At 34.1% G+C, this 72,089-nt stretch overlaps 2 protein-coding genes and 1 pseudogene across 2 annotated transcripts; 1 reads left to right on the forward strand and 2 right to left on the reverse strand.

The window, feature by feature from the left end:
• Window positions 1-10,714: 10,714 nt before the first annotated feature.
• Window positions 10,715-12,453, reverse strand: NAP1L3 (nucleosome assembly protein 1 like 3). The gene is given in 3 exon segments (XM_036227089.1): window positions 10,715-11,674; window positions 11,676-11,807; window positions 11,809-12,453. Coding segments are annotated over 3 exon segments (1,350 nt in total). The 5' UTR covers window positions 12,151-12,453; the 3' UTR covers window positions 10,715-10,798.
• Window positions 12,454-12,643: 190 nt separating this feature from the next.
• FAM133A (family with sequence similarity 133 member A) lies at window positions 12,644-55,655 on the forward strand. Its single transcript, XM_036227091.1, has 3 exons — window positions 12,644-13,560; window positions 38,437-38,522; window positions 52,690-55,655. Exon 3 carries the CDS (start codon window positions 52,793-52,795, stop codon window positions 53,516-53,518), a length of 726 nt encoding a protein of 241 aa, XP_036082984.1. The 5' UTR covers window positions 12,644-13,560; window positions 38,437-38,522; window positions 52,690-52,792; the 3' UTR covers window positions 53,519-55,655.
• On the reverse strand, window positions 19,495-19,613 carry LOC118608027 (annotated as a pseudogene).
• Window positions 55,656-72,089: the final 16,434 nt, after the last annotated feature.

Below are 72,089 nucleotides of genomic sequence, written 5' to 3' on the forward strand. Positions count from 1 at the left end.
TCATATTCATCTAGATACCAGGAGATTCTGCTTGTTTGCTTCGCGTTTCTGTCACAACTTTGATTTCTTGCAGGAAGGATGAACAAAGCCTCTATTATCTACACCATTTTTTCCCCTCTCGCACAGGGTTTCTTTATGTGATGAAAATATTGATTGTGGTGATAGTTGTACAACTTTTTAAATACTCAAAACCATTGAATTTATACATTAAAAGTAAATTGTAATGTCTTTGAATTGTATCTCAATAAAGCTATTTTCAAAAGAATAGAGGGGCAAAACAATAACTTTAAAAGAATAGAAAATCATATACTTGTCTCAGATTTAGCAACTATAGAAAAAATATCTTGCCAATTACTAACAAGAGAACTTGAAGTCTTAAAGTGAAGAATGTTGAAAAGATATGAACTGTGTTTAACAACAAAATTTATTCTAGTTTGATTTCTAAACTGGCAATGTTTGAATTTTTTCAGTACTTGTCTGCCACTGAGGGTATAGTCCTTAACGTATTTTGTATCTTTAAGAAGAGAGTAATCTTCAATGGATAGTCATTTCCTCAGTTAGGATTTTTAGAACCAGATTAATTGGTAAATTTATCTTACTCAGTTTAGAAGTAAAAACAATCCTGAGACTTCCAATTCATCTTTACAAATTATAGTATACTTAAATATGGGGGAGGGTAAGTATATAAGTGGAGTAGCCAGGCCAATAATGATGTGGAATCATCTGTCTAGTAAGCCAAAGCAAGATAATATGTATGAAAAGCAAGAGGAATGAAGGAAGACAAAGCTAGCGAGAAAGAACCCTGGGAAAAGTGAGAGATACAAGCTACAATGGAGAAGAAGCTGAAAAGATGGTTTAGGCCCTGTGATTCAAAATCCTTTTGTTGGTTCATGAAAGACAATTCACATACTCCATGCATTATATGAATAATCCAGAATGAGAAATATGTTATTCTAATTGTTTTACTTGGAACATGGTAGCCAGACCAGTTGTGGCAAAGGTAGAGTTTCTACTAAAGAAAATGAGTTTTTCAATTTTCTCAGTGGGAAAACAACTTGCCTTTAACTGGGGGAGAGAAAAATACTCCTTTTTTCTCTAATCCCCAAAACATTGGAAACCCTAGTCACCTGTAAGAAGGAGGGATTCGAAGGGACTCAGAGTGTGAGAAACAAGTTGGCACTTGCAACATATATGGCATCAGGGAGGGCTATCATTAAGGATTCCTATACAGAGGCATAAAAAATGGATCTCTGATGTTCAGTTCAAAATTTTCTTTTTCTGTTTGATAGCTTCTTTCTGCTAGTCCCAAACCATTGATAAAGTTTTAAGCATAAGAGTTAGGCATCAAGTGTATTATAGGGTTTTCTTTTTTAGTGTGATGTGTTAATTCTTAGTGTAATGTGAGTCACATGGAAAAGTGGTTGTGACACAGCACAACATGACAAGCAGAACAGTATGAAGTACTTATTCTAAGAACTGATAAATGACAAGAAGGCACAATTTTGGAACATATAACCAAGAGAAATATTTTTCATAAATATTTGGGAATACTTAGGAAACGAGGCAGAAACAAGGTTACTTGGTTTGGATAGTTAGGTTATTTGAGGAATAAAGGCTGAGGCTAGATTATTGGGGTACTAAAGGGAAAGGTAGCCATTAAAGTTCATAGATATTGGAAAAACTTGTATTAGAGTTAATTATTTAAAAATGGAAAGAGATCTAAGCCATATTTAATATCAAATAAGTGTTTCTGCATCAGGTAAAACAACTAAATTTTCTCTTTTCATATATAAATATGGTAATTGAAGTATGCCAATACCGTTTATGATCTCTTCCTCATGAAAAATATCTTGAAATGAAAATCAAACTGCTGGGTTAATACTTCTTCAAACATGTAGTTTAATACATAAGATTTGTTTTGTTAGGTCTTGTAAATTTATTTTTATCACAAATAATTATACTTGTTGGAACATTTAATAACACAAGCTAAACAAATCTAAACACAACATTTGAAAAGAGCTAACAGTTTTGGAACTGATGTTCAGAAAATCAACCAGGGATTTCTATAAGCCATAGAAATTTTCTGATATTTTCCCATGTACTGCTTAGAGATTTTTCCTTTAGTATAAATTCAATTGGAGAAAGTCAGGACTCATTTCCCTAAAGCCTCATCATCTATATAGCTTTTTAAAATAGCTATGTTCTTTCTCTAGCCCTTCAGCTTGCTTAAATAAAGCTGTAGTTTCTGCACCAAACAATAAATGGGCAACCTGCTGACATGGTAATTATGGTATTAAAATTCAATTCTTCCAGTATTTAAAAGTATTATTACATTTGTTGAAATGCTTTCTTTGCACCCTGAACCAAGCCAAAAATAATTTAAAAATTAACTGATTTATTTGTCCTGGTGCTTTTTAAAAATGTTTTTAAATCCAATGGCTGCAGAACACTACTGAAACTTGAATTACAACTAAACACTCATAAGTAATGCATCTGATACCCATAATCCATATTATTTATTATATTTAAAGGGACTTTTCCCTTAAAGCAATACAGGATGGTGTGAATTAATAACAATTTCAACAGACATGACATTGTGATATTTTACCTAAAATTGTAAATGGTAGTGGTAGTTTAAGAAAAACTATTAATAGAAAGATCATTACTTTCCTCAAATTTCATTTCTCATTGGGTACAGTACAAATGTTTTAAGTATATGCTATCTGGTATGTTGTTCATTGCCTTTTGCCTCTTATGTTGTCTTAAACTTCTGCAAACAATTCTTAAAAATCAATTTCTTGACCAAGAGAATTTTAAGAAACTATGACAAAATCAATCAATCAATCAATCAATCACTGACCTGTCTTTTGTATCTCCTGTTAATACCCTGGACAAAACTAAAAGTGTTTGTGAGGAAAGCATTCCACACTGAAAGTGGTTTGTAAATCCATATCTTACATGGAAATGGATGTCTGGGATCAGGAATGATCTATTTGCATTCAATATTGCTAAAGAGTTTATGTCATAGACTTTTGGTCAAGCAACAGATTAGGTAGAGCACCAGCTCTTTGGAGGAACGAATAAAGATTCTTAGTGAAAGAATGAAGATATAGGGATGATGCAGGAAAGTAGGGATTTTCCAGGAATCAGTTCAGAGATATTAATTTAGAGAGGAAAAAAATCAAAGAAAGAACAGGAACAGTTACATGAAATCTATGAAAGAGGATTTTTTCTTTCCTCGAAGACAGACTGACCTGGATGAGTTAATACCAATTTTAATTTTTAATATCATGATATTAAAGACTTGAAATTCAAAGTAAAATTCACTTATCTTAATTATAGTGATAACAATATTATTACTTGAATTGTTACTGTATGCCAAACACTATGCTAAGTACTTGATAAACGATAACTAATTTAAGTCTTACATTAATTCTATGAAGTATCCAGGTAACAGGCCCATTTTATAGATAAGAAAAATGATTAGAAGGGTTAAGCAATGTGCGTAAGGTCACACAGCCAGTAAATGACAAAAGTTAAAGTCAATACCAACTTTATTAGACTTCAAATCCAGCCTTTCATCCTCTACAATGCCCAAACCCTGTAAATGTCCCTTTGGGTTTTGCTCAAGAATCCTGAGGACTAAATTGCTTTTTCAGCTTCTTTTCCCTTCTTATATCTATTAATTTAAATGCTCTTTATTGCTGCTAACTACAGGAAAAAAAGAGGGAACAGGGAATGACACAAAATATAAGAAATTGGAAAGGTAAAATAAATACTTGATAGTATTAGATCACTCTGCATTTAATTGAAATATAAATTTACTAAGCCAGTTCTCATCATACTTCTGTGTTTGATGGATATGATCTGAGGGCTAACCCATACCCAGTGATCTCACTAAGCTATGAACCTTGACAAAGTTACTCAGATTTGTAAGTGGACTCAGGGGGCAGCACTGCTAGATAAGATAGAATTCTTAGTTTTCCTCTATAGATGGGTATCTCCTTTGCCTCCAGGTTGCACTTATTCATTCTCTGCTGCTTCCTTTGGGCCCTGTCTAGTCCTGAGTATGGACAAGGGAGGTACTTCTCTAGGTGCTGTGGCATGGTAGAGAAGTGGTATAATAAAGCAGTTAAGAACATGGATTTGAGTCAGACTTTGTCACTTACCAGTTGTGTGAGGTTGGACAAGGTGCTTAACCTCTCTGTACCTTAACTTCCCCATTTGTTAAATAGAGTTAATAACTGTACCTATTTAATTACTCTAGTAATGATTACATAAATAATTTGAATATTCCTGCAACATAGTGAGCGTTGCATAATAATTTTCTATTGACACCATTAAACTTCCAGATTTTAGGCAGAAGGACCTTGTAATTCCTTCTTTTGTCCTTATGGGAGTTTCTGTCCTCTGGGAGTCCTGTTTCCTTTGCTCCTGGTTTTATTGTCCTATAGAATAGTCACAGATCAGTTACTAACACACTGGAATATTCTACTCAGAAATAAAAAAGAGCAACATATTGATAAAGGTACAACTTGGATGGATTTTAAGGTTATTTTGCTGAATGAATACAGGACAATCTCAAAAGGTTGTATACTGTATAATTTCATTTATATAACCATCTGTATATGTTTTCATTTCAAGATTGAGAACAAATTAATGGCTGCCAAAAGTTAGGGACAGGAGAGAGGTTAGTATGAGGGAGTTTCTTTGTGGTAATAGAACAGTTCTGAATCTTGATTATAATGGCAATTACATGAATGTACAATGTGTTAAAACTTCATTGAACAATACACACACAAATGTATGTAAAATATGGCAAAATCTGAATGAGGTCTGTAGAGGGTATTAAAGTTAATTTCCTGATTTGGTATTGGACTGCACTATATGTCGCGTAAGGAGTTACCATTAGGAGCATCTGGGTGAAGAGTACACAGGATCTTTCGGTACTATTTTTGCAACTTTCTGTGAGTTTTTGTCTCAAAAATTTTTTTAAAAGCTTTTTTTTAAAAAAAAAAATGTTGATTAGCTAAGCTAATTACCCTATTGGGCCAAAACCAAATTCACCAAACTGCTATTTCAAAAACATTGTTCAGTTAGGATCATTGTTAACAGCTGTGCAGCAGATAAAGATTTCCGAGGTTGATACATTTAGAGAACACTACTTACACCCCTTTTGGAGATTTCTTTCTACATTGCTCTGTGGTTTTCAATCCTGACTGTGCATTAGAATCATCAGAATAAAAAAAATAATAAAGGCAGAAATGATCTTCAAATTAAAGAATTAGTCACAATTCCAAGCCACACATAGGATGAATCTCTTCCAGTTACAACAAAATCTGAACCAAAAACTGCAGGAATCTGAGTGATTGCTTGTTTTCACAGGTCTCAGGCAGTACACAGTTTCCCTTAATTGTTTAAGCCCTGAACATTTGATTTAGGCCCTGTGGCAGACATTGAAAGCAGCAAGGAATGACCCCTTAGGGAAACAGCTCCACAACAGAAAGGGGGAGCTAACATAAAGGAGAGATCATACCAGCATATCATCTTTATTTTCCGAGAGCCTTTAGAGACTGTTTCAATGTGAGGAGGCAGACAAGCAACAAGTAACTCTATAGATACGGGCCAGTTAGATGAGCACAAATTAGCTATAAGATTGCCACAGAACACTTCTCACTCAAGGCATTTCACTGAGTCATGTGGACCTATAGCTCAATCCAAAGCTAGCTATGCTGAAGTGAGGGCTGAGTAAGGACAGAATACCATAAATTGAAGAGGAATGGCATCCAGTAGAAAAGGCAACAATTTGGAGAGAGAATGACACGAGACAAACCTAAATTGAGATGCTCGAGTCAGTTCTTTCCACCTCTTAGCATATTACATTTCAGCAAACAGTTGCCCCCATTCAAAGCTGAATAAAAGGGACAATGCCTGAGCACAGACAATTTACAAATAAGAAGCAAAATAGCATAAGACAAAGGCAGACAAAGAAAGAAGAAACTGAGTAACAGGCTCTGAATATTTTTAAAGCCTATTTTAACAGGTAAACTTTAAAATTCTAGGATATAAAAGAGACTTGATTAAATGGAAAAACACATCTTGTCCTTGGACAAGACTGAGTAATAAGAGATTCCTCATTCTCTGTAAATGAATCTGTAACTTCAAACAAAACTCAATCAAAATATCCACGGGCTTTGTGGAGGGGGCCTGGAAAAAACTGATCTTGTACTGCATCTGGGAAAATAAATAGGTGAAAATAACCAAAACCTGGTAAAAACAAGTTTTATAATAAACTATTTTACCAGATAATAAAATATGGGATATTTGGTTTAAAAGATTTATACTGACACAAGAATAACACTTCCGAACTAAACAGTCCAGAAACTAGGCCCGAACACACAAGGGAATGTATTATATAGTAAAGATAGCAACTAATTACATTGGATATTAAATATAACATAAATGATGTTGAAACAACTGGTTTTGTTGAGAGAAAAAAGTGGTATAGCTACCTCAATTTCTTCATCGCAATTATCTAAGAAACATGAAAGCTTTAAATGAACCCATGAGAGTATTGTAAGAAAACGAGCAATTGAAAAATGATCTTGCTGTGGAAAGGTCTAAGCCAAATATCCAAAATTCATAATACAAGAAATAAAAGATAAATGTGACTATTATATATTAAAACTCTTCTGGAGGGAAAAAGACTTAAAAATTCAAAAGGGAAAATATTTCAACAGATGCAACATTTTCCTTAATTCAAAGATAGAGCTTACAATTACTAATCAATTAGAAAAAGATGCTCTTAATCTAATTGCCAATCATAAATTGATTAAATGAATTATGGTATATCCATTTAATATGTTTAAAAGAATTACATTTACATGCACTAATACAGAAAGGGTTCCAAACATTAAATGAGAAGCACAAGAGATAGAATAGTAGTTACCAGGTTAATAAAGAAATATTTCTTTTTCATATAAAGTGTGGTTACCTTTGAATACAATTAATTTTTATACTTTTCATTATATTTTCCAAATTTTCTATAATGAACATATTTTATAATCATATGTAATAAAATAATAAAATGATAACTTTCAGTGAAGCATAGTGCAAAGAAAATATTAATTACCTTAATTCATGTCATAAAAAATGAGAAAAACACTTTTATTAGCACTGCAGTGGAAAATAAAACTTCATTTATGTTTTTTTTTCTTTTTAAATTTGTGTCACTCAAAATTCAAAAACAGTCTAGGAGACTTGATATTAATGTGTACTTGAAATTCTTAACTATGCTCCTTTATTCAAGTGACCAAATTTTATAATGTACCACACTTGGTACAAGCTTACTTAAACCCTTCCTACTTCTGAGCTGGGTTGGCTCTTCAAATGTTTTTTTCCCTCACATAAATATTAGATTCAGTGAAGAGTTCTGACAATTTTCCCAGTTACTCTCTAAAGCTATATGACAAAATGACATCATAAGGACTAAACTACATATCAATGAACAAAGATGCTTTAGAGAATTTGCTGTTTTGCATCTCTTGAAGTATACTTCTGAATGCCATGTTTTGATACTTAAATATTTCATTTTTAAAATTAACATATCTTATAAAAAACACAAAACAAAATTTGAAGTGATGCATAAGTGTGAAGTTATTATACTGCAGATTGTTCGAATACATTTCATAAAGTGAGGGTTTATATTTTTTCCAAAAGCCTGCAATTCCTTTTCAAAATAGGCCTCTATCTTATTACATGTGCTCTGAAGCATTCTGAGAGCAAGGGCACTGGTATCACTAGACCCCCACAGAACTGGTCACTTGCATCATTTGATTATCTGTATTGTCACTTTCTTCACTTAGCTCTACATTATCTACCATTACCTCTTCAGCAGCTCCTGTTGCTTCTTAGGAATGAAAGCCTATTGCCATCAAAGTTGGCCATGTTGAAGGAAAAGAGCAAACGTTTAGAGTGACTACCACAGACACTCATTGCCCAATCCAGAACCCGGGGAAAACACACAAACAAGGAGGTGGCGAGGACATCAGCAGAGGAGGATGCAAACTTCTCCGTTTGGTTGAGGGCAGAGAAGGGGGCAACCAGCCTCTGCCTGCCTGAATCACAGCAAAAGGATACAGCACACCAAAAAGGTGAGGGAAAAGACCCCATGAAAGCTCCTTACACCCCATAGCCCCCTGCACTTTAGCTTTGTTTCCAGTGGGCTCCTCCTTCTCACATCATTTACTGGCTGAGCAAGTGTGACGGACAAATAGTAGCCCATTGAATGTGCAAAGCCCCAAAGTTTTCCCAGCTCTATCCACTTCCACTAGCCAAGGTGGTTGAAGCCCGTAACACAGACCGCTTGCATTTCGGAAATCTTTACTGATGAAAAAATCCTTGACACCTGCTTCCCCTCCCCCAGGCTTAATCTGGAAAGGTAAAAATACCAATAAGCTGTCTTTCCAATTAGCTTCTTATACCCACCCTATTTGAATTCACCTTTCGATTTGAGCCTTGAATTTGTAATAAAACCTAATCAAGAGATGGACTGGGAGATAATACACCAATGTACCTACAGGGCTTATCTTACTGTAGTGTGCTTCCGAATGATTTTTATTTTCTGCATTTCTGCTTCTATTTTGCAAATATTCTTTAATAGCATATGTTCCTTTAATATTGGAAAATGCAGAGTGGGAACGGTCTAAAATAAATACTTCTGTAAGTGTTTTAAGATGCAATAAAGTTGTTGCATTCCATACAGGAGTTTTATGGGCTCTGCTGTGAGGTCTGGTAAGCACAGTATACATCTGATTTAGGAACCTCTCTAGCAGTGAGCCAGGTACACCATATTTATTATAGTCTTCGTTTTGACCCTGGCATATAAGTAAATCTTCTGCCATACCCACTTTTGATGGATGTAAAAATCACAGAAATAAAAGAAAAAGCACTCTAAAAATTGCAGTGGTATCACTAAAAGCAATCATTTGTTTCCTGATTTTGTAGAAATCATAATCTAAATATCCAAACATATGTGACTGGTTAAATATAGTATGTCATGGGTTGTAATATTTTTATATTTATAGACAAAGAGGTACTATTGTTAAGCAGTGACAAAAGCAAGATGCTAAACTACTATGGTGGGAAAATTATTACTTAATTTTACTGCCTAGAGACCCAGAAATTTCCAAATCCTGTCTTCCTCCTACCACATCTCTTTACTGTAAGGTCTTGAAGGAAAATATATGTGGACAGGGGAATGGCAAATGTGAAATAAGAGACCACTTAATTATTTGTTGCGCTTGTGCTTTCGTGCCCAGTGCAAAAGCTCCCTGGTAAACTGAGTTTAAAGGCTCTCTTGTTTATGCTGATTTCAAACCAAAATCTTAGCATCTAATTACCTTGTAACCAGCTATATGGTGCAGAAGTGGTAAGAGGACAGTATAACCTGTAAGGAAAAAAATAGATGCACTTGAAAGTGTGACCTCCTCCGAGTCCAGGTGGAGCATGGGCCAGGGTCATTTACCATCCGGCTCTTGGAAGTGAACATGAGAGGTTATATAAGAGGTTCTTTCTGGGTGAGGCACTCCTGCTCTCCCCCTCCCCTTCTTCTGATCCCCACCCTCTCCCATCCTTTCCACTGTACACCCTCCTCTCCTTTCCCTTCCTCCTCTCCAGCCGTCTCCTTCCACCCTCCTCCCATTTCCTCCTTCTTACCCTACTCACCTCCCTCTCCACTTTTCTTCCATCTTCCTCCATTTTCCTTCCTCCTCCCATCTCCCCTTCCCAGTCCCATATTTCTCTAATCACCTGAATATGTGTCCTCCAAAGAAGAGCTAAGATCTGGAAAATATAGCAGAATGTTATAAAAGTAATATTTTTTAAAATTCCCTTTCCTCATTGTTTTCTACTTTTTCTATAATGAGCACCATTTTTTTTATAATTAGGAGAAAATTCTAGATTTTTATAGTATGATACACTTTATTTGACATTTTTTTTAGGTTGCAATTGAAATACATGAAAAAATATTAAATGATGAAAGCCTAAGTAGAACATAGTACAAAAATGTGGTAACTTTAGTTTATAATCACACAGTATAAGATGAGAAAACTTTTTTAAAAATACTGTCATGGTAATATCTCAGTGCTAAACAATAACTTCATTATGATTACATTTATAGACCACTGTCACATAAAAGAGCTCAGCAGTATCATATATGGTATTGATGGACACTTTTAAATGTATGTTAATCTCCTTTCAAGCAGTCAAATTTCACAATGCACTGTCCTAGTTAACACGATTACTGTATTTCCATAGCAAAGTAACAAAATGCACAAGTAGTACAAGCAGATTTAAACCCCTAGTCTTCTGGGCTGGAAAAAAAAAATACTTACATTGGTACTTTGGGAACTTTGTTTTGTTCAAGCAAATATTTGTCTTTGTTAACAATTCTAACAGTTTTAAAAGCTACATTTTAATTGGAATATGACAAAAGGACTTCACAAAAATCAAAACTCTATAGCACCAAATTAACGCGCTTTAGATTACTGACAGCAGTTTACAGGTTTTGAAGAATATTAATTACACTATAACAGACTATATAGAATAAACTGATACTTCGATTCTTTAAGACCATTTTTTAGACTACCATGAAAATACAAAAACACAAGACTGTATGGAATAGTATTGAGGTTATAGGGCAGTTTTTTTTTTCCCCCAAGGCTATATAAACCTGTTTCACTTCTGCTTGAAGTTTTGAGATCTTGAAAATTCTTTAAGGCAGCGTTTTTTTTTTTTTTCAATATTTCCTTTTTCCATAGTCTTTACCAACATCACAGACACCATTGACTTCTCCTGTATAGTAATAGACTGATTTCAGGATGACATTATCATGTAAAATTTGACCAATTTCAAAGTCCTCATCAAGAATAGCATCTTCTCGTGGTTCCAGCTTTCCAATCTTTGGAATTTCAGGAGGGCTAAAAAAGTTGAAGAATGACATATTAGGAACCACTCTAGGATGGATTTCAATTTTTCCAGTAGCAGCTGTACGATCCTGGGTGGTTGTCACTGTAACATCCTTTCCTCTTCTCCAATCTATTTTACAGCCTTTGGAATTTTGGATTTCCCATCCCCAAAAGAAAAAGGGATCATCATGATCTGGTTTTGACTTTATTATGTATGTCTTGGTCAGTACCTCATTTCTGAAGTATGGATTGGGCAGAAAATAAAATTCAAATGTGTAACTTATAGGCTGGCTAGGTTTTGAGAACTTCAGGCTAACATTTGACAAGAACTTCAGGATGGGCTCATCATATTTCTGAATCATAGGCCCCAGTTTGTCAACATTCTTTATAACAGTCAGCCAGTATTTAGAGATGCCTTTAGGATCTCTGTTTTTAGGCTTTCCTTTTCGAACTCTTTTCAGATTCACTGTTTCTTTAGGTCTGACCTCAGAAACTCTTCTAGGAGCCTCTTTTACTGCAGCTCTTGCCTTAACCTCTGTTGCTTTAGGTTGTTCTTTTTCTTCTGCCTTTGCCTGGGACACTTCTTTAGGTTCTCTTACTTCAGGCTTTGCCTCCATAAGATATTTAGACTCTGCTCTTCCTTCAGCATTTACCTCAGGTTTTTCTTTAGGGTGTTCTTCTTTCTCACCCTCTAAGGTAGGCATTTCATTCACTAAGGCTGTCTTCCTCTACCTCCTCATCACGGCTGAACACCTCATCCTCTGAATTCCATTCACATTATTCTTCTGTAGATTCATATTCTGCATTAATGATTTGAAACCGCCGATCATACAGAGGCTTAATTGAGTTCGGCATATTTTCTTTCGAGATCGTGAATTGCCTTTAAGAATAGGGCGTCTACCTTGTCACATTCATCTTGAATATTTCTGAGCGCCTGCACACGATTTCGAACTGCCTTAGGCAGCAGATCTACGATATTTTTACCAGACGGAGCCCGCCGCGCCCTTCTGGAAGGCCCAGGTACCCTCGTCTTTCTATATGAGCGGCTGCGGCTACCGCTGCTGCTGCAACTAGTGCTGCTGTCAGATTCTTCCCCAGAATCACTAGACGAGCTAGCCATCATCTCATCAGCAACCCCCTGGGCGGCAGGTTCCGAGATCATGTTAAGATTCGTTTGTGCCATTTTGCAAGCCTGTAAACCTCTTAAGCTGGCGACTACCGCTGGGACCGCGCGACCAGAGATGGGCAGAAAATGACTCACGGATGCTAGGGTGGCGGAGGCTCGGGATGAGGCGGTGGCAGCGGCAAAGGCAGTGGCAGCGCAGGTCTGGGCGGGGCTGGGCTGCAGCGATCGCGCGGAGGTGGCAGTGGCAGTGGAGGCCTGGGTGAAAGCGGTGGCGACGGCCTGTCCCGGCTGCAGCTATGGCGGGCAGAGGCCTGCCACAGCCGAAAAGTGCAGTGTGAGACCCCGAGATCTCTTCACGGTTTGTACCGCAAGCCCCCTCCCTTTCCAGTTCCACCGCCCCTTAATTTAGTTCCCAGTGTGCCTTTAGCTCACACCTCACTTGCTAGACAAGCTTGATTGGCAATTCCTAAGCCCAATGAATGATCAAATGCTACGCCCCCTTCAGGCTCCGCCCACCTTCCCAGACGCTCCTTGGTAGCTGAGGCACACACCCCTGGAAGACGTTTTATCCCCACAAAATTCTGTCTTTATAGTTTTATAATTTTTAGCAAAAGCTTAGATATGAGGTAAAAATACTAGCCATAGTTCCTGACAAGGGAAGAGGAGTATCCTCCCGTCCGCTCATCCTGAATTCCCGTTTGGTTTGTCAGGGGCCTCTTCACAAAAATCTGTTTTGAAAAAATTGGATGAAAATACTTCAAATGGCATCATTGGGTAGTGTGATTAGGGATGATTATTTTTTAAATCTCTTTATCTAAATATTCTATTAGCATGTATTTTTACACTAAAAAAAAGGGGGAGTCGTTTACTGGCAAGGGGGGAGGGGCTAGAAAGCAGGCATATTGCATTCCACGTAGCAGTTTTAATAAGTGCTGTCTGTGATGTTTGACAAGCCTGCTTTATATCCATCTACAAGGTTTTCGAACCCATGTTGCCGTGAGTCAGTTACACCATTTTTACTATATTTCTTTTTTTAAGCCGGCATATAATATACCCCAGCCTTGCTGCTGACTTGCCACGTAGCCTTTCTCAGTGCTTACAAGTAGATAAAATAAAACGGCATTCAAATGGTAGATAGTATTATTTAAAAGCAGGAGGTTTGCTCTATACTTTTGTGCAGCCGTTTTCAATTCCAGGAACAGCCGGATGGGAGGGGGAATTCGTGCTAGTGAAAGTGCATCCTCTGTCAGGATATGCTTTACGATATCGTCTGCCACCAATTTGCTTCAAGCATTGTGAAATTCTAGCCATACTAACGTATGATTTACAAGTCCATTAATATATAAATAAGCTTACAATATGAAGTTTAAAAACAAGTATCTTATTTTTATTTACAGGATTCTTTTCTGCTACAGAACAACTCCTTTGGTACAACCAAAAAGACCAGTGTTTACTTTTCATTGAAAGGTAAGGAACATATTTAGCCCATTTTTATGAATGACAGGAATTACCTATCTGTATATGAATAAAAATTCACAGGATATAGTCTTTTAAAGACTTAATTTGAAGACATCTGATATTTCTATGGAAGCAGAAAAATCCACAGAGGTGATTTGACGTAGTAATGTAGAAATAACCTGATAATCACATTCACTCTTTCTAAAGCTACTCATACAATACGAGTAGTAAGTCAAAATATAATATGAATTATTCATTTTAAATGGGTAAAAATATGAAAGCTAGATTATTCTTTATTTACTTTTTATTATGGATTTGTGCTTTGTCATATTTTTTTAAAAATAGGAAACACCTTTATTTTATATTTTGTAAATATACTTTTATTGTTTATTTCTGATTGTCAAAGTATGTAAGCATTGTAAAGAAAAAACATAACATAGAAAATTCAAATGATAGTAAAATACATACTCTTTACAACCAAATAACTATTGTTAGCATTTTCATGCATTTCCTTCCAGAAATTTCTTTGTACATATACACATCTGCCTATTTATATATACTGTTTTATATATGTGATAAAATATGATGATATTATGTTTTGTAATCAATTAATGGTGGCTATATTTTTATGGTAAATAATCAACATTCTATTTTTAAATAGATGCATATTCAATGGAAATATTTGCCTTAATTTATTTAACCAAATTCCTTTTGTAAGGCAGCTACTTCCCACACCATCTCTCCACTTTTTTTCCTGTTATAAAAAAAAAATTAGCTCTGGGTACATACTATATGAACTTGTGAAAATTACTCATAGAATGAATTCCTAGAAATGGGAGTGCTGGAATAAATTGTACACTCATTTTATTCTTTAATGCTTATTGCTGAAATTCCCTCCAGAAAAGTTATCTCAATTTAAAGTCCTACCAAGAATACATAGGAGCTCATTTATTTAGCCATTCAGCTAATATACTTTTATGCCTGCCATGTGCCAGGCATATGTAGTATAGGATGACAATAAAATGGGGAATAAAATTTACTGAGCATGTAAACTTTCGTTTCATATGTTTAGTCAAAACATATAATATGGAAACAGTGATTTAAATCAGTGGGGTTATGCTATGAATATTGTTCTGCAACTTATTATTTTTATTTAAAACAGTGGATTTTTCTTTAAATGAATGCTCTTATTTTCATAGTACTTTTATGGTTTAAAATTCATGTTAAATTTTGCATTATCAGGAATTAGTATTTTGGAGTAAGCAGTGAGTTACATGTATTTATTATTAGCTAGCTAATTTCCTTAGTACCATTTATCTGACAATCTTTCTGTCTGACATTTATTTGAAATACCACTTTATCATGATAACTAAATTGTTTGGTTTTCTTTTTGAATTCTCTTTTCTAATTTGTTGGCCATAATTTTTAGGAAACAAGTAGTGAGGCAGTTTTTTATATAACTTTATATTCTGTGAAAATGACATACATTGAAAAAAGGTGAGGTAGTACACTGAAATCCAAATAAATTAAAAGTAAATCAAAATACACTGAGAAGTGAACACTATTCACATTTTTGATGAACATCTCCAAATTCATTTCTTACTATTATTTGTAGATTTTAGATTAATGATAAGATTGCATGTCTTTTCATATGTTTATTGTCCATTTGCAAATTTCCCATTCATATCTTTTGCTTGTTTTTTTTTCCACTGAATTAAGAAAGAAAGAAATTAATTGGTGGCGAAATTCTAAAGGTAAAATACTTTTGCCTTGATTTGAGGCAACTGCGACTCTTTTAGAAAATACTTCTTTTCTGACTTATGATATTAGACAAATATGACTCAGTTATAGCTTTCATTCTTAACTTACCTACTTATAGGAATATTTAGATGCTTTTCAAGGTACTTAACCACTTAAACTGATACAGAAAAGTTTGAAGTGGAACAGGGAGACTAAAAAGAGAAAAAAGCGTGTAAAAACCTCATACAAAGATGATATAAATAAAGTATTCAGATTTTCAATTTGGAAGTGTTTTTTCCCAAGCTATAGACTATAGGTAAGTAACCTCTTCTAACCACAATGGTCTACTTTTTATGTGTATGCACTACCTTAAGAATGTAGTAACACACTTTCATTTTTGTACCTTTTTTTCCTTTGTTAATTTTATAATGGCAAGTCCCTGAAAGAAAATATGTATATTCATCATGTAATTAATTTAATTTACACATACTACTGTATATTTTCTACCATGAATATATTAAATTAATTCTAGCATAGATTATACTTATTTTTATTCATAAGGCTATCTATAAGTTACTTGCATAATCATATATTCTCTGTTCTATTATTTTCTGATATTTTGGGGGGATAAATGTTCATATTTCTACATGAGATGATGCTTAACACAAAAGCATTGGTATACTCAGGCTAAACATGGCTTATTGATATCTATTTATATTTTACCTGTTACGAACATATACACAGTACCACCCACCACCCCTACCACAAAAACACACCAATGTAAATACACAGTGACAAGTGCTACAGTATTATATTTTGTTGTAGATATTTAAGAAGCCAAACATTTCAAGTTCATTCATATTTGGATTTAATTTTATGTTATTCTTTTTTGTTTGTTTACCTAGACAGGTTTTATTTGAATATACAAATTAATTCTTCTTAAAAACAGTTTTATTGAAGCATCGTAGGTACAACTGTCATCACCAGTCAAGATAATGAAAATTTTCATCATCCCCGGAAGTTTCTTCATGCCCCTTTGTAATCCCTCCATTTATCCCAAGGCAACAACTGATCTGATCTCTGTTTCTATAGATTAGGCTGCATTTTCTAGAATGTTATATAAATGGAATCATGCAATATATCCCGCTTTTTGCTTGTCTTCTTTCACTTAGCGTAGTTCTTTTGAGATGCATCCATGTTGTTGTGTGCTTCAAGAGTCATTTTTCTGTTTTGTGACTGAGTAGTTATCAATTACTTGGATGTACCACAATTTGTTGATGAGCATTGGATATCAAGTTTTGGGCTACTACAAATAAAACTGCTATGTTCATTTGTAAGTCTTCGTATGGACATATGTTTTCATTTCCTTTAGCAAAATACCTAGAGTGGAATGACTAGATTACATTGTATGTGTATATTTAACTTTTTAAGCGGTTCCAAAGTGGTTGTACAATTTTGCATTTCCACCAGGAGTGCCAGCACTTGGTATGGTGAGTCTTTTTAAATGTAACCATTCTAACAGGTATGCGGTAGTATCTCATTGTGGTTTTACTTTGCATTTCCCCAATGACTAATGATGGTAAACATCTTCTTGTGTATTGATTTACCATCCATAATCTTCTCTGCTGAAGTGTCTATTCATGTTTTGTTTATTTTTCTCTTGGGTTGTTGTCTTACAATTGAGTTTTGAGAATTTTTTTATATACTCTGGATATAAGTCCTTTATCAAGTATAAGCTCTGAAAATATTTTCTGCCAGTCTGAGGATTTTCTTTTCATCTTCTTTACAGTGCCTTTCACAGTTTTTCAAAGAGCAGAAGTTTGCATTTTAACGAAGTCTGATTTATATTTTTTTTCTTTTATGGATCATGCTTTTGGTATCAGATCTAAGAAAACTTTGCCTAGTCCAAGGTCACAAAGATATTCTTCTTTGTTTTTTTTTTAGAAGTTTTATACTTTTAGTTTTTACATTTAAATCTGATCTAGTTTTGTATATGGTACAAGATATGGATTGAAATTATTTTTTTACATGTTGGATAGCTAATTGTTCCAGCATCATTTGTTGAAAAGACTATCTCTACTGAATTACCTTTGCACCTTCATCAAAAATTAATTGTCCATGCATGCGTGGATGTGTGTTGGACTCTCTATTCTGTCCCATTGTGTACTGATTTTAATAACCGAATTGGTAAATATTTGTTAGATATCTTTGATAGGGAATAATAACCAAATTATTGGATAACAGAATTTCATCACAGTAGAGACAGTTACAGCAGCTGGATCCTAGGCCTTTCATTTCTGCTCTCAAATATCAGAGAAAGGGGCAAATACTGGCAGTAATAACATAGAAAACAAATCAAAAAAGGAAACACAAATGATCTATTTTTTGGAGTTGCCAGTGTGTGGCTATCTATAGCCCAGCTACAGGAATGGTATCTAACACTTTTCAGGAGTACAGCTAATACCTTTGTTTTTCTCATCTATGATAAAAGAGAACTGTTTGTAAATAGAAAGTAATTTTTATGTTAATTAATTATGGTTAAAAAAAGGAATAGTAATAAAAAATGGTTATTATTTCACACTGGTTTTCAAAGCAAAATCATCTTATTCCATACTCATTCACAAAATAAGGATATATACAAATGACTAGAATATGGTATATAGCTATAGCATTTGCTTTTTAAAGGAAATATTTGTGAGTGAATATTTCTGGCAATATAGCCTTAACTGCATGGAGTTTAAAAGGGGAGTTATAGTTAATGCAATGGTGGAGAAGGAAAATCAAATTGTATATTTGTTTCAATGCTAGTTTTCAACTTAAAAATAGCATGTATTTTTCAAAAATGTAAATCGACATCACAGAACAACACTTTTACAGGGGTGTTCACAAATCTTTTGCTCATAGTACTCATTTGCAGAATTCTCACATTAAAATTAAAATAAAGGAAACCTTTTTATTGTAAGTTTAGAAGCACTTTATTTAATTCTACTACAAGATGAGGAAAAAAATCAAAGGATTTGAGTGGTAAGCAATGCCTATGCATGTATATATGGTAACTATTTCTAAATTTTGTATTATTTTTGGGTAATGTAGAACAAGTCCGAATTGACAGTTTCTATACTTTTTGTCGAGAATACTCATATATATCTAATTCATTTGATTAAGTATGTCCTCTGAGGAAAAATGAGTCTTACAGTACTGCAAATATTCCTGCTAGTGGGAACAAATACATGTTCCACAACCCTTCAGAGATGATGGTTGTTTTTGTATTAAATAACATATACACAATTCACAAAACCCTTTCTTAGAGGTTAAAAGAGGAGAATTCCAATAATAATCAAATCTCAGCATTTGATTTCCTTCTTGAGACCTTATGACCCACGTGATTTTAATACAGGTACTGGAGTCAGAATTGCTGTGCTTGAATCCTGTTTTTTTCTCACACTAGTTGTATTAGATATTGGACAGCTTACTTCACTTATATTACCTCTTTCTTACTCTCTAAAATGGAGATAATAATGGCACATACAACTCAAATTCAATATTTTTTTTGCTATTTTTTATAATATTGTTTTGTATCAAGATGGCGTATAAAGAAATCTTTCTTGTTATATAGTCTCAAGCCATTCATAGCATTTCTTTCTGACTATGCAGTGACTTCTGTTTTGGAAGCAACATGGGAATCTACAGAGATTTTCCAGTTCTAATGTGCATAGGGTGGAAACTTCATGGATGTTGGCAATTACTTGATATTAATAATAATCGTATGTCCTGATAATTTTAAGGTCAAATAGCCACTCATCTGCTTGGCATTATCTGCCTACAGAATAGCTCATGTTATTTCAAAGGGGGAAAAAAGCAACACAATTTTAAATAAAATTCCAAAATAAGTATTGTTTTAATATTTTATACCACACACAAATCCCATTCTTTTTTGAGAACTTTCAAACTTCCTGACATTCCTAAATCATACAATCTTTATTTTTTCTTTCTTTCTTTCTTTCTTTCTTTCTTTCTTTCTTTCTTTCTTTCTTTCTTTCTTTCTTTCTTTCTTTCTCTCTCTCTCTCTCTCTCTCTCTTTCTTCTCTCTCTCTCTCTGTTTTTTAGATGAGGCAACCCTTGGTTGACCTCACAGATTGCAAGGACCTTGTCAGCTTACAATCTCTTTTTTTATATATTTTTTTGCACCTACAGCACCTGGTCTTCCTACAGCATCTGGTCTTCCTAGGTGGTCTCCCATCCAAATACTAATGAAGCCTAATCCTGCTTAGCTTCAGAGATCAGATGGGATCGGACTTGTTCAGGGTAGCATGGCTGTAGACACTTTCTTTATTTTTTAATTCATTGTATCTCATGTTTATTTTTGATACCATTAAGGGGTGACTTATGAAGGTTAAAAGTATAAAATTAGCATATAATGAACTACATATATCTTATATAATTAACTCCCAATGTGTTAAGTAGTGACTTCAGTTCTTGATGTTAATTCATAACACATTTTAAAATTTTTTATGTCTTAGATAAGTTTAGAATACTATACATTGTGACTTTATTTTCTTTTTAAATTTTCAATTACAGTTGACATCCACCATTATTTTATATTAGTTTCAGGTGTATAGCACAGTGGTCAGACATGAACATAATTTACAAAGTGAACCCTCAATCACTCCAATACCCACCTGGTACTATACATAGTTGTTACAATGTCATTGACTGTATTCCCTAGGCTGAACTTTACATCCCCATAGCTATAACTATCAATTGATACTTTTTAATCCCTTCACCTTTTCACATAGCCCCCAACCCCTTCCATCTGGCAATATCAGTTTGTTCTCTGTATCTATGAGTGTTTCTGTTTTGTTCATTTATTTTGTTCTATAGATTCCACATTAAAGTGAGGTCATATGGTATTTGTCTGTGTTTTTTATTTTTTGTCTGACTTATTTCCATGAGCATAGTACTCTCTAAATCCATCCATGTTGTCGGCACATGGTAAGATTTTATTCTTTTTTATGGCCAAGTAATATTCCATTGTGTATAAATGCCACTTCATTATCAATCATCTATTGATGGACACTTAGGTTGCTTCCATATCTTAACTATTGTAAATAATGGTGCAGTGGACATAGGGGTGCACATATCTTTTCAAATTACTGTTCTGGATTTCTTCACTTAAATACCTAGAAGTGGATTTGCTGGGTCATAATGTAGCTCTATTTTTATTTTTTTAGGAACCTCCACAGTGTTTTCCATAGTGGCTGCACCAATTTTAAATCACACCAGGAGTTACAAGGGTTCCTTTTTGTCCACATTCTTGTCAAAAATTGTTGCTCATTGTTTTATTGAAGATAGCCATTGGAATAGGTGGGAGGTGATATTGTGGTTTGAATTTGCATTTCTCTGACTACTGAGAATGAGTATCTTTGCATATGTCTATTGGCCACCTACATGTCTTTGGAAAAATGTCTATGCAGGTCCTCTGCCCATTTTTTAATTGGATTTTTTTTGGCATTGTATGAATTCTTTAAAATTTTGGATATTAACCCCTTATTGGATGTATCATTGGTGAATATTTTCTCCCATTCATTAGGTTGTTTTTTTGTTTTGTTAATGGTTTTCTTTTTCGTTTAATGTAGTCTCATTTGTTTATTTTTTCTTTTGTTTCCCTTGCCCAAGGAGATATATCAGAACAAATATTACTAAGAGAAGTGTCAAAGTGTATACTGCCTATATTTCCTTCTAGGATTTTTATGGTTTTCTGTCTTACATTTAAGTCTTTAATTCATTTTTTAAATTAGTAATATATTTTTTTTATTTTTCAGTTATAGTTGGCATACAATATTATATTAGTTTCAGGTATACAACATAGTGATTAGACATCTATATAACTCACAAAGTGATCATCTCAATAAATCTAGTGCTCCTCTGACACCATACATAGTTATTACAATATTATTGGCCATATTTTTATGCTATGCTTTTTATCTCCATGACTATTTCATTACTATCAGTCTGTACTTCTAGATCCCCTTCCCTTTTTCCACTGACCGTCCCCCTCGCCCCAATCCTCTCTCTCATCTGGTAACCCTCAAAGTGTTCTCTGTATCTATGAGTTTGTTTCTGCTTTTTTGTTTTGTTTGTTTGTTTGTTTGTTTGTTTTGTTCTTTAGATTCCACATATACCTGAAATCATATGGCATTTGTCTTCCTCTATCTGACTTACTCCACTCAGAACACTACCCTCTAGTTCCGTAATGAAATACTTTTTTCCCATTCCTTTACTTTTCGTTTGTGTGTGTCTTTTAATCTGATGTGAGTCTCTTGTAGGCAGCATATGTAAAGGTCTTGTTTTCTTATCCATTCACCCCCCCCCCCGTCTTTTGATTGGAGTATTTAATTCTATTTCATTTGAAGTACTTGCCGATAGATATGTAGTTATTGTCATTCTTTATTTAGACTTTCGATACATATTTTTTCTTCTTAAAGAAGTCTCTCCAACATTTCCTGTAATACTGGCTTGGTGGTGATAAACTCCTTTAGCTTTTTTTCTTCTCTGGGAAGCTCTTTATTTGCCCTTTAATTGTAAATGATAACTTTGCTGGGTAAAGTATTCGTGGTTACAGGCTTTGGGTTTTCATCACATTGAATATTTTGTGCCAAGCCCTTTTGTCCTGTAAAGTTGCTGTTGAGAAATTGGCTAACAGTCTTTTGGGCATTCCCTTGTGTGTAACTAATTGCTTTTTCTTGCTGCTTTTAAGATTCTTTCTTTGAATTTAACCCTTAGCATTTTAATTATGATGTGTCTTTGTGTGTGCCTTTTTGGTTTCATCTTGTTTAGGACTCTCTGAACTTCCTGGAGTTGTATGTCTATTTCCTTCACCCAGTTAGGGAAGTTTTGCATCATTATTTCTTAAAATAGGTTTTCAATTCCTTATTCTCTCCCTTCTCCTGGTACCCTTATGACATGAATGTTGTTAGGCTTGGCATCGTTCCAGACGCTTCTTAAACTATCTTCATTTTTTTTAAATTCTTTTTTCTTATTGCTATTCTGATTGAGTATCTTCCACTACCCAATGTCACTGATTTTCTATGTCACTGATTCAATCCTTTATTTCATCCAATCTGTTGATTCCCTCTAATATACTCTTCATCTCGGACATTGTATTATTCATTTCTGACTGACTTCCTATTATGTTTTCATCTCCATTTTTATGTTTTTTATCTCTTTTGTTAACGTTCTCCCTGAGTTCATATACTCTTCCCCTAAGTTCTTTGAGCATCCTTATAACCATTGTTTTGAACTCTGCATCTGGTAGATTGCTTGTCTCCATTTTGGTGAATTCTTTTTCTGGAGCTTTGATCTGTTCTATCATGTGGGATATGCTTCTTTGTCTCTCTATTTTGGGTGCCTCCCTTTGTCTGTTTCTACATATTAGGTAGGGCTTCTATGTCCCCCAGTCTTAGTACAGGGGCTTTATGTAGTAGGTGTCTTACATGGCACCTCGGCACAGACCTGGGAGGGGTCAAGCTGTGAGCCAAGCTCAGCTGCAGCTTATGCACCTCTGGGGCCACTTGGTAAGAGTAATCAAGCAATCCACATATGGCCGGTACCCGTACTTGGCTTATAGGTACCTCGAGAGGCCAAGTCAGAAATTGAGGATGCCTGCCACTGGTGTGGATCTTGGGGCTGCTCAGCAAGTGGTGCAGGGCATGCTGGGGCCAGATGCTGTTTCTTTGGGTTTTATGAGCCTTTGAGGGATTTTATGAAAGTTTGCATCAAAAGCCAAGACAGCCATTTGTATGGAATAAAGCACTAGAAGTGGCTTGGGTGGGTCCATGAGTTGGGAGAGGAGGAGTCTCATGGAATCCCCTGGGCGGAGGGACCTGTGTTATCTAGGTTGATGGTGGCTGAGTCTGCAGGCTGGGAGGTGGGAGGACTCAACAAAGAACAATGGCTTCTGCCTGCACCTCTATCTGAGAGCCAGCTTCCCCTCTAGCACTCTCCCTGAAGCCCGACAGCCCAGCGCCTCTTTGTATGCCCCTGGTGCCCCTTGAGCAGCTGACCTGTCCTTCAGTGAGTAAGGCCCAATGTGGACCCATTAAGCACAATGATCTCTATTTTCCAAAGCCCTTTGTCTCACTCAGCAGCAGCCTCCACCGGTTTTCACAGCCAGTGGTTGTGGGGCCTTCTCTTCTCGACACTGGAACCCTGAACTGGGGAGCCCAGTGTGCAGCTGGGATGCCTCATTTCTCAGGTGGGAGAGGTGGCTCTGCAGCCAAGATAGCCCTCCCAATTCTCAATCGCTACATGCTGTTGTGGGACCTGGCTGTTTCATGTCTCCACAACCCCCCTTTTTTGAGGTGACCTGTTATTTGAGGTCACCTAGTTGTAGGGCTGTGCTTCAGCCAAACTTCGGGTGACTCTGCATCTTTGTTACTCTGTAGTTTTGTTATAACTTTGGTGTGGTCACTAGAGGAAGTGTGTATAGCCACTACCTCTACTCCATCTCGAATCCTTCCCCTCCCCCTCATGTGGGGAAATCTGAGTCCACATGGAATCAGTATTCAGTTCTGTAGATGTTCAAAGTAAAATGGCTGAGATGTGGCACTTCATTGAGAACAGATTGTACCTGTGTAGGAAAAAAGTGAAGAAACTGAAGGGGAGCAGAATTTGCCACCCCAAAATATTATTCTTTAAGTTTTTAGTTTGAGTTTGTTCTTGTATATGATATATAAAAGTAGTCCAGTTTCATGTTTTTGCATGTATCTGTTTAGTTTTCTCAACACCGTTTATTGAATAGACCGTCTTTACTCCATTGCATATTCTTGCCTCCTTTGTCATAGGTTAAATGACCATATAGGCATGAATTTATTTCTGGGCTTTCTGCTCTGTTCCATTGATCTATATGTCTGTCTTCATGCCAGTACTTTGCTGTTTTGATTATTATAACCTTGTATTGTTTGATATTGGGTAGCATGAAACCCCCAACTTTGTTCTTTCTCACGATTGTTGTGGCTATTCAAGGTCTTCTGTTTTTTCACATAAATTTTAGGGTTATTTGTTCTAGTTCTATTAACAATACCATTAGTGAATTGGTAGGGATTGCATTGAATCTATAGATTGCTTTGGGCAGTATGGACATTTTAATGGTGTTGATTCTTTCTGTCTTTGAGCAGAGTATATGCTTCCATTAATTTGTATATTCTTCAGTTTCTTTCTTCAATTTTATATATATATATGTCTTTTATCTCTTTGGTTAAATTTATTCCTAGATATCTTTATTTTATTTTTCGGTGCAATTGTAAATGGGACTGTTTTTTTTTTATTTCTCTTTCTGATAGTTTGTTGTTTGTTACTGACATATAAAAATGCAACTGATTTCTAAATATTAATTTTGTATCCTGATACTTTACTGAATTCATTTATTAGTTCTAATAGTTTTTTAGGTGGTATCTTCAGGATTCTCTTTATATAGTATCATGTCATCTTCAAATAATGACAGTTTTACTTATTCCTTTCTAATTTGGATGCTTTTTATTTCTCTTTCTTGTCTGATTGCTGTGGCTAGAACTTCCAGTACTATGATGAATAAAAGTGGTGTGACTTAATTTTAAATACCCACCTAATAACTTAGATTTTCATGTTCTATTGCTTAGAGTAATGGTCTCAAGCCTAACTAACACTTATGTGAAAATATCATCCTTATTGGAGGTGGAAAGGATTTGAAAGATCATCTAGTCTAGTCTAGTCTAAATGTACAGACTAGGGAAACTGAGGCCTTCCCTATTTATGGTCTTTCTAGATATTTCCAGGTATTTGTCACTACAAACAATTCTGCAGGTAACACACTTTTACATATATTACTACTTATTCAAAAAGTCATTTTTACAAACATTAATGATTTTAGCTTAGGGGCAAATGAAGGAGTTAATAAAGATCGTTCAGGTCCTCTAATAATAATTATCCTAAGCATTATGTACTAAGTGTTCATACAGGTTATATGTAAATACTATGCCATTTTATATAAGGGACTTGAGCATCTGATTTTGGTATCCTGGGGGAGAGGGAACTGGAACCAATTTTCTGCAGATACCAAGGAATGACTGACTATATTGTCTTTCATAAGACAAGATTTCTAGAAAATAATTATCTGAAAATTTCTGTTCAAGTAATAGGCTTTCGAAGGAAAATATATGTCAAAATATCAGGGTATCTCCATTCAGCAAATTGTACTCTAGTACCATAGACATGGCTACTCATAAAATTTTAGTTAAGGAAGATGACTAAGTTCTAGAGATCTGTTGGGCAGTATTGTACCTACACTCAACAATAATGTACACTTAAAATTTCTCAAGAGGATATATCTCATGTTAAGAGTTCTTACCTCAAAAAAATAAAATAAGATAATTTTTAAAAGGCTAGTAGGAAAATCAGATTAATTTTGTTGTTGTTGTTATCAGAACCTTGATGTTTGAATTAAGCATCATTTATATGTTGTATTGAACTTTCCTTTCTCTTAGGGTATTACAAAACAAATATCCCAATTTATTATTTAATAGATACTTTTTCTCAAAAAGTCAAAGTTTTTCTTTTTTTTTACACAAAACTTAGTTATATCATTTAAGTGTTTGGGAAAATGCCAGAAACCAGAACTTGAATACACATCTGCCTTGGTAACTGAGAACGAAAGATCAGTTCTCACTTCATACAAAAGCTGTCCACAGTAGAATGCCAGATGAGAAAGGCAAGTTGCAAAACAGTATCTTCAGTATGATCTCACCTATATAAAAAGTATAGTTGCATGTTTGGAGTGTGTATGCATGTGTATTTACATGTTCATAGAAAAATGTCTGAAAATACACACACCAAACCAATGTAATTAGATGGAAGGAAAAGCTTTAACTTCTTTATTTTCTATTTTGAAGCATTTTATGAAATTGTTTTTATTTTTAATTTAATTTTGTTAGTTTCAATTATATAGTACATTGGTTAGACACTTTTATAGACTATAGAATGATCCCCTGATTGCTTTTTCTCTCCTCTGGCTCTCCACCTAGCCATTACATTAATGCTAACTGCATTCCCTGTGTAGTGCTCCCCATGCTCATGACCATCTATTAACTGCTAATTTGGACTTCTTTAACCCTTCACCGCTTTTTCCCAGCCCCCTCCCACCTCCTCCCCGCTGGCCATCACCAGATTGTCCTCTATATTTTTTACAGTGACCATGCATTATTTATATAATTAAAAAAGGAAAAAAAAGTAAGGAAACAATGAATGACATTGTCTGAATAAAATTTGGGTTGTTATTTAGTTAAGCAAGGTTTATACAGAGGGCTTGAGTACTGTCCTAATTACCACTTTTGCAAAATAGGAACTATCTTTTGCTTGAGCAGCACTCACACAGCCTCATTTGATTTGTCATCATACATTGGTACCTTACAAAACATACCATTTTTCAGCCAGTTCATGCTTTATTTTTATTGCTATTCAAAGCCTTTATACAGTTGTTCTTTCCAAAATATAGTAATTTGTTGAGATGCTAAAACATTGTCAGAGGTAGTACTGCCCTCTTCTCCATTATGACCATAATCTAAGTATTTAAAAATTTATTTCATTTGAATTATTTTCTTTACTCTTATTTTGAAACTCGTATCATTGTCCCTCTTAACTTGTACAGCTACTTTTTCCTTTTTTTTAGGTTTTTCAATTACTTTATATAATGTTACATAATGTTATATTACTGTACAATGTGGTGATGAGACATTACCTAGCTTACAAAGTGATCACCCCCATAAGTCTAGTACCCACCTGACACCATACATAGTTATTACAGTATTATTGACTATATTCCCTATGTCGTATAGCTATTTTTAATGGAAAAAAAATGACTCTTGCTTCTGGAAGCTTACATTGCCTGAAAAATGACAATCATGAATGGATCGACCATTTTTCTGAAAAGTTTATTTTTACCTTTGTGGAAAGAACTTAAGTCAATTCCTATAAATATCTATTTAGATTATGTGATATCCTTTTTTCCTGTGGTTTTGTGATAATTTGAAAAAATTACAAGCCATAAAAAATTGCTTGATTATAAAATCACTAGGCAAATTGAATTTTTCTGCAAATGATGTACTTTGGTTATACATTTGCTTATAAATTTATAATATGCTTACTAAGAGATTCTGTTTAATCTAGTAAAATTCATATGGTTACTAGACTAATTTGGAACCACTGGGCTAAAGTTATTATAAAATAATAAAAAAGTAATGGGATGCACATTTCAGAGGCAGCTATGACAACTGATAAAGTATTCTAATAACTATTTCCTTCTATATTATCTTGCATTCCTACTGTCATTTCACTATTTCAGTCCACTGTCATTTCCCATCTGGATCATTTACCTCATCCTCTTCATTTATCTCCTATCTCAAGTTCTCTTGCTCCCTTTTCAGCCTACTGTTCTGCTGTGAAATCGATCTTTCTAAAATGTTATTTTCATCATGTCATAACCTTCTTGAGAATCTGCAATAAATACTCATTGAAAGGCAGAATGGTGTAAAAGAAAAAGAACACCAGTATTGAAGTTAGATAGACTATAGTTTGAATCTTGGTCATGCTATGCAACCTTTGGTAAGTAATTTTATAGAACTTAGATTCTATAAGAGTCAAACATGCCCACGTTTGCCACTTGCTAGCTGTATGCCCTTGGAAAGCTATTCGATGTCACTAAACTATGGTCTCCTTAATAATGACATGTAGAAAATAATATATAACTATATCAATTAGTTTTATTTTTTAGTTGTAAGCAACACAAATCAACTCTGGCTATCTTATTCAAAAATTTAATTCATTGGGAAAATAACAGGGTCTCACAGAATCTGTGGGAAGCTAGTAAGTCAGGTCTGGAAATGGAAAAGAACTGCAGTATCTCTGATTCCTTGGAAGCGGAAAACACAGCAAGGGTTTCATAACCAGAACAGTATAATCAGGATTTTAAGGGTGAGATGAACTGGAACTTCAATTATTTTCAATTTAATTTCTTGCTCCTTACTTTGGAAGGGTAAGGCTTATAGTTATAGTCCCATTGGTCTCTTCTTAAAAGAAAATCAAAATACCATGAGAATGAGGAAATGGGTGCTCAACATCCAGCAGATGCCTACTATGTTCCTGTAAACAAATGTTCACTATACAGGTAAACCATAGATTACGTAGTAGGTGCTCTGTAATTGACTATTATAACAAAATAAAGTCTGAGCAACTTAATTTGGCATTCATGACCATTCACTGTATGGCCTCAACCTACCTTTTCAAATGTAATTTTCTCCAAAATTCTCTGCATAAACCTGGAATTCTCATCTCTGTCCTTCACACTCAATACATTTTCTCTGCCTGAAATGCTTTTAGCCTCTCTCACTTTTTAATGTCCAACTTATCTCTTCTAAAGCTCATTTTAGGTCTTTTTTCCTATCCCTAAATCAATAATTTTCTGTTTCCTCATTTTCTCTTAATCATGGATTGCTTCTTGAAGTCCTTTTTGAATGGCAGTCTTCTATTAGCTAACCCTTCATGTACCTTACTTATTTCTCCCAGCTAGGTTATAAACTCCATGAGAAGAGACATCATGTATCCTATCTATTTTTATTTCCTTGATGGCACTTAACCCAGTGTTATGCACATAGTAGGTGCTCATAAACTTATGATAAATTAATGCAAGAAATGTGAATTATTAATTTAAATCAACATTCGTGTAATGATTACCTACTCTATACTCTGCACTGCGGTAATTCTTTTGAAGGTACAGGAAAAAAAAACGTGAAAGTTGCTTTTGATATAGCTTACAGTCTAATTGAGGAGAGAAAAACTAAAAGCATAAAGCACTCCAGGAACAATTATATTAATACATAAAAAATATGTGAAAACGTATATATTGTTGCTATGAGTATACAAAGAAGTAAAAAGCAGGAAATCACTACATATATGTGAGATACAAACAGATTAATTGCCTAGTCTTGATGAAGGGTTCACGTTGGGAAATAATAAGAGATGGAATTGGAGAATATAGGGGTGGGGAAGACTTTGGAAGAGAATCTTATAAATTTAGATTTTCTATAACAGGAAACAATAATTTAAATAAGTAAAGGAAAGTCCATCTACACAAAGGTACACTAGATGATCCTTTATTACTTAGATCAAAATATAGTATTTAGTCATGAATGCAAGCTATAAAACATTAAATATCTGGAATTATAATTAACAAGATATTAACTATGCTACATTTAGATTGTATATTACATGGTTGCTTTTTGTTTAAAATTTTTTCAGCAAATAATTTTGCTTGAAAGAACAAATGCATATGAATATGTATATCTAAAGATTCTCTAAGTTTTCAAGGGCAGTAGCAATGTGAAAAGTAATACTTGAGGTAGATTACTTTAGCATCTGTATATAGAATCTAAAATCAGCAAGACCTGCTATGATACTTGATTACATAGTGGAAATGGCAAATTTAAGAGATGCTTTGGAGAAAAATTCGTTTGACTAGGTTTCTGACTTAATGTGGGCATAAAGATAGTGAAAATGAAAGCAACACTGAAGTTGTGAGAAATAGAGAACTGATATAGGTGCCACTAACAGTTATGGGAAAGTTGATAAGAAAAGCTCATTGAAATAAGAGGTAGAGATGAGGGGTTAGTTAACTTTTGCAGGAAGCAGTATGATAGATAGGTAACTGCATATATGAGATTAGAACTGGAAAAAGACTTAGTAATCAAGGCTGGCAATATAGGCTTGCGATTCATTGGTGTGTAAGGAGTGTTAGTGTAGATGGAGAAATTATGAAAATTGTTGCATACAGTAGGCCTACAGAAAGGCAAATAGGAAACTTAAAGGAAATTCACCAAATTCTTACATTTACTATATCCCTGTGTTTTAAGAAGTTTGTTGAAATATACATACTATGAAATTCACTCTTATTAATATATAATTCAGTGATTTATTGAGTTGTGCAATCATCACTCCACAATTCAGTTTTAAAAATTTTCCATTATTCCAAAAAGTTCTTTGGAGCCCATTAGCAGTTAATCCCAGTCCTTGAGCCCAGACTTAAACAAATACTCTTCTGCTTTCTTGTCTCTATACATTTGCCTTTTCTACACATTTCATATAAATGGAGTCAAACAATATGTGGTTCATTATGTCTAGCTTCTTTCATTGATCATGATGTTTTTGAGGTAGATCCATGTTGTAGCATGTATCAATAGCTTGTTTCTTTTAATTAATAGCATTCCATTCTATAGATATATCACATTTTATTCATTCAGTGACTAGGTGATGGAAATTTGGATTTTTTTAACTTTTTTCTTTTTTTTTGCTTTTATGGGTAATACTACTATGAATATTTACACACATGTCTCTGTGTAGACATATATTTTCATTTCTCAGGGTTTGGTTCTCGGAATAAAATTGCTGTTATATAGTAAATTTGTATTTAACTTGATAAGAAATGCCCAAATATTTTTCACAGTGGTTGTCCCATGTTAGCCTCCCACCAACAATGCATAAGTTGTCTATTTTGTCAGCATCCTCCTTAACATTTAGTATCATTTGTCTTTCTGATTATAGCCATTCTAATGGATATGTAGTAGTTTCTTGTTCGGATTTTGATTTGCATTTCCCTAGTGGACAGTGACGTTGCATATCTTTTCATGTCCTTTTTTAGCTGTTTATATGTCTTTGGTGAAATGTGTATTCAAATCATTTGCTCATTTTTAATTAAGTTTTTCTTTTCCTAATAATTATTGACTTGTAATAGTTACATAAATATTCTGTATATAAGCTGTTTATCAGACCTATGATTTGCAAATACTTTCTTCTAGTCTGGTGCTTGTATTTTTATTTTCTTAATAGTGACTTTTGAAGAGTAAAAGTTAAGTAAGTCCAACATATATTTTTTTATTCTGTGGATTGTGCTTTCAATATGATATCTAATAACTCTCTGTCCTACCTGAGGTTATGAAAATTTTTACCTATATTTTCTTCTAGAAATTTTAACTCTTAAATTTGGGTCTGTGATCCATTTGTAGTTAATTTTTTGCATATAGTATGAAGTAAGAGTCTAAGAGTCTAATTTTATTTTAAATGGGTATACAGGTGTCTGTCCCAGCACCATTTGTTAAAAAGACTGTCCTTTTCCCCCATTGAACTGTCTTGGTAACTTGGTGGAAAATAAATTGACCATAAATGTAAGGTTTTATTTCTGAACTCTAAATTCTTTTCCATGTGTTTATATTCCTATCTTTGGGCCAATACTACACTATCTTCTTTAACCGTGACTTTATCTTAAGTTTTAAAATTGGAAGTGTGAGTCCTCCGATTTTGTTCCACTTTTTAATGTTTGTTTCTGCTATTCTGGGCCCTTGTATTTTTATATAAATTTTAGTATCAGCTTGTCAACATCAATTTCTGCAAAGAAGCTAGCTGGGATTTTGGTAGGGGTTATATTTAGTCTGTCCATCAATTTGGGGAGAATTGCCATCTTGATAATATTGACCTTTCCAATCCAAGAGCATGGAATATCTCTCCACTTATTTAGATGTTATTTAATTTCTCTCAGCAATGCTTTTTAGTTTTCAGTGTATAAGTCCTTGCAGAACCTCTGAGCTGAATGAATTAGGGTATGGAGTGTTGAACAGTTCCAGGGCCTAATGCCATACATTCCTACTCTTGGTCCCTCGAGGTCAGAAATTTTTCAGGAATAAACTCTTCTCAGATGGATATATTAGGTTTGATCAGTTTCCAAAGCGCTGAGATGGTTGCATTTCTTAATTTTGTCCAAGTTTATAGTGTTTTTGTGGGAGAAAATTTCCTGATCTCCTCACCCAACCTTAGCTGGAAATTCTACCATACATGTATTTTTGTGAGAATTTGTGTTCTATGCACTTCTAACTCCAAAAGCCCAGTGATAGGAACTATGCTGATTCAATCAAAAGAACATGTTGTAAAGACAAAACATATGTATTAGTGAATAATTTTTTATATTGCATTAATTATGTGTTTAGAGTTGTGATAAAACAGTGACTAAGACTGAATACATAATTTAATTTCAAATAAACAGATATATCTAGGACCTCATATGTGTTTGATACCATGGGTAATAACAGATTATTTCTACCCTAAAGAAATTCTCTATGTATTGTCAGAGTTTAAACTAACCGAAGTATAAGGTAGACACATCACTTTTGAACTCCACACTCTATACAACTTCCTATTTAGAATCTCTACTTGAATGTCTAACAGGCTTCTAAATGAGCATGTGCAAAAACGAGTTTGCTCACCACCCTTTAACACTAATCTTTAGAGTCTCATCTCAATAAATGGCACCTCTGTCTGCCAAGTTCTGGATACTTGGTAATCATCCTTGATTCCTCTTACTCCTTTACCCCATATCAAAGCAGTCACTGAGTCCTCTTGGTTCTTCCTCCAAAATAGTATCTCATTTCTGCTTAGTTGTCTTTTACTCTAGTGCCTACATCCTAGTCCAGAGCATCTTTACCTACTGCTACCATCTCATTCCAAACTATCATACCTGGACTACTACCTAACTCATCACTGTTTTTTTTTTCTTAGCATATCAATTTCATTTCTCCATACAAGGGTTAAGGTTACCTTTTTAAAATGAAAATATGATCATGTCACTTCCCTGCTTAAAATTTTCAGTGGCTCCACACTTGCCATACAGTATGATTCTCAAGTAAGTGTGCTGTTCAAGAGCCATGCCATTCTAGCCCCAACTTAATCCAAGTAGCCATCGTCTCTCACCTAGATTAACATCCCTTCATCATCCAGTTATACTTATTTCCTATTTTCTACATAGTAGAGAGATTTTTCCTTGTTTTAAGAGTGATGTTTCTAAAATGCAGATATGATCATGTCTCTTTCTTCAGTTTAAAACTTCCCGTGGCTTTTTAAACCAAGTTCAAAATTAATACTGACTACAGGGTCCTACATGATCATAATTCTGCCCATTTCTCCTGTATTATCCCATGCTACCATCACCATTGAACATTACCCTCCAGTCATGTCAGTATATAGCCTCTTCATATTGCCTTTTGCCCTTAGTAATGTGCATTTAAGTTTCCTCCATGTCTTTTCATGACTTGATAGCTCATTTCTTTTTAGTACTGAATAGTATTACAGTGTTTGAATGTACTACAATTTATCTATTCACATACTGAAAAACATCTTTGTTGCTTCCAAGTTTTGACAATTATAAATAAAGCTGCCATAAACATCTATGTGCAGGTATTCATGTAGACAAAGGATTTCAGCTCCTTCGGATTTATACCAAGGAATGTGATTGCTGGATTGTATGGTAAGAGTATGTTCAGTTTTCTAAAAACCAATGTCTTCCAAAAAGACCATCCTATTTTGTATTCCCATCGATAATATATGAGCGTTTATGTTGCTCCACATTCTTGCCAACATTTGGTGTTGTCAGTGTCATGCATTTTGGCAATTCTAGTAGATGTGTAGTGATGTTTCTATTTTAATTTGCATTTCCCTGATGACATATGATGTTGAGCATCTTTTCACGGACTTATTTGCCATTTTTATGGAATGTCTTTAAAACACAGGGAAAAAATTTAAATATTCTCCAATTATCATAATATAATGCTTATAGTGTAAAACTTATGCCATAGAACTTTTACTATTAGAATGAAGTACTGTATAGATATCATACTGAACTTTTTTTTTTGGTGACCCACGAATATTTTATTTTGATCTCAAGAACTGTGGAATTTGGTAATAAATTAATTTGGAAAGTAAAGTTTCCTCAGACTTTCTCATATGCTATTACAAAGATAGCTAATATTAATATATAAGTTGACTTTGTTTTGATTAAGACAGAGCTTTAGACAGGAAATACAACATTCTGTACAAGTTCTGCTTATGGAGGAGAGTGGTTGCTACAAGATAAATTTGGAGATAAAGCCTAGGTCAGGATGATAGAAGGGCCCTGTAGAATAAGCAATAGTTTTGCATTTGCATATTTAACATTCTTAAGAGCTCTTTAAAAATGTATTGCTTATCCTTTCAAAATTCCAAGTGCCGTGTAAAATAAGTACAATGGGCTCAGAAATTCAAGGTAAAATGAAGAAAAATTAAAAGCCACAGTGAGATAAGCCACCTGCAAAATTAACTCAAGAGACTGCTATGAGCAGAGAATTTGATTTGGAAACACCAAAAATTTTGGCTGAAAGGAGGCATGAATAGAATGCGATTATAAATTGAAAAGGTAAAATGTAATCATTTGACAATAGACTGAATTATCAGAATGAAAATTACTACATTAGGGAAAATCAGAAAACTAGCTATGAGTTTCCAGCAATGTCTATGTAAAAGAGTGCCCCAATTAGCAGATTGGAATAATTTAGTCCCCATCCCAGTGGTGGAGATGGGTAGGTAGAACAAATTAAAATTGAGGTAGTAATCATTAAGAATATCTACTTACTCCTGTTTTAATGATTCTAGGCTCACCATGTTAATTTGTTATTACAATTTGGTTTTGCATATGTATTATTAGTTAAATTAAAGATATACTGGTTATCAAACTAAACATCCCCATGTTTACAACATTTTCAATTGTAAACAGATGTGCATTCTGATTTATACTTGATATGCTGTAACTTTAATTAGAATCATCTTCCCTAATCCTGGCACTACTGATAATAGTAAATACTGTCTACATGGAAAGAAGTAAATATTAATCTGTATGGAAGGAAATGTGAGTGACATCATCCATCCATTTGCAATCATTAAAAGAAAGAGATGATGATACAGAATATGCTTATTTTTTCTATTCTTTATATTGTTTCCTATTTTAATTCCCCCTATGGCAATGGTGTTCAAACTTGAAATTTATATCATAATAATCAGAAGAAATTATTTACATTACAAATTTCTAGGTCTCATTCCCAGATATCCTGATATACTTGGTCTGAGATGGAACACAGAAATCTGCATTTTAAAAACATCTTATATACTTCTAATCTTGAGGGTTAGTGGACTAGACCTTGAGCAGCACAGTTCTACCAAGAACTTTGCTATCTTTAAATAAGTCTGTGGATCTTTAAAGATTCATTCATTCATTACTGGGCAAAATTTCATGTGTTTCTGTTAGGTTTCTATTAATTGGCTAAATTGATAATGTCATAAAAACAGTTCCAGGCCTCTGGTTGGTCAGATCTGTGTATGGAAATTACAGAGAGTATTGAGGAAGTGGACCTCAGCCTTCTAAGAATAATAGATTTGGAGTAGGGCTAAGGGAAGACAAAATGGCTGTAAGTGATCTACAGCCATGCCACCCTGAATGTGCCTGATCTTATCTGATCTGGGAAGCTAAGCAGGGTTGAGCCTATTTAGTAGTTGAATGGGAGACCACCTAGGAATACCGGGTGGTGTAGGAGTTTTAAAGGAAATAACTGCAAGCTTTATGGGGTCATGTGCTCTGTCTGAGTTGAAGAACAGAAAACAAAATCCACTGAGGAGGCCTTTCATATTCAGAAGCAGAAGCAAATAGGTAAGTGGCAATACCAAACAGATATGAGATATTACTACCTCTCAATCTCCATCATCTACTATAGCCGCCTTAACTAAAACAATCCAACCCATTTCCCATTTTCCCAGAGAATACTCATCAGCAGTACTTGCGACTACAGTGTTTACCCCGGGATAACGCACAGATTACAGTCCTAACCTTACTCCCAAATTTGCCATGAAATATCTCACTTTTACTATTATTTTATCATCACTCTAGTATATCAATAGACTTTTGAAACAAGTGGCATCATTCTATTTATAGCATTCCATTTTTAATAGTGGTATTTTCATTTACAAAATATAGTAATTCTCGATTGCTGAAAATGTCAAATCCTAGAAAACATAGCATTCCTACCTGTGATGTTAAATTAACCCTGGCAGCAAGCTGCACTTTTTTTCCTAGTTGGGAAAAGGGCTAGGTACAAACAATAGAAATGCAATTTTAAGTCCCCAATAATCTCTAAGAACAACAATGCTTCCCCTAAACTGTTCTTATATAGAAAATTTCAAACTTTCTCCAGAAATGAACAACTATTTAAGTGAGAATGCGCAGTTTGAAGAGGATTCGGGAAATGGGGGACGAGGTAAGAGCAGGGGATTTGTTGAAGGTGATATAGGCCGCTATTATAACCAGAAAGTGGTGGAACTGGGTTTGGATCAGTCAGACTCTAATGTCTAGAAACCTCTTTATTAGATTTTTCTAACATTAGTGTGCTTTAGAGTCATCTGAGGGTTTCGGTAAAAATGTAAATTCATGACTGCAGAAGTTATGATTTAGTAGGTCTTTCATAGAGTCCTGAAATCTCTATTTTTAACAAATAACACAAATGGCTCTGGTGCATATGGTCAGTGGACACACTTTGAGAAACATTTTCTCAGAGCAATGGTCCTCAAACTTTTTTCGTTTCAGGATTCTTTTCTATTATTATAGATTACTGAGGACCTCAAAGAACATTTGTTTATGAAGTAAATAATATCTGAGAAAAGTTTTCAGTATTAAAAACTGAAACTGAGAAATGTTTAAAATATTTGAAAATACCAATGATACCATTACATTTTAACTAGATAACATTTTATGAAAAGTAAGTATTTTCCAAATTGAAAATATTTAATGAGCAGAGATATATTATGTCATATTAAAAATCTCTTTAATGCTGACTTAGTAATTCTCATAGCTGCTTCTATGGTCAATCTGTTGTGATGTTTTGGTTGAAGTATATGAAAAGAATCAGACTTCACACAAATAACATAGCTGGAAAAAAGAGAAACTTGCAGACTCCCTGAAAGCATCTTGGAGACCACCATGGGTGGCTGGGACCACACTTTGAGTTACTGTTTAGAGGAATATCTGTTACTGTTATTAAGAAGATCTATATTGGTCAATCTAGGTTGGTAATTAAAGTGTCAGGGCACCAAGGAAGGTAGAAAATTAATTTCTTCCTTGGATTGTTTTAGATTGTTAAATTATTTTATACAATTTACCCCAATATAGCTCTTTTGTAAATTTACTTTGTAAATTTGAAAGCGCTATAGGAATATAAAATAGGAGTCCAGTTGTTGGGGCAGAGTTGTGTTTTTTGTTTGTTTGTTTTTTTAAGAAGTTGGGTTTCAGGAGTTTCAGATGCTCAGACTGTGGTGCAGTGACTGGCACAAGAGAGATGGAGCAGGGTGTGGCAGTGGAAGATAGTTGGGATGGTCCTGGGAACTGCAAGGCTTGGATGAAGAGGCAAGGCTTAGACAAAGCTGTGAGGTAGCCTCAGAACCATGAAGTACAGCTGCAGACTGGTTTCTGAAACATTCCTACTGATTGCATCTCTTGCTCTTTATCCTCGTTGACCTGGTATTATTTTTCTTCATGTATCTTTTAACCTGAATGGTTTGCCTAATATCTAAATTATGAATTTGACTCCTGGAGTAAATTCGGAAAGTGACTACAAACTTATTGAACAAAAAAGACAGGGTTATGCAACAGAAAAATTTCAAACTCTAATGGAACTTCCTTTTATTTTACTCATTTGGGGGACTATGTTAAATGGATAATGATCTCACCCATTCATAGCTAAGTTCTTAAAACTAGATTCTTTGTTTCATGTTTTAAAACTACAAGCATCTGATGGCTTTACAGGGGCTGAATTAAAAGTATTGATACAAAAAAAAGAAAGAAAGAAAGTGGGTTCCATAACAATGATTCCATTGAGGGTAGGAGGAGTTTCGACTGGCAATGAGAAAGGAACACATCGGGTGACTGATTATAGGTAGGAAAAGTGGTGAAAGTAGAAAGCAATCTGTAGGTATTTATAGTAGATATTTACAATGGAATAAAGAACTATAATGATGATAAAGTGATAAATAGCCTTTTAAGGAGGGTTATTACTTTGCCTTAATAAAAGAACCTTTTGTTCTTGTCAGTGATACCTCTTCAAATTTGGTTACATTTGTTTGGTTACTTTAAGTTTTAGTTCTGTAACCTAAAACTAACTGCCAACTTAATGTAAAGACTTTAACAAATATCTGATTTTTCATTTATGTCTCTGGTCAAAGTAGCAGAACTTGAAAAAGAGGCTGGAAAGAAGCAGTTCAGAAAGTGAGAGTAAAACCAAGAGTGAGTGTGATCCTGGAAGCCAATTGAGGTAAGTGTTTAAAGGAGGAGGGAGTGATGCACTCTATCAATGGATGCTTATTGATGAAGTAAAGATAAATAATGCAAATTGGCTATAAGATTTAGTAACATGGAGGTCATTAGTGACCTGGACAACAAAAAATTCCCATTTTTCAGCGAAAGCCCTGTTGGTGTGGTATCAAGTGAGAATGGAAGGAGAAAAATGGGAAACTGTATAAACAACTCTTTCCAGGAATTTGAAGTAAAAATGGCAATGGAGAAATGTAGCAGTAGACGAAAGAGAAAATGTGGTTGAAAGGTAGTTTTTGAGAGAAACAATAGCATGTTTACATATTGATGTTTTTTTGAGAGCTTTGATGGTGAGCACCATACACATAGATCCTTTCCTTATAGAACCCATAATATAGTAGAAGGAAATGGTATTCAAAGATTACACAAGTAATTAGATAAGTATCATCACAATGAGTATTAAAATAAAAAGTGCAAAGTATGTTCATAGCATTGTTCTCAAACCTTACTTTTTCAAGGACATCAAAAAAGGCTTTTCTAAATAAATGATATTCACGTTCCACTCAGGGAGGGTAATAGTACGTGCAGAGGCCCTACGAAGAGGGAATATGGCTTAACTGAAAAATTGAAAAAAGGCCATTGAGTTTGAAGTGCAGAGAGGGAAGAGGATGAGTGGGGCAGAAGGTAAAGTTGAAAAGATAAGCAGTCACCAGATTATTTAGGTCAGAGCCTATAGAATCAGTTAAGTTCTTTGGTTTTAATGCCAAGAGCATTAAGGACTTTTTGTGTCACCCATGACAAAAGTGAACCAGCCAAAATTGAAAGGTAAAATGTGAAACAGATAGGAAGCAGAATGGAAAAGTGAGTTGCATGACTCCTATTTATACTGCTACAGATGGGACATTAGGCTAAGTCTATTTGTAGCTTCATAATCAGTTATTTCCCAATAAACTTGTTTTGAAAAACCAAGAGATTTCTATCTTGCTCATCAAATCATACAGTAAACAGGTCCAATTTGTTTGTTAAAATAACCCAAAACAAAAGATCATATTACTCCTGACAGTGTTTTCCGAAGATTCTCTTTTGTCACTTAAAAATGAATATACACTCCAACTTTTTATTAGGAAATTTTCAAGCACATAGAAAATGTAAAAAAACTTTTGCAGTGAATGTTTTTTCTGTTTTGCTGTACAATTTGGAAGTAAGATATAGATTTCACAGTCCTACCTATACAAATATCTCAGCATGTATCTCAAAAATAAGAGTTGTCTTTTTTGTGATCTCAATATTATAATATTTAAGGTAATTAAAATAATTCCCTGACATTATCTAATACATATCAATATTAAATATCCCCAGATGTCACCTCAAAATCTTTTTTAATAGTTTTATTTGGGATATAATTTCATTTCAAATGCAAGATTCAGTGATTTTGTAAATTTACAAAAGCTATGCAACAATTAACATAATCTAATTTTACAGCATTTTTATCACTCCAAAAAGAAACCTCATATACCTGTTTTTTTTAATTGAACTTGGATTAAATCAGTGTTCATACTTGGCATTTAATTATGTGTCTTTAAATCTTCTAGAACAATCTTCATTTTCCCCTATGTAATTTTAGAAAAGACCAGCTGTTTATTTTATAGAATGTTCCACATTCTGAATTGAGCTGTGTTTTTTTTAATCATATCATTTAACTTGTTCCTCCAGCTCCCCCACACCGAGTATTTTCTGTCAAAGTCTGGATTAGTTCATTCTGACATATTTGAGATAGAGCCCATTTGTTAATTATCTCTCTCTTCTAAAATATAAGCCTCATGAAGTCGTGGACTTTATCTGTATTGTTTAACAGTAGTGTCTGGCTCACAGTAGGATCTCAATAAACATTTGTTCGAGCGAATAAGTCAATAACCTACATTCAGATTATATATTTTATGTCATATAGATTAAAACTTAGTTTTAGATATTTTATTTCCATTTTAAATTATATTATGGTCAAAACAAAGTTATAGAACCATGATTTATTTTCTAAGATTTTCTAAGCCAGTAATTCAGACTGATGAAAAACAAGTTTCCTTCCACTTCAGCATACTATAAACATTTTAGTTGTTTCTGTAATTTTTAGGATATCAAACTTATTTCCATGATTAGGAATTTCATTCTCAAACATTGTGGAATAGATTAAGCCAAATAGATCATAAAGTTTTGATAGGGCTGCTTATCAGGAAATTTAAGGGATTGCATAAATAATCTGTATGCATATATTCAGGGCTGTTGAGGGATTTCCTGTTAGAATTTACTTCTTCTATAGAGAAAAAGCAATATCTAAGGTTACTGAGTTTGTAGTAAATCAAACAAATGTACTGGGATCTTCAGATTCCTTATTCAGGCAATTATATGGACAGATTATTTCAGTGTCAGTCAAAGGCTGCAAAGGATTCAGGGGAGCCTAGTTGAAAACGGCTGGCTTCCTAATGTGGAATTTTCCTATATTCCTGAGTACTGCATGACAACTGGTTCTGGCAATGTTATAATAAATAAGTAAAAGTAACTGATAAGGTATTTTGTTAAGTGTCAGGTTAGCAAATTTTGTGACTCTATATGCCAAAGCAGTGGATATCATGGCAGTCTGGCCAATGTTATAGTCTTTACCCTTTAGAGAGCTGCAATCCAGTGAGAGAAAAGGAAATACAAATGACAATCTATAAATATAAAGGGCAGAAATATATACAGTCACATGAAGGAACAAAAATAAGTAGTAAGAATCTGGAATATAAAAGGAAGAAACTCTTAGGAGAGTTTAGAGATTATCCATTGCCAATTTGGATAGTTTCCATTTCCTATTTGCTGATTATAGTTAACACTGTTCCTTAAGCATTCCCACACTTGCAGGTGTGATGAAAGAAGGGAAAACTTGAATCACTATATTTTGACAGCTCCAGTAATTAGGCTGTATAAGGAAAGAAGTTGAAAATAATAACTTAAATGGTGTTTTTGAGTTTTCTGTACATTTTGACTTTCCAAAGCTATCCTCATTATCATAAAATTTAGTTATATCTAGCCAGAATACAATACAGAAAAATAAATTGACTAGTTTAACCGAGACTTCTATCTCCACTCCCACCCAAAGAAAGATTTATGCTTCACATACCTGAAAATTTTAGATTGATTGGACAAATTTGTAGAACACCTGCTTCAATTGTCCATATTTATAGGAACTTATATTGTCAACAAATTTAAATTTTAATAACATTAGACTCTGCTTTTTCAAGGGAGTATTTGTCCTGTGAACTTCTGCACTTGAAGGATAGCTGTTCAGTTACAAATAACCATTTTATTTTCATTAGAGTCCTTACCTAGAATTTTCAGCCACTTTACATGCTATAACATTCTTTAATAATACAGACTTTAAATCAGGCTCTAGCACTTACTAGCTATGAGACCTTGGACAAATTATTTAACCTTCCTGAGACTAAATTTCCTCATCTGTCAAATAGAGAAAATAATAGTACTTCACAGAGTTGTGAGAATTAAGTGAGATAATTCATGTCAAACACTTGGAACAGTACCTGTTCAAGGTGAATACTGAATAGTTGTAATCATTATTACATGATTTGAGATAATAGTCATAGAAGTATCAATCTTTACATTTATATAAACTTTTACAGTTGTCAAGTCATGACCAAAGAGTATGTAATTTGAACCTGAGGGCAGGGAGTGGGATTGTAAAAGAGAGTGATCATATATCAACTCAATTTTCATATATGAGAACTAAGACACAGAGAGGTTGTATGATTTGTCTGAGAGCATTTACCAAGTAAATGGGAGAGCTGGGCCTTCAACTCTAATGATAATGAACACTAATGATTTGCTGCATCAGTAAAGTTAATATAGCCTGCCTTGTGAATTTTCCTAAGATACTTTATTTGCCTTCACCAAGCCACGTCTTCTTCAGTGTTCTTCCTATAGTTGAGAACTGTTTTTTTCCTCCCCCCAAGGATGAATTCTGAGTCATCTCTTCTATATGGTTTCTCAAATCAGGCCAGTCATGGAAATGTGGTCCCCTTTGATTCTAGCATATTAAAGTAATAGTAACACAGATTTTTAGTTTGTAATGCTTCTGAGCATACCTTACTATTATTTCCAATAAGCATCCATAATTTAATTATTGTAACAAGTCTATATACTCCGGTCTTTGGATTTTAGGAAATACGCATTTGTAGTCATTTTAATGTGAGAAGAGATGTGCCATATAAATGTACCCAGCTTCAATAAATAACTATGTGCTTTTAGTTATTTCATAGCCAGCATATTCATAAATATGCATATTACATCAAATCAAATTATCTGTTCCTTTTTAGAAAATATTTAAAAAATTGATGTGGATGTGGCAGGTTATAGAAGGCAGTGATTGAAGCATTGATACATGTAAAACCAAGTAAGGCTATTTAAAACCACACACAAATAGATGTGTTTTAAACTATATTCTCTGCAAAAACATTAAGGAGTTTCCCTGGTATTTTGCTTCCTATATTTAGTGCTTTATCTTTTATAAGTTGTTAGAAGAGATGACAACTGTATCTTGGTACAATTAGAATCTAGGAGAAAGGTGACAGATTTTAAACTGCAAATCAATTTGGATACACAGTACATTGATTACCTCAAGAAGCATCTCATGATCCTCTAATATAAATGTCACTTTTAACACTAAAATGCAGATAAAATTATAAAGAATAAATGGAAGGTGCAGTTCTATGTCTTTGAAAGATAATATATGAAAAATGTTCCATTTATATCCTGGTCAAATGTGAATAAAATGGAGTTTTAGATGCTCTGTGCTAAAAAACACTGACTTGCCAAGCTTTGTGACTTGAGGGATCTTGTCAAGGGTTTCTACAAAATTTATATTATGAGACATTTGTTAAATAGAAACTGAGACAATGGGGAGAAGACATGTGGCAAACATTATTTTTGGGGTGTGGTTTTACAAGAGTCATGTCACACAGATAGAAAGAATCTAGAATTCAGTTTGCTTTGGTTCATGTAAAATGTCCCCTTGAATAGTAGAACTGGAATTTTCAGTGCTCCTAGGACATTTCGGTTACATCATTTATAGCTACATCTCAGCACATCAAAACACATTATAGTTCAAAATATGTTGTCAAGCAAGAAAATCACTGATAAATATCCAAAACTTATCAAATGCACAAACAAAATGAGTTCCTTCTTGACAGATGCTTATTTGAATTTGATACTTAGTATGTAATGATTTTCTGCAGAGGGTTTCTTAAAGTATTGACAGTAGCACTATAAACAATACTATAATTTTGTTCACGGCTTCTTGACTAGGACAAAATGCAAAAGAAGCAAAGCCAGTTCTTCTGAGGGCCTTTACTCTTTTCTTTAGACTATATACTTAGACTTTTTACAATTTCAGAAATGTATTCAGGAGAGATTCATTCCTATGAGTTTAGAAATAACTATAACATGGACTCTGTTGATGATAAGTCGTTCATGTCACTTAGGTGTCACATTATAGTTAATACAGTGTTCTGCATATCATCTCCAAATTTTACATTTGTGATCCAAGTACCAGGTACTTAGTTCAAACTTAATATATGATTGAATGAATTAAAATAGTTTCATATATTTCCTAACCGTGTCTATCAAGAGGGCCTACCAGCAATAATACCCCAATAGGATTCTAGGGCTAATGCAGGAGATATACAAAATGATCCTGGAACATATTTTAGAGCCAGAAAATAAGTGCTTAAGAAACAAAATGATAGTGATAGGTCAATGTGACATAGGAGCCAACTAAGATTGCTCCCAAAGTCTAAAGCTGAAACAATTTTAAAACCAAAATAAATAAAATGGTATTGAAATATTACCTAAAGTATAAAATCAATACTGATGTTCCATTCTGATGCCAATGATTGAAAAATAAATTAATGCGAATGAATGAACAAGTGTCTCATACACACGAATTTCAAATAATTTATGTAGATATTCCCCCATCAAGAGGGCTCAGCATAAGTCCCCATTCCTTACATGTTGACTGCACATAGTGACTTCCTTAAAAAGAGTACAGTATTATTGCTGGTGGGGCTGCAAATTCGTACAGCCACTATGAAAAACAGTATGGAGGTTCCTCAAAAAAAAAAATAGAATCGATCTACCATATGATTCAGCAATCCCTCTACTGGCTATTTATCCCCAAAGACTTGAAAACCCATATCTGAAAAGATATTTGCACACCGATATTCATAGCAACGTTATTCACTGTGGCCAGGACATAGCAGCAACCCAAGTGTCCTAAGATAGATGATTGGATAAAGAAACTATGGTGCATATATACAGTGGAATACTACTCAGCCATAAGGAAAGATGAAATACTGCCATATGCAACGACATGGATGAACCTGGAGATAATTATGCTAAGCAAAATAATCCAGACAGAAAAGGCTGAAAATCACATGATATCACTTATATGTGAGATATAAATCTAAAAGTAACAAATGAACAGGACAGACAAACAGAGACTCATGGGCATGGACTATAGACTAGTGGTTAGGTTACCAGGGGATAAGGGATTGGTGAGGAGGAGGTGGTAGATGGGGTAAAGGGGGTCAAATATAGAAGGTAAGGGGAGGGTGAAATGGGTAAAGAGGATCAAATATATGGTAGCTGAAAGAAACTGGACTTTGGGTGGTAAACACGATAGAATATACAGATGTAAAATTATAATGTACACCTGAAAATTATATAATTGTATTAACCAATGTTACCCCAATAAACAATTTAAAAAATAAAAATAAAATATAGCTGCATGAAGCAATAAAAATATAATTTTATCACTAAATGTATTGATTGTAGGAGAAATAGCAAATGAGTAGCTCAACAGATGCTAAGGAGGTATTTGATAAAGTCCAACATCCATTCCTAATTTTAAAGACTTTTTATGCTTTCACATAAAAATATGTAAATATATGACCAAATGCAGCATTAAATTCACTGGTAATACACAAAATGCATTCCCATTAACATCTGGAACAAGGTAAGGATTTCCTGTCGCCACAATTTAACACTGCTCTGGAGGAAGTGACCTACTCAATTAAGCAGGACTCATAAATAAGAAGGATAAGTGCTGGAAATGCAGAAGCAAGATTCCACTGCTTTTAGATTATTACCTAGAAAAGCTAAGAGAATCAATTAGAAAAAGCTATTAGAAACTTAAAGAGATTTGAAAAAAAAATAGTATTTAAAAATCAAGTGAAACTAGTCTGTATGGTACGATATTGGATACCTGTCTTTATACATTTGTCCAAACCTGTAGAATGTACAACACCAAGAGTGAACCCTAATGGACTTTGGGTGACAATAATGTGTCAGTGTAGGTTCATCAGTCATAACAAATGTCTCACTCTGGTGGGGGATGTTTATGGGAAAGGCTGTCAGGGTGAGGGCAGAGGGTATATGGAGAATCTCTGTACCTTTTACTTGATTTTGCTGTGAACCTAAAACTGCTCCAAAAAATAAAATCTAAAAAAAAAGAAAAGAAAGAAAAGTACAGTATGGAATATGGAAAGGGAGGGTAATCTTACAGTGGAGAAAGCTGAAAAACACTACGTAAGTCAGGTGATCAAGGTTAGCATCAGTAATAAGTCACCTTGGTATGTACCCTTGATATGATGTAATAACCATACTTTATCTGTTTTCTTCCTCCCAAGAACTTACAACCTAACTGTAACCATGAGAAAATATCAGACATGCCTAAAATGAAAAACATTCCAAAAAAGAAACCTGATCAGTATTTCTCAAAACAGTCAAAATTGTCAAAACTAAAGAAATTCTGAGAAACTACTAAAGGAGCCTAGGAGACATGATGTCTAAATTTAATGTGGGATACTGGATGGATTCCTCAGACAGAAAAATACGTTAACTAAAAACTAAGTAAATTTGATTAAAGAATGAACTTAATATTAATGCATCAGTATTGGCTCATTAGTTGTGGCAGATGTTCCATGTTAATGTAGGATATTAGCAATAAGGGAAACTGGGTACAGAGGATACAGCAATTCTCTGTACTATACTTGCAACAGTTCTGTAAATCTAAAACAATTCTAAAGTTAAGTTTCTTTAAAAAGCATTTTACTTCATTATCATAGAGCTAAACAATAACAATGATTTGTTTTTCTGAATATAAAATCCAAATATTAAGATAGTGAAGTACTTGTTTCTTTAAAATAAACACTTAGCTAAAATGTGCACTTAAAGCTTACACCCTCTCGTAATCACTCTTTTCTATTTTATCTTGTTCATCTGCAGTATTTTGTTGTTGCTATAAGCTTTCTGGTATCACCCTTAAGATGGTAGAAACTGATATCTTGTCGTTTGAAAATTTCGTGGAAGGAAGAAAGAGGAGGCAGCATTTCAAATTCTACACCTTTTCCCTAGAAGAACAAATGCTCCATGGCACAATTGTACTTGAGGGAATTCACATGAGAAGAATGGTTTCAATATATCACAGCTTTCCATCATGTTGATCCCAGTCAAGATAAGAGCAGTAATTTCTCCCTCAAAACAGCTAGAATAGAATGTGTTCATGCTTGAATTTTATTGAGAAGGAAAGATATCATATTACATACACTTGCTAGAGCTAGATAGTTTCAGGAAATTGTGGAATATCACTAAATTTCTCCATAAAACCTCTTTGTCTCTTATTTGGCTTGTAAATTAGATTGTGCTGCAGCTGTTCTCTATATTATCATTCAATGTGAAACTGTAAAACTTAGTGTGATAATTAAAGGTATTGTTTATACATATATATATATATACACACACACATATATATGGAGGCTATTATTATTTTATAATTTAGTAACTGTTATCTTAAATCCTTTAAGTAGCTTTATAAAAGGCATTTAATTCAGTAGCATGGTACTTAAACTAATATTAGGTAGTATGAACAAAGAACACCCAGTTTCTTTTTATAGGGGCCTCATCCAAGTATCCAGACCTTTGTAGAAGAGTTGGGTACTTCAGATTGAGTCTTGGAGTAATTGTCAGCTATTTTAAAAAGGATTTTCAACTCAAGTGCATGTATCTATGAGAATCCATCTACAGTTAGACATATCATTGAAAATTCAATGAAATGATTTGTAAGATAGAGTAGGTCTCTTAAATAACTAGCCTTGGCAATATCTACAATAGAAATTACACTGTGAAACATTAAAACATACTTTTAATTAACAAATTTATATTGACTTTTACCTGAGCACATTCCCTGAAAAATGGTATAAATAAAATGTTTCAAGGAGAAAAATTGATATGATGACTGGTTTACAACAGTGTAATAATATGAATATTTTGTATTGTTTTTTACTTTTCCTTTTCACTTCAGGACCTTAGTTAGCATCTGCTATTCCTTCTGTTTTGAGCATTCAGTCAACTTTTGACTCTTTTTATTACTCTCATTTTATTTAACTCCTTCATCTGGCTAGCTCTGATTTATCCATTATGTTTCAGGTTATATATTAGTATCTCAAAGTTGACCTTCCATTCTGAATTAGGTCCTTCATTATACCTTTCATAGCATCCTGTACTTTTTCTTCAACATTCCAATTATAATTATATACTCACTTGTTTGATATTTGTGCAATGACTATTACCTTTACTGGACCATAATCTCCATGGCATATAACATGGTATTGGGCACATAACATATGATCAAAGAGGAGCTGATTTTTTTTTAAGAATGAATGAACAAATAAGATTACCAACAGGGCTGTCACAATTTATATCTAATCTTTATACAAAATTAGAAAACTTCATACAAGTAGAGATACAGAAAATCAGGTGTATCTTCTGTAATAGAAGCAGAAGATAAGCCACAATACTTTTAAACAAAGAGTATTTGAGCAAGAGACTTTGTTGGTGTTACTTATTCTATTTTCTCAGTGTTATTTATCTTACGAGAAAAGAACACACAGATTCTGCAATTCTGAAGGCCTCCGACATCAATTGTCTCATGTCAGTACCTTCTCCCAATTCTCCTCTGAAGTTATTTGAAACCTTATATTTTACTTTTAAATTTCTGACCCTTTTTTTACATAATCATGTGACCATTATCACAATAATTCCTTTTAAATTTAAATTTTAATTTTTAAAATTTTCATCTCCACCCCTCCCCTTTGGAAACCATCAGCTCATTTTCTATATCTCCAGGTCTGTTTCTGTTTTGTTGATGGTATTTATCTTTCTTTGACTTATTTCACTTAGCATAACACAGTCTGTGTCCATTCATGTTGTTACAAATAGCAAGAGTTCATTCTTTTTTTATTGCTGAGTAATATTCCATTGTGTATATGTGTGTGTCTATGTGTATGTGTGTATAGCAATATATCACATCTTCTTTATCCATTCATCTGTTGATGCACATCTAGGTTGCTTTTACATCTTGGTTATTGCTGAATAATGCTGCAATGAACATAAGAGTATATATATCTTTTTGAATTAGTATTTTTATTTTCTTTGGATAAGTACCCAGAATTGGAATTGCTGGATCATATAGCAGTTCTAATTTTAATTTTTTGGAGAAATCTTTATTGTTTCCCATTATGGCTATGCTAATTTACAATTCCTCCAAGAGTGTACAAGGGTTCCCTTTCTCCAAATCCTTACCAGTACTTGTCATTCGTTGATTTATTGATGATAAACATTCTGACAGGTGCGAAGGGGTAGTACATTGTGGTTTTAATTTGTGTTTCCCTAGTGATTAGTGAGAGTGAACATCTTTTCATATGTCTGTTGGCCATCTGTACATCCTCTTGGGAGTAATTTCTATTCAGATCCTCTGCCCATTTTTTAACTGGCTTGTTTACCTTTTTGGTATCACATTGCATGAGTTCTTTATATATTTTGGATATGAAACCTTTATCAGATGTATCACTTGAAAATGTCTTCTCCTATTAAGTAGGATATTTTTTTGACTTGTTGTTGGTTTCCTTTCTGTACAAAAACTTTTAGTGTAATGTAATCCCATTTATTGATTTTTTCTTTTGTTTCTCTCTCTTGAGAAGATATATCCAAAAAGATATTGCTAAGAGCCAGGTCAAAGAGTTTACTACCTATATATTCTTCTAGGAGTTTTATGGTTTCAGGTCTAACATTTAAGTCTTTAATCAATTTTGAGTTAATTTTTGTATATAGTTTAAGAAAGTGGTCCAATTTCATTTTTTACATGTATCTGTGATTTTAATTATTGGTCTCAAAACTCCTATGCTACCTCACCCTGCCTTAATCTTAGTAGATAATCTTGGCACCTACATTTGAATGAAAGTAAAGGCTATACAGTGAGAAATACTTCAACTTTCTCCCTTTCATCTCTCTCCGCCCCTACTCCCACAAAAAGCTGGCAGCCATATGCTTTTTAATTTTTTTTTGCCTCTGCTCTTACAAGAAGCATTTTCCACCTGCGACTTTAATTTGGTTCTTCTCTGTTTCCTCTATGGTTTTGCTGTATCCATCTCCTTTCTTTTCTATCTTTTTAAAACTTTGTTTATATTTTATCCTTTTTATCAAACTATGAATATGTTCATTCATTCTATGATAAAAATAATGAAAAACATCCTTTTCTTTAATTCTGTATCCCTCATTATAGTTACTTTTGTATTCCTTTACTTTTCATCTCATATGAGTCTGTCTACCCTATGTCTCTACCTTCTCACCTCTCATTTAGTTTTTAGCCTACTGTCAATTGGTTAACACAAGCAAGAACACAGCAAATGAAATGCAGGAAACTATCACCAAGAGTCTGTAACATCTGTTGCATTAAGTTTAGGATAGGTACATATGTTTGGTTGACTTAGAGGGTCAAAATCAAGATTGATACTGACAAAAATATCTATGATATGGCTGATCATCTTTTTATTCTATTTAAAATACTTTATTGGCTTCCTAAAACCTATAAGACAATATCCAATATTTGATTTTATTTTTTAACATTAAAAGAGCTTTATTTCATTTTTATATTTTATACCAATTACATAGCAGTACAGCATAGGGAATATAATCAATAATATTGTATTAACTATGTATAGGCCAGGTGGGTAATATCTAAGATATTTAAATGACCTAAGAGGACCTCCATGATAGAGCTATTTCCTGTCTGTGCCTCCTCACCTGCCACCATTGCCCTCTTGCACTTTAGGCTTCATCAACACTAAATACGTGATACTTTCAGAATCGTGTGTGTGTGTGTGTGTGTGTGTGTGTGTGTGGTTTCACATATTGTTTCCTATGCCTAGAATGTCTTTCATTTCTCATTTCCTGGGTAAACTCCTGTTTATCCTTCAAAATCCTGTGCAGACATCATAAACTCCAGGTAGCTTCTCTGAATGTCCCTCTTCCCCAGAGTTACCTATCCACCTATCCATTCATTTGTTTCTTTATTATTGGGCAAATATTTATTGAATACTTAGTGTGGTCCAAATGCCATGTTAGGTACTGAGAGCACAACGGTCAATAAGACAGATCAAACATGGCCTTTTACCCTTCGTGACTTTATATTTAGCAGTGGGTACACACACACAAACACAATATACACATATCCAACTAATTATACAAATGAAATAATCATGAATTTACAAAGTGCTATGAATAAAACAAGGAACTGGGATGCAGTATAATAAAGAGGAGTGGTAGATATAGAGCCAACCTACTTTAGTATGAGGTTGCACCATATGAAATTGCTGGTATTTGACTGTTTTGTATTATATAATTGGCAGTTACATGTGGTTCAATGTAATATTTGCCTTTCTGATGAATTGACATTTAAACTTAGACATGAAGGATGATATGGAACTGGCTATGATGGCTAAGCTTGGAGCTTAGCATATTCCAGAAACCAAGAGAAGACTGGAGAAGATAGAATTGAGAAAAGGAGTAAGTGACTTTAGACGGAAGTAAGGGAGATCATACAGGACAGATCATACAGGACCTTTATAGGAGTTTAGATTTGATTCTTAATAAGGTGTAAAGTCACGGGAGTATTTTAAGGTCCTTCTCATTGCAGTGTAGGACCAGAATGGAAAAAGGAGTAGAAATAGGACAATCAATTTAGGAGTGGATATAAGGAGGCAATATAGTGTCGTGTTAGGTGCGAAGGGTTTGGAATCAGGCTGCCTTGTTTTAAAATGTGGTGACAGAAAGAAATCTAACTATGCAAGGGGAACACACAATGTGTGTGTGTGTGTGTGTAAATATATACATACATATATATACACATATATATGTATATATGTATATATGCATGTATGTGTGTGTGTGTCTTATTGTTCAATTGTACACCCAAAATTTAACAGGATTTCATTAACCAATGTCATTAATTAATTAATTAATTAATTCCGGTCTGACATTTACTAACTATTATTTTATGTAAGTTACTCAAACTCTCGAAGCCTCAATTTCTCACTCTGTGAATTTTGGAGAATAATAGAATCAGTCTCAATATAAATCCAGAGATGGAATGACATAATCCATTGCAAAACACTAAGCATTCCCTGGCAAAAAAAATAAACAGCAGTAGATACTAGAGAGTAATAGTCCATGTGAGAGATGATAGTGCCTGCACTAACTTGATGACAGTATACTTGGAGAGAAGTGAATGGATATGAGACTTATTGTGGAGGTTTAAACATCAGGACTTATTAAAGGACTGATTGCGAGTGTTGAGGGAGAAGGATTTTTTTCAGGTGTTTCTGAATTTCTAGATTTCTATCAAAGAATGGAGTAGATTGTGCTGCACTTTTATAAGTTGGAGAGGTCTGCCCAGTATAAAATTTAGCAATAAAAGTTTTCTCTCTCTTTATACCACATAAGGCAGAATGAAAGAAAAAACATACATATTATACAGCATAAAGGGAATGCTTATTAAAAATTTTAGATAACAAAGGTATATGAGGTATATCAGACACTTCGTTATATTTATGTACAATATCTAAAATATGCAAAAATCTTAAATATGTATATTCTTTGTTCCCAAGATCTAAGATTTTGAAATTTTCTACTATACTATGTGATAGACAGTGAACCATTAAACTTATGTGTTTATTTTGTCTTACATTAAAGTTGTTTAGTAATCATTTCATCTGCTTCTCTCACAGAATGGAGCCCAGTTGGTATACCAGCAGTTGAAGAACTTAAAGAGGGTGTCTAACTCTATTCTCCTTAGCAACTGAGAGTCTGCTCTGGGAACCATTAGGCACCATGGGAAAGCGGGATAATAGGGTAGCCTATATGAATCCTATAGCAATGGCCAGATGGAGGGGCCCAAGTCAGTCTGCAGGCCCAACAATACAAGATTATCTCAATCGACCAAGGCCCACTTGGGAAGAAGTGAAGAAACAATTAGAAAATAAAAAGAAAGGCTCTAAGGCTTTAGCTGAATTTGAAGAAAAAATGAATGAGAATTGGAAGAAAGAACTAGAAAAAAGCAGAGAGAAAATATTAAGTGGAAATGAGAGTTCATCCAAAAAAAGAGAAAGAAAGAAAAAGAGAAAGAAGAAATCTTGTCGCTCTTCATCTTCATCAAGCTCTGATTCTTCAAGCAGCTCTTCAGATTCTGAAAATGAAGAAAAGAAACAAGGAAAAAAGAGAAAGAAAAAGAAGAGCCATTCACACAAGTCATCAGAAAGCTCTATATATGAATCTGAATCAGAGAGCAAGGAATCTGGAAAAAAGAAAAAGAAGTCAAAGGATGAAACAGAGAAAGAAAAATATATTAGAAGTGCCAGTAAAAAAAGAAAGAAGGCTTATCCTGAAGATAAGCCTTTATCATCAGAGTCCTTATCGGAATCAGATTATGAAGAAGAGGTTCAAGCCAAAAAGAAGAGAAGATGTGAAGAACGAGAAAAAGCAGTGGAAAAAGCGAAGAAGAAGAAGAAGAAGCAGCACAAAAAACATAGTAAGAAGAAGAAAAAGAAGTCAAATTAAGTCACAAGTCAGGATAACATCAAGAAAAAAAGGCAAAATTTCCCTATTTAAAAAAAAAAAGCAAGATATAAAGTGAACTTCAACTGTGAATGTTAGGGCACATTTACCAAAATGCATGAGTTTCCCTGTGTTAATAGAATTATTATTGGACTTTGAGTTGCCAGTCAAATGCCACTGTGCCAAAAAGGGCCATAATTGTTGCCTGCAGCTTAAATATAGGATTTTGTTTGTGTGTTTTTCCTTCCAGTGTATTAATTACTCTGAGAACTAAAATGCTGTTGTCACACTAGTGGGTAAAATGTTTTCAATTAAAGTAAAATGTTTTAGATAATAAATTTTGACAAAATATATCTAATATTAAAATGATCTAATTTGGATACATCTTTAAAATACAATCTGAAATATCCAGACAACTATAGTTGATATTTTTGAAGCATGGACTTAACATTGATGTCTTAAAATACTTACTTTTGAAGATTAGTTTAGTTTATTTTACTTTTCTCCTTAAGAAACTTTTGTTTACATGGGGAAAGGGCTTATGGGGGGAAAACGAGTTTGCTATCACTTTGGCTAGCTGAATAGTGTGCCTTTGAACCTTACACATTCTATTTTTGCCAGTGCAGCAGCCATTCTTTTCTTAGTGAAATTCTGAGATATCGTCGTATGCTGTTTCAAGTGAACAAGAAAGACAGCAACTTAGTAGTATAAGTAAGCCCCCAATTCTATGAAATTTACCTCTACTTCAAAGTACTGAATAGTATTTAGCATTAGAGTATTACATGATTTGAATTAACTTTGATACCCTTTGGAGGGGAATAATTTTAAATAGACCCTGGTATTTTTTGATTAATGAAGATTCTGAAATATTTTGCATGTTTTATACTATTAAGTTTTGATTATCCAGGGATGTTCTATATAACCAGTAATCCTTTTTTTATATGATTTATGCTTAAGATACAAGTTTCAAGTTTGTAATTTCTTAATCTTACCATATTAATTTAATTACTGTGTTTAATTGCACACTTGCCAAAATACTTAGCATGTAAAAAGAAGGTTTTTAAAAAATATTTAATGCCTTCATATTGAAGCTGGTTTACTGTAAGCAAGTTGAGTGCCAGGTCTCTTGTATGCTGTGTGTCTTGTAACATAAAACTACTGCCACACTCTTAGTAAATGTGCTGTTTCAAAGTTTGTTGTCTTAAGCATTAATATTGAATTAAAATAGAAGTTAAATTTAGGAGATAATGATATCATTGATCTTCCTATGTCATGTTTTACTAATATTTGGTACCTCATTTCTGTTGGTGATTCACGTTTATCACTAATGCTGAAATGAGTTGAAAATTATTTTTACTTTACATTTTATATGTTATATTAAGTTATGTGGATTATAAATCGATGCCTCAAAAAACACCTGTTACAGAGGATATGTTAATTGTAATGTCATATGTACAAAATATTTTGGCATGATGAGAGAGTCAATAGCTATTTTTTTAGATAGATTTCATGTCAGCTCCCTTGAATCACAAGCAATTATAATTATACAAAACATCTAGTACATAAATAACATATTGACTAACAGAAGTTTTGAAATGGAAATAACAAAATTTCTCAGTAAGGGTCATGGAAAAGTATAAATGTAATGCCAAATATAAGCTTCATAACATTATCTGTTTCCTAAGAATATATCTATATCTATATAAAATTATTATATTTAAGGGGTATTTTGTATCCATATAGAGTTTTTCAAAATTGTTGTTCAATAAAATATGGAAAAAGCTTATATTATTTGTAGAATGTGGCAAAGATTATTAAATATCTATGTGCTCCCATCACTTCCCAGCTCCTTGTAGTTAGGCTATGCCATTTGACTACTTCTAGTAGAAGGATTGCAGAGAGATTGTAAACAGAAGTGATGTGTTGTTTTGATCCTGGAGTGATAAAAGTCCTGTGTGGATCTTCCAGATTTCTCATTACCTGCCACAGTGACCTGAAAGCAATGTACTCCACATGGCATACCTACAAGATGGATGCAATCTGGATCTCTAAGTCACTGTCTGTAAAGAACCTCCCCTGGAGAGCTGATGGACTTGCAGTGAATGTTTTCAGAGTAAAAAAATAAACTGTTACATGTTAAGCCACTGAGATTTGGGGTCTTCTTTGTTACCACAGCATCCCTAACCTAATCTGACTAATAACATAGGGCTCAAGAATGTTTATTTCATTATTTACATAAAATAACTCACATATTTCTATCACATCTAAGTAGTCTGCAGATTCAGAGGTGATCTTTTATGCATAATAGAAGGACATGTTAGTTCATTTGCATTGATTTTTATGTAATAACTAAGAAATAGAATAGTCTAGCATAATATTTCATGCTTATCAGCAATGCTGACAGAATAGGAAATAAAATTTCAGTATTCCTCTGATTGTAGCCAAAACAATCTTCCGATAAATGATTTGTGAAGGAAATTTAAAAAGCACTCATGAGGTCCTGATAAAGAAGAGTAATGCTATTTTATACATATAAATATAGATGATATGGTAAAGAAAAGTGATATGGGAATATGTAGACAATAAACTAAATAGATTTAGGTGAACATTTAATATGTAGCCTCCAGACTGAGTGAAAAATATATCCCTTGTGTGAAAACCACTAAAGTTATTATTAGCAATTTGCTTTATGTGACTCTAAGAATAATAGCTTAAGCCATAGCATTCAACAAATGTTGACTGTAGAAAGGAAAGTAGTGATGAACTCAATAAGAAAGTAGATGGGAGAGAGGAAAAACAATACGATCTAGATTAGGAATGTAGTTGCAATCACAAGAAGAATTTGAAAGATCTTAGCCTGAAAATGAAAGATTAGATTGGCGATAAGGAGAATGAATAAAATTTGGAGTTCTGGTTTTGTATTTTGCGATAGTTCCTTTGATTATAAATTTATCTTGAGAAAGTTGTGCCTTTGACATTGTAACTCTATAGTCATTTCCTTTTTGATCATGTTTATTTTACAAAAGAGCAATATTCTGATGTAGATTTATAGCTACTTTATGACTCATGAAAATTGTAGCCAAAAGAAACATGTCTATGTACTTCAGAGCTGAATTGACTTTCCTAGTCCTTCCTGAGTTCCAAACAAAATGTGTTCTTTCTTCAAATTGCTCCATCACTTTTACTTGACTCTTTCATGACACTTACCTTAATTTACTTTGTATTATGTATTTTGTGTACTTATGTACTCTACTTATCAAGAGTACTTGCTCTCGACTAAGCGTTAGGTTGAAATTCTTGGTGTGCCATTTCTTGATATGTGACCCTAAGTAAGTTAGTTTACCTCAATGTGCCTCGAGTTTCTCAGATTGAGGGGAAAAAAATCAGAAAAAAATAGTATCTATCTCTAGAATTATTGTGCAAAGAAGACAAAATAACATTTAAAGCATCTAATGCAGTCCTTGGCACATAGTAAATGCTCAATAAATGTTATTCTTTTATCTACTCCTATCTTCACCATCAGCATCATTACACCATTATCCCCACTACTGTATTTTAACCTCCTCAAAGGTAGAAGCCGTTTCATCTTTTATCTCTTAGAATAATGGTACAGAATGTTCTGCATCTGATAGGTGTCTCATGATTTTCATTAAATTGAATTAAATGGTCAGGCCCTGGAAGAAAGGAGAATCTGAATAAATGCAATGTATTAGATGTTATGCATAAACTCCCAACCTCAGTTTTTCAACTTACTGAAATATAATTTGCATGCCATATGATTCAACTTTTAAAAATATACTATTCACTGTTTTTTAGTATACTCATAAATATGTAAACAAAACCAAAATCAATGTTAGGACATTTTAATCACCTCAAAAATAAATTCCATATTCTCTCATTCCTACTACCTCCCAGCTTCCCCAGTCCTAAGCCACCGCTGACATGTTTTCTGTCTCTAGTTTTCCCTGTTCTGGGCATTTCCTATAAATGGAATTATACAATACATGGACATTTGTGGCTGCCTTCTTTCACTTACTATAATATTTTCAAGGTTCATTCATTTTGTAGCATGTACCAAGAACTATATACCAAGAAAATATGAAAGTAAATCTAGTGCATACAAAATTTCTGCTGGAACCTGGAAAAACACCACCTCCATACTTATGTTGGGCATCATTAATCTGCCTTGTACTACTTCAAATATTGCAGACTATTTGAGAGATTATATTTTCTAGACATAAAAATGTTCAAATAAGGATTCATGAGAGCAATTGAACCAATTTTTATGATGGAGGCTGATAACACAAGTTGAGTACGATTTTGTGCTCAGAAACTTGGCAAGAGTAAAAGTGTTTAAAGAGGACTATGGATATGCTAATATGCCCTTCAATATGCTACTACATCAAATGATAATTAAGAACTCTATATGCTGTTTTCAGATAGCTTTTCCTAAAAGCCGTTTACTAAAATCAAATGATTTTTGATTAATAATGTTATTATAAATGACCTAATTGCTAGTTATATTTAGCATCTTGTTGCCTGTATGGGGGTAGTAAATCTTTTATTTTTTCCTTGTATTTGAGCTGAAATAAAGTTTATAGAATTATTTTACATACTGTAAAATGATTACCCATTCTGCTATCTTGGAACTCAAAATGCCATAGCTTATGGAAACTTGTGAAATATAAATACAAACCAACTTATTAACCATTAAAATGACCATTTGTATCAAAGTGTTTACATTAAGTCATCAAATATTTCCATGAACTTTATTTTTCAAAAAATCTGGATTAAATATTTTTTTAATAAGAATACTTTCTAAGAATAGCCAGTGAAATATGACCTTGTAAAAGTTTGGTTATTCTCCACACAGGAGGAAAGCCTGAATGTTTGAGAGTCTCTGCATTTTATTTGTACGTTGTGCTGTGTGACAGGCCTACAGACTATGAGGTTAGTGTTCCCACCATTCAGACTATCCTGTGATAGTTTTAGATGCTGAAATTGCATCAAAGAGCTGTAGATAATTCTGACAATTCAGGAAAGTGTTTATTTATTTATTTTTTACTCAAGGAGTCTGACTACATAGTATTTCATGAAAAACAGGAATAATTTTAAGGGATATCTCCGAAACCTTTTAGTTTATACTAAAAATCAACAGTTTTGCACCTATTGTTCATCCTTTCTTTTGACAGCATTGTATGAACCTAGAGGATTCAAATACATAGTGTGGCCAAAAGACACCCCCCCCCATTCTCTGAAGTACTGCCGTAGACAATCAGGTCTCATACAGAACAAAGGTATTTCCCTGATCTCATGGTAGGATTGTTGGTGTATATATGTAAAATAAGTATTTATTTATTTCTTTGTCTCTGGACTTGGAAATCCCTTTTCATATGAGTATTACCACGCTTTCTCTATACATAGACAGTTGCAGTTGTCTATCGATAGCCATGAAGTTATCTCCCTCCCATCCCAACTCAGAACCCAGGCCAGATCTTAGCTGCCAATCATTTTACCTAAACACAGTTATTATATAGCTGACATTAAATGCCGTAAAACAGAAGCTTGGCATGAATTACTTGGTTTTGATTTAGTCCATGCTTCAGCTGTTGCTACAAACTTTATTTGCAAACTTAGGTGCAGAAATTTAATGCCAAATTTAGAGTCAATGTGTAGGTCTTAGAGACAGTAACCCAAAATTAATAAGACTTAGGTTTTAAACTTTCCACCTTTCAAACATTCCCACCTATTCCATTACAAAAGCAACAGGTATCTCTTGCATCTCAATGTCACATCCCACCCCCACTTCTCAATACTCCTTTGTATTACGTGTGTGTGTGTGTGTGTGTGTGTGTGTGTGTGTATACATATAGATATATTCATATGGATCTATCACCAAAGTACAAATAATAAAGTAAGTTCCCTATATTTTTTCAGACTTCATTTTTCTCCTGTCTTCTCTTCATGGTACAGATTGTCTCCTTTTACAAAGGTAATTATAATTCTCTTATTCAATGCCCCTCCAAAAAAAATCCTTAATTATTTAAGTATCAGTATATCTCATTTTCAATGCATCTACCTTACATTCTAATATTTATTCAACTAGTTTATCTAAATTTGTTTTTAAGATGTATCATATTTACTCCCTACCTCAGCCTTCACAGGATTAATTTATCTAGATATTCTTCAGATACAATCCACGAGAACGTTTTCTCTTATTATAGCCTCTTTACTCAGATAAAGGTTTTACCAGTACAACAGAACAATAGTTAAAACCCCATTATATCTATTACAAATGAACAGTAGGGAAAACAGTGAATAAAATCCATGGCCTAGTATAACTCAAAACAATTACATTTCAGTACATAAAAACAAAATAAAAATAGAAAAATGAATATCAACCAAAAAATTTGAAACTTAAAAAACGGTGTTCTGTGGCTATTAAGCAGCCACTGCTCCTGCCTGCTGGCCACATATTTCTGGGCCTAACCAAGAATCCTGTATGAATGGGTTCTATATGTTCAACAGTTCTTTGTAATTTTAAATACATCTTTAACAATCAAATTCTAAAAGACAATTGCAATCAAGTAGCAGAACAAAATTTGATTGCTTGCAATATATATCCATATATGCACATGTACAGAACAACCCTTTAGAAAATTATATATAGGTATCTGGCACATATCCACTCTGCCATATATATGATCATACGCCACTTGTACTAAGGGCACTACCCAGGGGATTGTATCGATAAGAGACTCAATCATTTAACAGATGGCACACACAAATTAGGGTCTTATTTACAAAAGGGCTATTTACAAAGGTGTTGGCAGAGTGTAGGAGAACCAAATGGCAGAGTGCAGTAACCTGGGGTTAGTAACAATGAGCTATTTTAGGCTTGTAGGGACTAGAACTATGAAGGTGAGAGTTGTATATTGAAGAAAACCTTGAACATAATATGGTCATAGTCAGCCTGAGCTGACATTTCAGAGAACAAATGCCCTGATCTCATTTCCTTCCTTTCTTCTGGTCGGTCCTGGTTCTCCATTAGCTGAATCCAACTGGAATTCAGAAGTCATGGGATCTTGTCAATACAGTGCATATAGGTCAGCTTACTGGGGCCCAGAACAGGTTGAAAAAGGGTGGAGAGTGGAGGTATAGGGGCAAATGAAAGACAACTAGCACTGTCCACCTCTTTTGCACCTCAGTATTCATTCCTGTCCTTCATCTGAGTGAAAATTTCATGTCTCCACCAAAATGGGTGCATGAATTCACACAAGTTACCATATCATTGCAGGGTGATGTCATTTTGAGCACACACCACCTAACATGTCAGCCACTACTGACGTTATTTATTAAAGACTGGTGGCATGTGGGAGAGGAGAAAAAAAGGAACACAAGGCATAGTGCTACACTTTTCTCCTCTGTAACCTTTAAAAGGTTGAATTGGTAACCATAGCTGCCTTTCCTTTCCTATTCCGTGCTCTCCTTACCTTCTTCCAGCACCTGGATGGATGAGGTTCTTTACCTGGTTGAGTGCAACAAATGTTTATTGCTGAAGGATCTGAGTCCTGTGGTTCTTCTTTTCTTGAGTGGTTGCAATTTTTAGTTGATGAGGACAATTGGGCAATCCTCCTTTCCCATTGTGTAGCAACCAAGAAATTTCCTCTTAAAATTAAAATCAATTACCTAGTCCACTACAGCGACTCCCTTCTTTGCCTATTGGTTTTGTGGCATGAAGAGCTTAAAAAAGGTCATGAAGTGTTCTCAGCTTCCCATTCATCAGATCATTGACCTTGTTTCCTGGTGGAAGTATCCTCCATTTTACACTAGGATAAATTTTTTTCAAGTATATTATGAGCTTTAATAGTGAGAAGGGCCACTCCCACCCACCACTTAGTTCTTGGCTATGGGAGAAATTGCATAATTTATTGGCCACTGGTTTAAAGTATATATGGCATCATTTAGGACAGTATGTTGTTTTCCCCTATTTGTCATACAAATGAATCTTCAGTAAAGCACAAAAGGCGCATAATAAAACCAGTGAATTCCGTGGGTGTGACACTATTGCTTTAAAATGTATCCCCTGGTTAGAGATAATATTGTGTAAGATATCATGTCAATTGATAAAAGTATTCTATAAGTCCATGAACAGTGGTGCTGGCACAATCTTTCCAGGCAGAGAAGGAAAATCCATATCCAACATGTATGTCCATTTCATCAAGGACAGTGTTGCCTCCTCCATAAGAGGAGGTGTCTAGTATAATCACTCTGATACTGTATAGCCTGCTGGTCCATTGGAAATGATACCATATTAGGGGCTAAACATTAGCCTCTGCTGTGAGCCAGTTGGGCACTCAGAAGTGGTGGTAGCCAAGTCAGCTCTGGCAATAAAAGTACCACATTGTTGAACACATGCATAGCCACTGTCTCAGCCACCACATATACTTTGTACAAGAGCTGACAGAATAAGCATCAGGAAGGCCAGGGAAAGAGCTTGTTTAAAAGAGCAGGTCATCCTGCCCATCTAATTATTGAAAGTCTCCTCTTATATTGATGCCCTCTGGTTGTCAGTATTTCATAAACTATGAATTTATTCACACACTTAGCTCATTCTAAGAGATCTATCTAAATATCTCTCACCTATCCAACATGAATTCCTTATTGCTGATTTCCCAATTCTGATCTCTCTAATCCCTAACCAACCTGTTAGACTTTGCTCAAATTGATGTACATTCATACTACAGGCCATCTCTCCTTCCACTGTTGTGCAAAGTCAGATTTCCTGTTGAATATTCTGCCCACTGGAAGGATTCCCCTTTACCAGTGACTTTCACAGACATTTCTTCTAGGTGGTATTTGCTTAACTTGCAGATCCATCCATAAATGAGGCCCATGGTTTTCCTCCTCATTAACTACTTGTAAGAAATTCCACATTAGGTAACAGATGTGTGTTGAGGGAGCGGTGGTAAAGCAGTATAACTAGATACCATGAGCATCTGAGATATCTGCTCATAAGTTTAATAGACTTCATTTATAAATGAGTTTTAGGTTCACAGCAAAATCGAGTAGAAAGAAGAAAAAAATCACATATATCCCCTTTCTCCCCACACACATACCCTCTCCCACTATTAACATCTAGCACCAGAGGGGTACATTTGTTACAATTAATGAGCTTACACTGACACATTTTTATTACCCATAGTTTATATTAGAGTACACTCTTGGTATTGTAAGGTCTGTAGGTTTGAACAAATGTATCCACCATTATGTTATACATAATAGTTTCACTGCTGTAAAACTCCTCTATGTTCTGCCTATTTATTCTTCCCTCCCACCTAATCCCTGGAAACCATTGATATTTTGCTGTCTCTATAGTTTTGTTTTTATTCAGAGTACCATATAGTTGAAATCATATATGTAGACTTTTCAGATTGGCTTCTTTCACTTAGTGGCATACATTTAAGTTTCCTCCATGTCTTTTTATGCTTTGCTAGATCATTTCATTTAGCACTAAATGATATCCCATTGTCTGATGTACCAGTTTATTTATTCATTCACCTACATTTTGGTTGCTTCCAAGTTTTGTCAATTATATGGCTACTATAAAAATCTATCTGCAAGTTTTTGTGTAGACATGTTTTCAATTAATTTGGATAAATATCAAGCAGATTGAATCATCTGCTCATAATTTTTACATTTCTTTCTAGATTTGTTTAGGCCAGGTATATACCACTTCCGTTTTATAATGAAATGCTACTGTGCACATCCAAATTCATGATTGTGTGAATCAGCACCAGTATATGATGAACAAGAAGTCTCTTCTAAGGCCCATGCTTAAGTCAAGAACTGCTTCTAAAATGGAGAACAGAATAGACCAAAATATTCTGTGCTATTATCTTCCTATTAGGGTTTGCCAGAAGCTCCACATAACATCTCTTTCTTTGACAGAAATTTTCTATACCTCTAGCACCTCTGATTCATAAGCCTGAGTAGTGAAGTATGTTGCACTGCAACCTGGAATCGTTGGAGTACCCATTCTTTTCTAGAACCTAATTAAAATTAGATTTACAGATTACTAATGACTCTGTCAGAGCAGCACACATGTGTTTTACATTGCTTCCCAAACCGAAAAGGACCACAAAGCATTATGCTTATTTGTTTTGTGTGTATGGTGACTGGTAAAAGATAAAGCAACTTGTCTCTCATTTTGGGAGAAAATATCCCAATATACTCCAAACCATTGGATTCCTAGAAGCTTCATTAATATGTCAGGTCTTAATCTTTTGCATAGTTTATCTCCTATTCTCTGGCAGTGCTACTTAAAGTATAGTCTATGGGCTTGTGTCAATTCCTAAACTAGTTACTATTGATTTGTAACAGAATAAATATGGAAATTGATTATAATGTTTAAAAATTATATAGCAATTTGACATATTTTCAACATCCAATCACATGAATATTTTCTAGTGATTTATGTTTATAATATTTTGCAAAAGTATTGACCTTTAATAAAATTAAAATATTAAATTATTTTAAAATTTTAAAAATTATAAATTAATAAATGATTCTTCACCAGTGAAATTTGATAGGAAATGATCTAGTAGGAAGTGCTTTCTATTTCCTACTCAGTAGGTCCAATTAGCATAATATTATTAATCTAATGGGCCAAAATAATATTCTATGAGATGTCAAGATGATCTAAGTCCCTCTGGACTATTTATTTTATGACTGAAAGCAGTAGAGTTCACAGTCCTGATGTGATACAATAAATAGTATATCATTGTCCATGACACATAAATGTAAACTGGTTTTTATATTCCTTACTTATTAGAAGATAAAGAAAAATATTTTACAAGTATCTGCATACTAGATTCCAAGGGCTGTGTTGATTCGTTTCAGCAAATATACCATATTTGAAACCACAGCTACATTTGGCATCACCTCCTGATTATTCTGGCTTTTTCACCAGCCAAACAAGTGCAATGAATGGGAGTGTTACAGGAATCATTTCCCCTTCATTTCTAAAGACTTTGATAGTAGCACTAATCTCTAAAATTCTCCAAGGGCTTTTGGTTTGTTATCTTGAAAGAAGCCCCCACTTCACTTTTTCTACCATAATAACCTTCCATGAGGCTATTTTTCTATCATAATAGCCCTCCCACTTGATACATTATCACTTCACAACTTGATCAATTCTATAAAGTATTTCAACTTAACTCCATGAGATAAGGAGCCATTGTGAAAGTCTTCCAGTTACTTAGTATATCTATTCCTGCTGTATACTCTGCAACCAGGGAAATAACAGAACAGGTCTACATTACAAATAGATGTATTATAAGATGGATGCGGGCCAAGACTCCAACTCTCACCTGATTTAATTAAGCCCTACTTTGACCAGTGAACTGTAGTGATATTTTTTTTTCTCTAGGCATCAACCTAAATTTCAGGTAAGTATCTATTAATCCCCAGAAAGTCAGGACATTTTTCTTCCTCCAGTGCACAGCTACTTGGGGTAATGAGTACAGGTCTCACTAGAGAAGGATTGAAGGAGGGGTCATGGTGTAAGACTATGGACACATTGCCGGGTTTCTCTTCAAAGGTTCACAGTTTGCCCTGCAGTTGAAGAGCTTTGATCCAATTGAAGTTGAGGATTTAGAGAAGAAGCCCTAGGTCTCTACTATAGTGACTCAAGTTAGGCTTCTAACTTGATTTGAAATGTTTCCACCTTTATTATCCACTAGCAACTTAGTAGGCTGTCAGTGTATTTAATTTCCAGGTACTCTGTGATCAATTGACCACTGCCACAGTTTGCTTTAGGTCAAAATACTGTGATTATCATCATGTTCCTTGGCTTATTAAGAAGCAGCATGTACCTTATTTCTGATAGTAAAATACTACTACTTGATCTCTAACATACCAGGATCCCATTAATCCCATTGACATCAGGGAACCAAAATCTACCACAACACCCCCTGTCGTTATCTCTGACTTACAAAGTTCAGCTACTACAGAGTTGAGAAGATCACTTCTAATCAATCCATCTCAACATTTCCATTTCTCTGGGCCTTTGCCCTCTTTACTCCAAGTACAGTGTTCTCAAACATCAGTGTGCATCAGAATCACCTGGAGGGTTTGTTAAACCATACATTACTAGGTCCTATGCCAAGAGTTTCTGAGTAAATAATTCTGGGGTAGTCCCCAAGAATTTTCAACTCTAACATGTTTCCAGATTAGGCTGATGATGCTGGTCTACAGACTACTTTTTGAGAACCACTGCTCCAGTGTATACCAGGAAAATATTAGCATTTTTACCTCATTAATTGTAGGGCATCCTTGGGTCCCGAATTCAATTAGCCAATCTAGCACTGCTAATGCTACCCTCAGGTTATTGAGTGAGTATATTACATGGTGAATCCTAAGTGAATGTACCCATGTTAATGCATTTAGCCCTTTGTGAGTCTTAAATTTAATTCACCTTGGTTTAGCATCCTTATAATTCATTCCCATACATGTCCTCCACATACTTTTATGGGCTCGAAGACACTGATAGGTGGTGACTCACAAGGAGGAATAATTCCAGTTTGTGAAGCATCCATTCCTGGTGCTACAACTGGAAGGGTTTTGTGTAGAGGGATTGTCTCTGCTGGCAAGAGAGTTTAAGGGACACAGTAAGCCTGAACTGACCTCACAGGGAAAGAGCCAGAAGAATAAATACTAGGGGCTCACTCATCTCCTAATCTGCTATTTCCTTCCAGAGTTCCCTTTTGGCAAACCCAACTGTAAGTCAGAGGACATGGAGGTCTATTGATGTAAGCCATAAAAGCTAGACTCTCAGGACAAAAGCAAAGTGTAGAGAAATGTAGAGAGTGGAGTTGGTGGGGAATAAAGATATCGAGCACAGGAATACATCTACAGGTAATGGGTCTGATCTTATAAAAAGTTGAGCCTTAATTGGCTTCCTCTCCAGTCTGCTCTGAAATCTTGTCCATCTTGTGGGCTAGGTCCTGAATCCTACTTGACATATTATCACTTCATAACTTGATTGATTCTATAAAGTATTTCAACTACCTAGTTGTTTAATAAACTTTTCTTGTTATGGTAGTCATTAGTGTTGTTTAATAGATATTTATGGTTCTCTTCCCAAACACATGATAATATTTCACTTGTTTTAACTCCTTGAAGTGCAGTTACTATGGCTGCATACCAAAGCAGATGATCCTTTTAATTCCAGGTGTATTAAAAAAGTCTTCATAAATGAAAATTAAGAATCTCATTTTTTATATATAGAAAAATCATTTGCATGTCTACTTTTAACACTCAATTGTCAAAATGGCTTTATGTAAATTAGAATGTAAAAAGAGCTAAGAAAAATTGATGGTGGAAATATAGAGTGGGGAAATTCTCAAGTTTGTTAAAAGGAAACTAGACAAATTAGAAGCATGTAAAACACATTGGAACTGAGAGATCGAAACTGGTGAACTTAAAACTCTAAGTTGAAAAAAAGAAGCTGCAACATTAACAGGAGAAAGAGAAAAAATTATAGTCCCATATAGATGTACAATGTAATAGTATAAACAATTTCATGTTTTGTTTATGGATAAATACATTACTGACAAAAATAGAAAGTTATGAATGGGAATGACTGTCAGCTTCAGGATATTGACTACTTCTGAGAGAAAATTGATTAGAGAGTGTTATCCCAGAGTATGATTGTACTTATAATGGTTTATTTCTTAAGCTGTGTGGTGATACATGAGTATACATGTTTTCCTTGCCTTTTTATATATCTATCATATTACATAATAATAAAAAAAACTGGTCATGAAAACTTTGTTTTATTTAATCAAATAATTATGTTTTTATGAACTATTAAACAAAATTTCTGATATTTTGCTGTTTTCACTATTGATGCTTGGATAAAGCTGTTTAAAAAATCAAAATCCAGTCACGTTGGACTTTTGTTTTGAATTGTGGCTATGAGTATTTTAATTTTGTGCATGACACACTATAGTATCAACCATTCAACTAGTAATTATAGATATTTATAAAACATTTTTATAAAACTAAATTTGACATGACTGGACCACAGTTATGAAAAAAATCCAGGTCAGAAATGAAAAATGCTAAAACAGTCATACCGAATATGTCTTTCAAAACATTCTTTATACATCATTAACCTAGTCTTATCTCAAACATTTTCTTTAAGGTAATGTTTTTCAAAATTTGGCGCTCAGATTACAAGTATCAGATTACATGAGTACTTGTTAAAAATAAATTTGGAGATCCATGCTAAACCATCTAATCAAACTTTCTATGTGTAGACCTGAGATTTTTCTTTTTAAACCAAGTTATAGGCCAAAATTCTAACTTAGAAGAAGTTTATGAAATAAAGAGCAAATTAGTGGTAATTTTTGCTATGTATTGGGGGTTTTACATAAGATTCAGTGAAGCAAAACCTTAATAAAATTGAACTTAACTAGATAGAACACTCATTCAACTCACATTTATGGAGTGCCTACTATGTGTCACAGACAACTAGGAACTAAGAATAGAATGGTTATTATGACATGGTCCTAGTGAAGGAAATATACACGCAAGCTGATCATTAAAATAAATTGTGGTTAGTGGACTTTAGTGATAGGCATAAAAAAGTGACACCTAACCTAGTCATACTGAGGAAGTCAATAGGATCTTTTGGAAATGGTGACACCTGAGCTGAATCCTAAAGAATAGGTAAAAGGTGACTCCATGGAGGAAATGATGTTTGAGCTACATGCATTCCAAACCAAAGTGACAGATGTAAGATGTTGGGCAATGTTTGGCTTGTAGAAGAGTGAAGCTGAAAATTGTTCTAGACAATTTTACTTCCACTTTGCTCTCTAACTTTGCTCTCTAACCTTTCCTTCTTTGAAGCTGCTACCTTTAGCCCACACGTTTTCTAGACTCATTTTTTTAGCTAATATCTTGGGCACTACTCATCTCTAGGGGGAGATTTGGCAGTTAATTCATAGTTTCCTGTTTACTTATTCTTCTGTCATCCTGAGAAGATTTGATCTGGGCAAATTCAAAATTATTGTGACGATCTGTCCAAGAACCTAGCTTCACAGTGCTGATACTTATTTTATATTCCATTGAAGATTCTCACCAACATGCTTGCAATTCCCTTTCATTGCCATGCCCTGGGCCTTGTAAATCTGGAAGAGTGCAAGCTCTGAAATCGTGAATCCTGAAACTATTCTCTCTTATCACATTCTTATATCTTTCTATGTCATCTACTTTCTCATTTTCCACTCTTCAGTCTTCCATACAGACCTTTGATGCCTCCCAATTCTCCTATTCTGTTAGGCTCCTTCAAGTTTCACTACATTTTCATTCTAGCCTAAACATCTTGTCAGTTACACTTTTAGGCATGAAGCTCTTCAATTTTAATTTGTATTCATCTTCAAAGGTATCTTTCTTCAAAGGAACTGCTCTTGGTGTTGGAGATATAGTAGTAAAAAAAATAAGGTATGTGGCATCATGCAGATTATAATATAATGTGGGAAATAGACAAAAATATAATATCAGATATGAAAAGTGCCATGAAGAAAATAAAATATTACTCAGCCATAAAAATAGATAAAACATTTCCATTTGTGACAGCATAGATGGATCTTGAGATTATCATGCTAAGTGAAATAAGACAGAAAAAGTTAAGAACCATATGATTTCATTCATGTGTAAAATATAAAACTGAAAGCAGCAAAAAAAAAAAAAAACACAACGAACAAACAATTACAAGTTTAGTGGTTACCAGAGGGAAAAAGAGGAGGTGGGGAAGGTAGATAAAAGTAAAGGGGGTCAAATATATGATGACGGAAGGAGATTTGGCGGTGAATGGACAATGCAATATACAGATGACATGTTATTGAATTGTACACTTGAAGTCTATATAAATTTATTAACAAATGTCACCCCAATAAATTTAATAGAAGTAAATGAAAAAGAAAAGAAAATTAGGCTAAGGATATAAAAAGAGATGGGGTGCTTTTTTTAGACAGGGTAGTCAGGAAAAATTTCTTTGCTAAGTGACGTTTAAGCTGACAGTTTAATGAATCTGAGTTAATGGGGGAGGTACATACTTCTTTCTATAACTGGAATTAACACTGGTTTTCCTTTTGATTATTAATATTGTATTTCATAAATTCTTGCTATTTCAAAAATAGAAGTTTTGTGTCAACTCTTTAAAATCTAAGATAATTAGTAGCTAGATAAAATATTTAACATTTTATCTGTTCAAAACAAAACAAAACAAAAACACATTTCTCCTATGTTTTTAGGACATGCCATTCCCTGTATTTCTAGGGGGCAATGATAATGGTTCTCACTGAATATCAAGGAAGGGATTCTAAAAGCGTCAGACAGGACTTTCATTATACAAGAAAACCAGGCTATTCAGGTAGATCTTTAATATTTTGAAGAACTCAAAAACAACAGCCTTCCTCATGTGGTTCCTCAGAATTCTTGACAAAGACAGACTCCTAGACCTCTTCTAAGGAGAGAATGGATGCTGGTCGAGTATGCTATGTTAGAATGTAGTGTTCCTCTTGTCTCGGTGTGGATGTTTCTCCCTCAGAGTTTCCTTTTTATGCCTCAGTTTTATCCCTTTGTTGAGACAACCCTTGGTTATGGTTTCTCCATCACATACTGTTCAATTCACGGCCTCAGTTCTTCTTTCTTAAAATAAATATAAGCAAACACATGAAATTTATTATTATGCCATAGGGGGGAAAAACATTTCTGTACTTTGCAAAAGGCAACAATGTAAAGTGAACCAACTTTGCAAACTTTGAGTCAGACCTGGTGGCATCCCAAGTTATGCCACTCTGCTGTCTTTTATATATATTTTTTTCATCTGAGCCTATTGGGGGTGAAGAACTAGAAAACATTTTCTAAAATTATAAATTTTCATTTGGGTGAAAAGTCCCACATTTATCATCTTCCATTGTGTTGTGCTTTGCTTTTGGATTTATCCTTCTGTATGTAGGAATAACTCACATCTACACCTGACAAGGTAAGGGGAGGCAATCTAAATGACTTTCCCCTCACAGTCCTTTACTCGAATATAACCTTTTATCTTGATAACATTAGGGTACTGTACTGGATTATCCAATCTAAGCTCTGTTCTGAGTCTTCCTCCTTGATATCCTGGCATTCTTTTCATTAGACCATTTCTTCTTAGTGTCCACCTATGGGCTTTTCTTTAACTCTTTGTTTCTTGTCTTTGGCAACAGTATTTACACACACACACACATACACACTCCTTCTGCTCTGTTGGACTCCAGGTTTCTCTAAGTTTGTTTTACATACACAGTTGCTGAAATATTTATTTTTTGCTCATTATGTCATACAAATATTTTTAAAAATCCTCATCCAGTTACTTATCAGCTTTCCACTTAGCTTACCAATTATTTCCTTATTTTTCTTAGTGGTACTTTAGAATGCAACCACCTGGAGTATTGAGAGCTATAACAAGAACAGTTTCTTAACTACATTCATATTAACAGCAAATCCTGCTTCAAAATGTAATCACGTGAAGAGAAGAAATCAGCTCTGCTTCTTATGTAGCTATGTTAACATAAAGAAAAATGTGTTATAAAAGCGACAAGTAATGAAAGGTACTTGTTAGAACCAAGAGCTAGCTGCAATTGATTGAGGCTTAGAATGACAAATTTTCTTTCTGGAAATTTGTCATATCAGTTCCGTGAATGAATGGATATGATTCTGTTTGACCATTTTAAAAGGAAAAGATGATGCTTTAAATTTTTTCCTTAATTATCTCAATTTTAGAGTTTTGTTTTGCCTTTTTTTATTTGTCTCACCTTTGTAATAACACATTTATGTAAATTCTCTCAGCTCCGACATATTCGGGCAAGCGGAACACTGCAGGAAGAGAGTTTCTGCTGAAATGAGAGGAGAGTTCTCAAGGAGAGTTCACAAAATTAGACAATGGCTTTTGTTGTGTGCCAAATATGCAGGCATGAGGAGACTAAAAAATTTGCATTCATTCATGTCAAGCTGCTAACAACATGTTGGAAAGACGTACACAGATAAAATCAATTTAGAGACAGAAAGGATGGCAAATACATCTTAAAATAGAGCCTGGGGCACAAATTAATATAGAGAAAAGAAAAATCTTAGTCAAGGAAGGTATTCTAGAGCTTCTTAAGGTACCTGGTGCCAGATTTACAAAATTCTTGGATCAATCTCCTCTTTCTCTGAGACTGAGTTAAAGACATTATTGAAGTATTCCACATATACTTCAAGCAAACATTACAGGGAGTGGGATAGGATGTGGAGGCAAGACTATTCTTCAATTAGAAGGTTGTCGATGTCCTACCCAAACTTTTTCTCAACATATGGCTTAATTGAAATTTCAGTATTAGCTACATCTTTTCAAGACATTGGAGACTCCTGTTGAAATGCATGATTCAGATAAAAGTAGAAATTATTAATTAGTTAACTAAATATTTATCGAGTACTAAGTGTTGTTCTTGGTGTGGTTGTTGCAACAATGAATAGACTAGGTCTC

Source organism: Rousettus aegyptiacus, unplaced genomic scaffold, assembly GCF_014176215.1.
Source record: "Rousettus aegyptiacus isolate mRouAeg1 unplaced genomic scaffold, mRouAeg1.p scaffold_m13_p_9, whole genome shotgun sequence".
NCBI lineage: Eukaryota > Metazoa > Chordata > Mammalia > Chiroptera > Pteropodidae > Rousettus > Rousettus aegyptiacus.

What these genes read in the sequence shown, in the direction of transcription:
- FAM133A (XM_036227091.1), top strand. Translation starts at nt 52,793, where the DNA reads ATGGGAAAGCGGGATAATAGGGTAGCCTATATGAATCCTATAGCAATG.